General features: G+C 35.7%; 3 protein-coding genes across 6 annotated transcripts; 2 read left to right on the top strand and 1 right to left on the bottom strand.

Moving 5' to 3' along the window:
- Window positions 1-15,411: 15,411 nt before the first annotated feature.
- On the top strand, window positions 15,412-25,422 carry LOC105038409 (protein PSK SIMULATOR 1). Its single transcript, XM_010914214.4, is given in 14 exon segments — window positions 15,412-15,588; window positions 15,833-16,259; window positions 19,419-19,744; window positions 19,931-20,023; window positions 20,121-20,211; window positions 20,739-20,832; window positions 21,743-21,840; window positions 22,190-22,259; window positions 23,532-23,635; window positions 24,034-24,150; window positions 24,266-24,342; window positions 24,470-24,514; window positions 24,632-25,107; window positions 25,110-25,422. Coding segments are annotated over 13 exon segments (1,926 nt in total). The 5' UTR covers window positions 15,412-15,588; window positions 15,833-15,959; the 3' UTR covers window positions 25,145-25,422.
- Window positions 25,423-27,777: 2,355 nt separating this feature from the next.
- Window positions 27,778-28,651, bottom strand: LOC105038408 (dirigent protein 22). The gene is given in 2 exon segments (XM_010914213.3): window positions 27,778-28,013; window positions 28,016-28,651. Coding segments are annotated over 2 exon segments (660 nt in total). The 5' UTR covers window positions 28,560-28,651; the 3' UTR covers window positions 27,778-27,897.
- A 2,497-nt stretch (window positions 28,652-31,148) lies between these two features.
- LOC114913923 (uncharacterized) lies at window positions 31,149-45,461 on the top strand. 4 transcript variants are annotated; one of them, XR_012142037.1, is made up of 6 exons: window positions 31,149-32,202; window positions 32,550-32,718; window positions 43,028-43,124; window positions 43,282-43,344; window positions 44,941-44,984; window positions 45,077-45,461. XR_012142037.1 is itself a non-coding variant. In XM_073259183.1 (6 exons), the coding sequence occupies exons 3-6, from the start codon at window positions 43,060-43,062 to the stop codon at window positions 45,173-45,175; spliced, it is 333 nt and encodes a 110-aa protein (XP_073115284.1). In that variant the 5' UTR covers window positions 31,149-32,202; window positions 32,550-32,718; window positions 43,028-43,059; the 3' UTR covers window positions 45,176-45,461. The 4 variants fall into 4 exon arrangements, 2 of the variants coding, with proteins under 2 accessions (XP_073115284.1, XP_073115287.1); XM_073259183.1 differs by having other exon boundaries at window positions 43,220-43,344; XR_003800052.2 differs by lacking the exon at window positions 44,941-44,984.
- Window positions 45,462-72,089: the final 26,628 nt, after the last annotated feature.

Raw genomic sequence — 72,089 nt, 5'->3', positions numbered from 1 at the left:
AGCCTTCCTTCAAGCTCAATAATTCTCTACTTTAGAATTTTATTTTTCTTTCTTAATCCATAAATTATCCATCTCAATGTTCGATACTTTCTCTTGTAATGTAAAATGATCTCTTTCATTTCTCTTAACCTTCTCTCCTTTTCCACTCTCTTCTCTTTTATTTTCTCTTCTCTCATCTTCATCTCAAATTTTATCTTCTTAGACAGCCCACTTCTCATCTTGACAATAGCATCGATGTGTGAGCACTGTCCTTCACTTGGTTGGAAGAGCCACTTCTTTTCCTCTTCCTCCACAAGGGGTTGTATCTACAAAATTAAATATTAGAGTAAATAATCCAATTCATATAAATTTCAAGATTAAAAATGTATGGATTTTAGCAATCTTGTGAAATGAAAGCACAGATCCTCTATTCTAAAAAAAAAAGTATATTTCTGAACTTAAAAATACTTACATTCTCGAATGGTACTTTAGCAATCCAAGATTTCAGCTTCTCTCGAACTGAAAATCTATTTATACGATAGTTCAAAATACGGAGAAAAAATCTATAGTGGGTGCAATCAACCAAATCCATAACCTCATATAACCACACCTGCATCATATGAAAAATAAAAACCATGTTGCAGCAAAATATATACAAAATTATAAAAAGTATCATGGAAGTGATGGGCACTTACACTAAGAGTGGTTACACAACTCCTTAAGTACCCAACATTTATCTTTTCACCTGTATTTTATTTTTGTACCAATAAGACCTTCTCTTTGATAATGCTATGCATGAAATTATATATGATGTGACCCCATATAAAGTTAGAAAGTGAAGAGAGATTCTCCATATATCTACACAATAAACAAGACTGTAAGTATTTCTAATATATAAGTTTATAAATAAATCAAAATTATAAAAATTAGAATATCTACCTAAAGATCAATCTAGCAACTTTCATGTTATTTATCGAGAATAAAAATGTCTCCATGATGTATAAACATATGAGGCAGATAAAATCTTCAAAGTCTTCCATCCCTTCCCTCTCTACCAAAGATAGTATAAAGCCCTCCAATTTTTTTCACTTAAATGTCTCATTGCTATGTATCCTTTGGTCAAAATACTTTCTAATTATGTCAATCTTTTTTCAAGCATCCATTTTGAAACTGACACAAGCACCATATATTGGGAGACCCAAAATCAAAGCAACATTTCTCGCACTCCATCTCAACAAGTGACTACTTATCTTAAAATAATCAGAATCTGTATCATACGCTGCAAGTAGATTATCAATAACTACTCTCTCTTATTTGATAGAGGGTATATCAAGCAACGTATAAAATGGAGTCATGCTTATAGGGTTTCAGTGGTGTTGGCTTATTTTCTTTTTAACTTTTAACATGAAGAAGTGATATAATGTAATAAAACAGTGACAATTAATTAAAGGGCCCTTATTACTTCTCTTCTCTTCCTCATCGCTGCCCTCAGTTCTTTCGACTTCTCTCTCTTCCTCACTCATGTCATCCTTTAACTCTAATTTATTTGTAACCTACATAAAATAAAAATTTTAAATACAAAAACTTATCAAATCTATAAAGAGACAACATCAATTATGTAACTAAAATTAATTTAAAAATAAATACTTAGAAAGTATATATAATTAGGACTCTTTGCAACCAAACTTAATAAGTGAATTTTGTAATCAAAATATAAATACAGATGACTATAATCGATATATGTATAACCAAATAAATATTTACATAACTAAATCAGCAATCCATACAACTCCTCTATTAAATATGCAGCTAATTCAATTTAATACGTTACCTCCTGCTCTTCTCTTTTTTTTTCTTGTATCTCCTTTTTCTAGCAGTATTTTGAGTCGATACAGCCATTTTCTGCCACAAAATAAATACATCAAACAACTAAATAAGATGTTTGTTATATTTGGAGCATGCAATAATATCCAAAATATAATGATAATAAATTAGTACATAGTTAAAAATTTTGATTACATACTTTACCGGAATGATTACACATACCTTATTTTTATTTGCAAATCCAACTTTCAGTTACATACCTTTGTCTCTTTTTCTTCTAGCTTTATATAATTTTTTCATGATTTAAAGATGAGTGATAGTATTTTGGGACCACAAAACAGGAATAAATTTGACCATACTCAGCTTAGGACAAAAGAGAAAAAGGAGCAGTTATCGCCGTCACCAATCTGGACCCTTAGAAGGAGAGATCGAAGGAAAAAGAAGAAAAATGGGAAGGAGAATAGGAAAAAGGGAAGACGTACCAAAAAATTTTCTCCATCGACTACTAGTAGAGATAGAGGAAAAAGAGAGGACGGTAACCGCATGCGCTAGGATGGCCGGATGGTGGTGCTGCTGAGGTCACAGCTAATGGCACTGGAGCGTGAGAAGGGGAAGAGGATGGAGTTGGGAATGATGGATTGAAGATGAGGGTTAATCTTTTCCTCCAAAATCATCAAAGATATTTCTATCATTTAAATGGACTTAAACGACAATAGATGGCATCAGTAGATAGCAAGGATCTAAAAATAAGTCCTTGGCAGTTCAGGGATGTTTTATTTCAATTGAAAAGTTTAGAGATTTAAAAATAATTCAGGATCAAATTAGAGATTGATAGATAATTTTTTTTAATATTTATATATAAAAAATTATATAATTTTTGATTTTTAACTTATATTTAAGTGAGCAAAAAAATATGTATTGTTTCATATTTTATTTAAACTACTAAATGTTTTACATGCATCGAAAAATAAACTTTATATCATGGATCCATTAGAAGGTATTTGGCATGGGATAATCATCTCAAGATTAAGAATGATATGAGTAGAGGTAATGAGATCATAATATTTAGTTATACTATAGTGATCCCATATGGCAATAAATCCAAATCATCCTCACTTTTCAAATCATCATCCAATCTAGTGATGAAATACTTGTACTTGAGATCGGATATCCAAGATTATCAATTGGTAATCTTAAACTAAAATTTGAAGGTAAAAATATCCCTTAGTTCAAGTAAAAAAATTTGGTATATCAATATATTGTTAATATATTATATCAAAATATTATATTATATTATATTGATATTATATATTATATTTATGATATATAAAATATTATTAATCATATTATTGTCATATTATTATTCAATGATAATTTAAAATTATAATAGAAATATATTATTGTATTTTATATTTATATAATAAAATTATTTAATATTACTTCTATTTATCTTATTTTTTTAATCAAAATAAATATTAATATTAAAAAATGGTATGATAAGCATAAACAACAAATTTTAAATCTCTAATAATAATTAGTATATCTTTATAGGATTAATAAATATATTTTTACGAAATATATTAATTATTAATATGTTGACAAATATGCTTATATTTTATTATAATATATTTTATATGATTAATAAATATATTTTTGTAAAATTTATTTGAGATATTTTGGTATTATATAGTCAATGATCTTGGATTTATATGAAATACCAAACAGGTTATCTGTGAATATCGAATATGTTTAATCACTAGAGTATAACATATCTAATACAGTGATCTTAGGTCATCAAAAATTAGGTTATTCTGGAAGAGATTAGTGATTTAAGATCATCTTGATGATCCCATTTCAATTATCAAATGTCACCTAAAGATTGTCATATAATTTTTTAGATTTCTGAATACAAGAGAGCTCAAAACATCGGTGAAGGACACCACTAACACCGATTCTTCCTCCAAATTTCAAACAATCTGAAAGTACATCAACGTCACTTCCAAAGGATTTAGCAACATGCCTAATCGACGTTATGTTCATCGTATCTCACAGAAAGTTGAGCTAAAAGCATGAACTTCAAGAGGCGGCCAGTACGTTTTAAAGACAACAGGCCTTAAATCCCAAGTTATCCCATCTGTTTGTTTGTTGCTGTGTATTGAAGCCGTCATACAGCGCTAGCTAGAAACCTCGATAGAGTACTCTACATCCCGGTATGCCTTGTTTATACTACAATACACACCGTTACGCATCACAGCATGTCCATATTATCGTTGCCTTTAGAGAACTACATTATCCATGCTTAATAAATTTTGTACAAAGAATAAAAAATCAGAATGCGGATATATTTGTAACAAATATAAATAATCAGCTCTTCTACCACGATAATCCTTTATATCTCTTGCTACGAGAGATGATAAATTTTTTAGGGCTTCAAATATTTCGATATGCAAGACCCTTTGCTTCTCTCTCCAATCATATATTAACCACTGAGGGTGCTTCCAAACAAGTATAAATAACTGCTCAGCGGCTGTCATTCTTGTAAATTTTTTATTTTATTAATTTTTTCTCATTGTACAGTTTTATAGTGAATAAAATTTGATGACTATTGTGCTAAAGCACAGTAATCTTTTTGCATATATATATATATATATACACTGCAACTTCACATGTGTCTTATTGTTTATACATTTTGTTGGATCACTTTACAGGGAACTGCATTGATGAAGTTCCATGCATGAGTGTTTCCAAATTTTAAGATAAATTCCTTGGTCTCGAAAAGATTGATAGCACACACCCACTTTTCTCTGACACATGTCTCTCATCTACCGCTATCAAGACCAATCTATGCAGCTACATGGCAAAGTCATCTAGCCTATGTGGAGTAATTGATATTCAGCGCTGCCATCTCAAAAAGAAAAAACTGATTAGATTGTGGTCAGATCCATGCTATAGCATCTTTTAGCCGAGTTCTGAGAGATTCTATTTTAGTTGTCACATCCGTTATCTGAGATTATGAGATAAACATGACAACTGCTGCATATTCATAAGTAATCTGCTTCGAACTATTTGGTTCAAGATGTACCAAACCATATCAAGGGTGGACTTACACAATCTATCCCTTGGTTCAAAAAATTCGGCGAGGGAGAGGGAGAACAAGAGAGGAGGGAGGGGGGATAGAGAGGCTGAGAGGGGGAGACAGGGCTTGAAAGACCTCATCTCCTCTATAGGTGGCCAGCCATAGGGGTCACCCCTGTTTCGAAACAAAATAAAAACTCCACTCCTTTTTTCTTTCTTTTTTTTTCATTTTGATATTTCTTAACTAAAGTTGGCAAACTGTTTAGACAATATTCTCTTATAAAATAATACTAGGTGAACATCTCATATTTGAACAATAGTGTTTTGTCAGTGACTCCCTGAGTGCTTGTCTCTAGGGTTGCTACTTGCCTGCTCTCATATGTTATGTGCTCATGCTTCTGCTTCATGCTGTTAGACTCCATTCAAGTCATGTTTGGTGTTCTTGAAAACTCAATATCTGTGGGTAATGATACTCCAAGCTGACTGTCCATATATGCACGTACGACCATCAGGTGTGGATATAATAAGATTCTTGCCACATTATTTAACTTAAAGCAGTTTTGTATGCTATTAGAGAGCTTTCATCCACTAGCTTTGAGTGACTCTATTGTGAGCTGCTGCTACTTTCATTCCAGTTCCTTTCGTCAGTTGGGTAACTAATGTCATTATTATAATTTAGTTTCATGACTGCCTTGTATAAATCTAAATGCCCTGCATCATCACTTTGGGTTGTGTTAGTGCTTTATGTATGGCATCGATATTCTTTTTATGCTTCATATTGTAACTGCATCCCACAGTTTCACTCTGCTTCCACTGATTGTTGTTATTAGGTTCTAGAAATTAAACAATCATCTCATTTCCCAATAATGGCAGATGATGAAAAAATGTGCTGATTATTTTCAAGCAGAGAATAGGCTGACGGAATTCGGAAAAACAAGTGTTTTCACTAAGAGTACAAGAATCAGTAAGTCTTCATTAGTGCTGCATTGCTTGGAGGTGAAGCACAAAGAGGTAAAATGAATTCAATAGGAAAAATTAGATGCCATGCCTTTTCACCTTTAAACTGCAGTTGCAAATATTTGTACAAATAAATTTACATTTTTTATTAAACTAGCATTATTCATTGGTTGTTTCTTTTCTACAAGCCATGGAGAGATAATTTGTTCTGAATAAAATGAATGGTGGTTACCATATGTGTGCATTTGAGATAGTATCTATATCTAGAAATTTTTATTTCATAGTATGAGTTTGCCCATATGGGTATTCTCATTAGCATGCATCCTTATCTTTTTTCTTTGTCTCTCTCTGTGTTTTTCTTCTTGTTTTTTTTTTCAGAGGGGGGCACAGGGTGGAGCCAAGTGGGGTGGAGGGGTTTGTATTAGTCATGAGAGGTATTCTAATAGTACAAAGAAATGCCTAAATTGTCCCTTTCCTAGTTCCTTGGAAGGAAGATGTGCTATGCTGTTGCTATTTGTAATGCCAAATGTCTTCTTTATTGAGACTTGTCCTTTGGACTGGTAGATTTGGCTAACGAGTTCATTGAAGCTACCCAGTGTGTTCAGAGATCACTCTTCATTTTCTGGGTTCATCAGCTTGAGATGTTCAGAATCAAGCTTTGGTGGGTAGATTCACAGGGGCATGCGTCTCTTAGCTGACAATTGAAGTTAATAGTGGATCTTATTTTCAGTCTTCTTTACTTCCTAAAATCTCCTTCTGCTTGTTCATAATAAAGTAGTCTTGTGATAAAATCACATATATACTCTTCTTTATTTTAAGAAGGTTACATATACATATACACATGTGCATTCACATTTCCAGATCTGGTTTTAGTTTTGTCATTTCTCTTCTATCAGAAGCCATTTCCTTGCCTGTGAAATTTGTGTCCCTTTAAATAAAGTTCATTTGCCTGTTCTGTTTCTTGCGGTAGGAGGAGCCTGCACTGCCTCTTCTCCATATTCAGTATCCTGAATGGCCTAATCATGGGGTGCCTTGTGATACTGTCCCTGTAGTTGTGCATTGGAGGTTTAAACTCTAGATTGATAGCCTACTTCATTCCAATATGTGTATGTTATAATACACCCCATCTGATATGATCATGTTCTTTTTGCTCAGTGCAGGTATTGGAAGGACTTGTACAATTTTAAATCTTGTTAAAACTATTACTTAATTCAGATCTCAGCAGATGGGGATGGTTCTTTCTTGTATTTTTATATAAATTTTAGTTCAGATTTTTTTCAAAAAAATAATTATATGATTTTGCTGTTTACATAAGAAAATCAAGGATGGTTCATGAGAATTGTTAGGATTTGATGCCTCGAGATTCAGCCCACATTGAGCCCACAGCGAGGTTCGCAGCGAAAAACGGAGTCCAACGATACCAAGATCACCTGAATCGGAGCTCGGATGGAGGAGATACGAGCTTTTGAAGTCGGCATGAGAATCGAGGCGGGGAGGACCGCCGGCGACCGGCGGCGGGCGGCAGCGGCGCGGCCGCAGGCGGCGGCGCGCGGGACGCGCGACCCAGGCCCGTGCGGGACGTGCGACCCAGGCCCGCGGCCCAGGCGGGCGCGCGGCCCCGGCGCGCGCAGGTGCGGCCCAGGCCCGCGCGCGCGGGCCGGCCCAGGCCAGCGGCCTGCTGGCCCCCTTGCCCCGGTCCACCGTGGACCGGGTGGTCCACGGCGCAGCCTGTGGACCGCATGGGCGTTTCCCACGCATTTCTCGCGGTCCACGGCACTATTCCATGGACCGAAGCGCGATCGGACGGCCCAGAGAGATTCCGGTCTTGATCCGACGGTTCAGGGGGTTTTTTGGCTTTGTTTAGGACTCCTAATCCCTCTCTAATCAAGTTTAAACCCTGTTTAACCCTTTAAAAGGGTCCTGAGACGAACAGAGAAGTGGGTGGTTGGGTTTTCTCGCCGCCGTACGAACTAGAGGAGAGAGAGAGAGGCGTGAGGCTGCTGTGAGAGAAGGAGCAGGGCTCCTGGACAGCGGTCGCCAGGCTCTTCAGGGGTTCAGGGGGGTCTCCAAGAGAGAGAGAGCTTTTGTGAGGGGAACTTCAGGTGAGAGAAATTTGGGTGTATAAGGGTTGAGGGTGAGGTCTCCTCTTGTAAAATTTCTTTTTCATAGTGAAGTTTGCATGCCCCGTGGAGGCGAGCCCTTTTGTGGCTGATCCACGTATTTTGATTGTTTTTCCTTTTATTTTGTTTCTTCTTTCTTCCTGCTGCATCGCGTGGTACTGAAAGGATCTTGGAAAGTGGTGTCCTGGCCAGACATCCACCCAACAAGTGGTATCAGAGCAAGGCGATACAAGGACGCAGATTGCAGTGGTGGTGAATAAGACTGAAGATGGAGAAAACAGGAACAATCAAGATGGAGATCAACAAGTTCGATGGTAAGAGCAATTTCTCCTTGTGGCAGGCAAGGGTGAAGGACGTGCTCATCCAACAGGGGTTGATCGATGCTCTCTTGTGCGATGAGAAGCCGACCACCATGGAGGTGCGGGATTGGAAACGGTTACAGATGCAGGTGGTGAGTACCATCCGTATGTACCTGACGGATGAGGTGGTGATCCATGTGCTGAGCGAGACTTCCCCGATGGTGCTGTGGTCGAAGCTCGAGGAGTTATACATGGCAAAGTCTCTCACCAACACACTTTTCCTCTGGAGGCAGTTTTACCAACTGCGGATGACTGAGGGACAGAGCGTGCAGGAGCATCTGAGCCACTTCCAGAAGATCCTCAGCGTTGGCGAGAACGTTGAGGAGAAGACCAGGGCGCTGATTTTGCTGGCGTCGCTTCCCCCTTCGTATGAGTCCTTGGTGACTGCTCTTCTAGTGGGGAAGAGCACTATTAAGATGGACGAGGTCACCGCGGCGATACTCCAGAACGAGGTTCTCATGAGGGAGAACCCAGCTTCGAGCTCAGATGGCGGTAGCTCAGCTTTGGTGGCTTCTGGAGGAGCAGGAGGTGGTAGACGGAGCGACAGGAGATCGCAACGAGGGCGGTCTAAGTCCAGGAGGGACTTGAGCAAAACCAGGTGTTACCAGTGTGAGGAGTTGGGGCATCTAGCCAGAGATTGCCCTCAATTGAAAAATCGGACGGTGGCTGCTGTAGCGACGGCCGGCAGCGATTCAGATGGAGATGTCCTGGAGATATCTGACGAGGTATCTACTTCTTCCCAGCAATGGATATTAGATTCTGCATGTCCCTATCATGTGTGTTGCAGAGAGGAGCAGTTTGACTCCCTGGAGAACAGTGAGGGCACTGTATATCTGCCGGATGGATCGAGCTGTGCGATCAGAGGCATTGGGACGGTCAGCTGGAGGACACATGACGGTGCAGTGAGGAGATTGGGGGAGGTCCGATACATATCCGATTTCAGGTGGAATCTTATCTCACTTAGCAGACTGGATTCGAGAGGCTACAGAATGGTAGCTGGTGGAGGAATCCTGAGGGTGCTATGCGGCGATAGGATTGTGCTGGAGGGGAAGAAGGGGAGCAGAGGACATTATTACCTGACAGGGAGCCCAGTGCGAGGTGGAGCTTCGGGAGCCAGGCGGAGCCCAGAGCGAGGTGGAGCTCCAAGAGGTGGATCGGGCATGAGACAGGAGACTCGGGAGGACGAGAGGCGACGTCGCAAGGTAAAATTCCTATTGCCGCAGGATGATGCCCCGAGCAGGTCTCAGGTCAGGAGGAGCACAGCATACGACGGAGATGGGATCGAGCAGCCTGGCTCGACTCCCATGTTTGCCCATCCATGATCAGCAGGCGATTGCCCCAGGGCATGGGGGTGAGGAGATCCAGAAGCTCTCGGAGTTTGGAGGAGGCCGAATATCGAGTCGAGGTGGAGATTGTTAGGATTTGACGCTTCGAGATTCAGTCCACATTGAGCCCACAGCGAGGTTCGCGGCGAAAAACGGAGTCCAACGAGACCAAGATCATCTGAATCGGAGCTCGGATGGAGGAGATACGAGCTTTTGAAGTCGGCATGAGAATCGAGGCGACGGAGGACCGGCGGCGACCGGCGGCGGGCGGCAGCGGCGCCGCCGCAGGCGGCGGCACTCGGGACGCGCGACCCAGGCCCACGCGGGACGCGCGACCCAGGCCCGCGGCCCAGGCGGGCGCGCGGCCCAGGCGGGCCCGCGGCCCAGGCGCGCGCAGGCCGGCCTAGGCCAGCGGCCTGCTGGCCCCCTTGCCCCGGTCCACCGTGGACCGGGTGGTCCACGATGCGGCCTGTGGACCGCGTGGGCGTTTCCCACACGTTTCTCGCGGTCCACGACATTATTCCGTGGACCGGAGCGCGATCGAACGGCCCAGAGAGATCCCAGTCTTGATCCGACGGTTCAGGGGGTTTTTTGGCTTTGTTTAAGACTCCTAATCCCTCTCTAATCAAGTTTAAACCCTGTTTAACCCTTTAAAAGGGTCCTGAGACGAACAGAGAAGTGGGTGGTTGGGTTTTCTCGCCGCCATACGAACCAGAGGAGAGAAAGAGGCGTGAGGCTGCTGTGAGAGAAGGAGCAGGGCTCCTGGACAGCAGTCGCCAAGCTCTTCAGGGGTTCAGGGGGGTCTCCAAGAGAGAGAGAGCTTTTGTGAGGGGAACTTCAGGTGAGAGAGAATTGGGTGTACAAGGGTAGAGGGTGAGGTCTCCTCTTGTAAAATTTTTTTTTCATAGTGAAGTTTGCATGCCCCGTGGAGGCGAGCCATTTTGTGGCTGATCCACGTATTTTGATTGTTTTTCCTTTTGTTTTGTTTCTTCTTTCTTCCTGCTGCATCGCGTGGTACTGAAAGGATCTTGGGAGATGGTGTCCTGGCCAGACATCCACTCAACAAGAAATGATTATATTATGCAAAAAAGAAAAATATATCATATAAAGTAACTGGATCAGCAACTGAACTTTGAAACTTTTGGGTAGGAAATTGATGATTTTTCTGATGTGATATTGAAACGAAAAATTTCTTGAAGGCTCTAATTTTATTACATGAAACTGTAGAATGCTAAAATCATTGGTCATGGATAATTTATGAAAATATGAAAGATTTGAGTACCGATTCTGAACAGAAATATATTTTACCCATGATTTTCTAAACTGTTACATTGTCCAATACTTGTCAGAAAATTGTTGAAAATATAACACATTGTGAAAACACTTTTTATTCAGCTTTGAGAATGGCTGAATTTTTTTGTCTTGTTTGATGATTTTCAGGAGCAATTTTTGTTTGGCTATGCTGAAATTGTTAACGAATTGGAAGGCCTTGTGGTGAAATCCAATCAATAAGAAAGTGCTCTTATAGGCAGGTTACATTCTTATAAATAATTTCATATTGCACAAGGAGTATTGTGTACACATTTTTGACATGCATCTAGACATACACAAGAACCTGGCTGCATCCATGAAATCATGGTATGAAGAAATTGAGGCTAATAAAAGAAAATGAGAACCATTTCTTGTATAATACCAGTCATCTGCTACACATGAAGGTAGTTTATAAATATGAAGGTAGTTTAGAATGTTGCAGTCTTCTTAACAAAAGTAAGTTGTATGTTGTTGATCACTACTCTTTTTGTAACAAACTTTGGGATTGATGCAGAGATTATGAAGTCTGGCAATCTGTTACCTCAGCAGAAAGAAAGTCAGTTGCTGCACCAATGTTCCTGCCTCACATTTTGAGTATGCACTCTTGGTGGCCTTTACAGTGCTGTTGTTCTGACACAGTAAAAACCAGTAGAAATGAACTATAGTGAAGATGCACCAAACAATTAATTTTGAGTGGTACATGAAGCTTTAACCTTCATATGATCGATAGGTGGATTTCATTTGTTTGTCACATCCTCATTCCCAAAGCCAATTGATTCTCTGTCAGTGGCCCTGACAACATTGAGTATGGTTTCATCGACATGCATCAAAGATTCCTAAACATGCGATTCTTACCATTTTTATAAGATAATAGAACAGTGGGATAATTTAGCTCGAGTGGATGGTTTTTCTCCAAAGAGTTCTTTTGCTTTCTTTATATTAGTTTTTATCTCAAAAGATATCAAGCTTTTGTTTGCTATCAACAAAAAAGGAAGATCTTGACCTGGAAATGCAGCAGTTATCCCAGTTCTGTGATGAGAGAGGCCTAAATTTATATAGCAATTGATGAACATTGACGGAGTTGTCTTTAATGGTTTTTTGAGATTTTTTATTTGTGCCCAGAACTTATTGCATTTCCTTTTATTCTTTGGCTGATACAGTTTTGTTCTTTTGGGCTAGTCTCATATTATGTAGTTGTCTTACTTAAGAGCCACAACCTCTAACTGCTGGATCTCTGTGGATACACCATAAATTTTTCATACAGCTAGTAATTAATTGAGTCAACTGGTGACTGAATGGTGAGCAACTTATTTAATTCCTTCTGAAATTTAACTTGAGGATGTTGCTGTAAATTTCATGTGGGCGGCCTTGCCTTTTTGGGATGCTCCAATTCAGGAGTTGTTTAGTTCCAGAGAGAAAGTGTGGTCAATGAGAAAAGAGAGGAAAGTATGATCAATAGAAAAATAAAAAAAAAATCTCATATTTGGTTGGATTTTTCAAAGAAGAGAGAAAAAAAAGTAGTATTTTTATGAGAATTAGATTTTCATATTTCATAAAAAAAAAAATCCATGCGGAACATAAGGAAGTCCAACTTCCCCTAGCTGAAAATTAAGGTAATTTCTTTTTCTATATATGTCCTAAAATTTTTAGATAGAAAGAGATAAGATTTTTCTTTTTTTTCTAAAAACATAATAGGTCTTATTGCAGCCAAAGGCTCATGGCTTGGCATGTGAGTTATTGTCTGCTCTGGTCTATGGGTCTCACGATTTTATCCTTCAAAAAATACCTCACGTAAGATAGATGGTCTCTTTCTATATAAGCCAAAACCTCTCTTGACTCACAATCAGTCTAAGAAAAAGTCTGTGTAAAGCCTTACAGTTGTAGAAGTAGTCTCCTTCCTGGTATGCCACTGTTGTGGTCAAAGACTTATGGCTCGATACGTGAAGTATTTTTCACTTTGGCTAATGGACCTCATGATTTTGACCTTCAAAAAGCGCCTCACGTGGGATGGATGGTCATTTTCTATATAAGCTAGAGTCCTCTTTGACTCACAATTAATATGAGACTAATGATGTTCTCCCTTCTATACTACAATAGATCTTTTATACAACTTTCTCATGACTAAATATAAGCTATTCTAAAATATATCATTTTTTTGTGAGCAATCAAACATGCAAATCTCTTTTTTTTAGGCATCGGCTTTTTAGGTAAAAAATTCTGATGGGAAATTTTTTTTCTTGTGAACCAAACAAGTCTACAAGAAAAAGAAGCAAATGGACGAGAAAATAGAGTTGCTGACCAAAAGTAAAGAGAGGGACATATGGTTTAGTTTCTTCTTGTGGTCCTCTTGCTTCAAATCAAGACAAACCCCTGGAGGGCTACTCAACCCAAAAGACTCTCCCAACAAACGCCATGATTTCGTCACTTTAGAAGACCCCAAAAGAGAGGTGGTACCAGAAAATGAATCTGATTAGAACCAAAGGAACTTTAATTCAAGCTTCTGGCAGCATTAACCTAACCTGGACGACCGCTTCATCTGATGCTGTCCTGGTCAACTTTGCCCGGGTGGCAAGGAGAAAGAAGTCCAAAGACGTTTCCTTCTGAAAAGGGCAGTGTTTTGAATCGACAGTGACAGGGTGACTGGTTTTTTGGATGCTTGTCCTTTCAAATTGCAATGTTGCATTGATGCTTTGAGCCAAATTCCAGCGCTCTGCCTCACATACCAAACACAAAATTATAAACCATGTAGAGGCGCCTTTACTAGAGCCAAGAAGACTTCAACCGACCAAATAAATATGTGTTTAGGCTCTCTCCTCTTGTTTTAGTAGTATATATAGAAAGATATCTATACGTGGGGATGGCAAGACAATATCGCATGCCCGAAGTAGGGTTTAGGATTTAAGGTACATCAATTGCTAGATTATGCAATATTTACTCCAGAATTTATGCAAAAAAATAGAAAAAAAAAAGATTGGAGTGCTTTGAAAACTGTGCAAAGCATGATCCAATGGTTGATGTCGTGAAAAAAAGATCAATCATTCTTTCACACCAAAGATACAACCTGAACCTACTTGACAAATGAAAATTTGACGGCTTCGAGCACTTTTAATTCCTTGATCCAATGGTCATAGAATTGACAATCTAGTATATAATGCGTGTTGTTTGGATGCCAATATGGTTTGCGGATATTCTTGTATTTGACTTTGGATGCATAAGAGGTGTAGACAAAAATGAAAGTTACATGTTCTGTTTTTAATTTAAATGATGCTCCACATGTTTATATGAAAAGAATATTAGGTGTCATGTGAATTTCTAATTTCAGTTTTGCATCATGTTTAATCCAATCTTATGGTGACATAATTCAAATTATTGTTGTGGAGCAATGGAAACTGACTCTTTGATATAAGTTTTCTTTAAAACTATATAGATTGTATGGTCATGTCAGATGTGGACTAGATGAGGCACCTTTGAAATGAGGAATGTCAAATGTATGCTGAATTAGTTGTTTCAAATAGAGGAAAAAGTCAAAATGGTGCAAATGGACTTGGAAGGGAAAGTGGTAGATTGGGTTTTTGATGGAAATTAGTATAATTTAGGATATGGTTATAAAGAGATAACTCCAAGCAAATCGCTGCTGTGGTTTGGTAGGGTTATCCAGTGGCAAATTTGGACTAGGATAAGTATATCATGTTCCTGCATTCTTTTCTCGCTTGCCCTCTATGCTATTCTGGGTATCTCAATGCACCTCCAAACAGCAAACTTTCATGATCCTTTGCTTATGCTATTGGCCAATCACATTTTGGTGGGTTACAAAATTTTACTATTACCACAATATCTTAGCTATGAAAAACAAAGATGCTGAAAACATCGTACAATCAATAATTATCTAATATACTATTCATCAATATATAAGTTCTCGATGAATTATTAATATTTATTAAACATGAGCAATACCATCAAAAATTTCAATTAGCTCTATATTTTATAAATCTTTAATAAAATATCATTCATTTTCAGCAAACAACAAACACTTCATAAAATATTGTGATGGTCGAAAGCAACTTCAATAAATACATACTTATGTAGTTTCGAGTGCGAGCATAATACATCACACACATCGTCTACGCAACATATATCGTATAATTTATATTCATTCACAATCATCCATCTTATGGTGGGTGGTGTATTTGATGTATTATATTATATCGTGCATAATAAAATTTATTAATTTTAGTTGTGTCGGAGGGAAATTTTATTTTATTTTTATTTTTTTTCCTCGCTTTATCATGCTTCTGGGCAAAGACAGCCAAGATTTGTTGAGTGGGTATGGGATCTTTGAAGCGAAAGAATTATAATTTATCCAATAGTAGGAACGGAGAGGGGAGTTGTGTTTGACCAGCTCCTCCTCGGTCAGCGCGTGGGGTTTGGCTTCTAAATATCTTGCGCGTAGACTCGGCGTTCGGTTGTGGCAGAAGCCTGCCAACCACCCTCCTCTCTCTCCCTCCCTCCACTCCTCCTCCTCCTTCTTGACGCCCTCTCCGAGAGAAAGATCGCTTCTTGAGCCACGGATCGATCTAGCGGTCGACCAATTCCCCTTTGTTTTGGACCTCCTCTTCCCCCGGAAATCGGTCCCCAGAGGTTTGTTCTCTGTTCTCTTTGTTTTTCTGGCGTTGGATCGCTCAAGGATCGCACCATTTTGCGTTGATTTTGGCTTTGGGTTTTGTTCGCTCCAATGTTTGGGATTCTGGTTCTTGGCGGATTGGGTGGCTCTCATTCGCTTGCTTCGATACTAAAGACCATTTCTTTTTGCGATTTTTGGCTTCTTCTTTGTTGTGCTTCTTGTTTCCGTAGGTCTGTTGATGGATTGGAGTTCTTATTGCAGTTTAAGTCGGATCCAACTTTGTTCCACTTGGGATAATTCGCCATTGACTTCGTTTCTGAGGCAGTTTACTTGTTTCCTTATGAGAAGAGTGAGAAAGAATTGAGGGAATAGAAGAAGGATCGACTCCATGGGAGGGATTTGCTCGAAGGGAGCTGCAGTTGATAAATCGCCAAGCGAAATCACTCTTAGTGCTATTGACCTCAGAGATGATGACATGATTGGTTATAAGCCTCATGGGAAGAACAAGAGCAATTTGAAGACTGCACCGGTGGCTGAAACTAAGGAGAAGGGGTTGCATGAAGAACCCTACTCCGTACCCAAAGAGCTCCAACATCCCAAAGAGACACAGTTGTCCAGAGTTCTTTCCCAGAAATCCAAGTCAACAAAGTCAAAGCCAGCTTCCTCTGGGAAAATTGCGACGGCCAAGGCAAGTCCTTTCTTGGATAGCTTCCTTCTGTTCTGATTACTAAGGGAAACCATATTGTTCTGCGTGACATTCTATAAAGAATACACTGTGTTTTGTATGATGTTTTAGTCAGGGATTATTTGCTATGATTATGTATGGATGACTAGTGGATCCGTATTTTTTTTTAGCTTGAAAAGTTTGAACTGAAAAATTGGGTTAAATCTTAAATGGATATAGTTCTACTGCAAATATGAATGAAAATTCACTAGAATTACATTAATCAACAGTTCAAGCTCATCATATGGTTCGCTGAATTTTTGCTGTTTAAGTGATTTTTGCTTCTGTTTAATCAGAGTAAAATGTGTTGTGTCAAAGAAGCTATAAAAGCATAACATAAACTTCATCTTAATGATGCCCTGGAATAAAATTTTCTTATCTTGAGGTTCAATAATATCAGTCAAAAAGCACAGACAAAATCATTGACATCCATTGATAGCTGATTGTCGCTGCTTACATCTATTACCAATAGTATGGCATGCCTCTTTTAAAATATGGAGCGGGAGTTGATCTTTCTTGGCAGTTCCTAACACTTTTCCAATGGAAACCCTTAGAATGTGTTGTTTATAACAGTGATGGGTACAAATGTTTTGCAGAATGGAGGAAAGAAGATGGAGATAGCAGAGTTGTGATGTGAACTTAATGAAAGAAATAGAACTGGTAATCTAGCAAACCAGACCAATATTTATATATATATTTTGAACAGCTACTAAACAAAATGATCAGAGAAGTTGGTTGATTGTTTAAATTTGCTTACTATTTGCATTATATGACTAAGTTGTCAATCTGAAAACACAAGGATGTATAAATTACATGAAGATGTATAATTTGTTCGGATGAGCCCAGTTTCTAGTTTATATTTTCAAAAGATGGGTCCTTTTTGTTGTTGTTGTAAAACAACTAGAGGTAATCAACACTGAAGTACTGTCTTACATGTGTATTTACTCTCCTGCATTCCTTAGGTTATTTTAATTTTCTCTTGTGGCATGTCTCAGAACATATCTTGGTATCGTATATTACATCAAGTGATGCAAACCACAAGCATAGTTGATGCAGTTGGTAGAGAAGAAACAACAGAAGAGTAAAAGAAGATCAAAAGAGTAGAAAATGCTACAAAATCATGTTGAATTTGTGGAACTTCAATAGATGAATCAAATCTGCATACAGGATATTTCTTCTAATTATATAGGTTGCTTGCTGGCCAGCCATCAGTAATTTGGGCAACAATCAGTGTTAAGCTCACAAGATTCAGCTTCCCATGGAACTTTGTTTAGAGAAACAGCTAAACCATTCAAATACAATCTTAATGAGTCTAGAACAACCAAAACCTAAACTACAAGTTAAACAAGACTTTAAACATACTATTAGCAAATTAGGAAGCCAACACGTCGTTAAAATGGTCCCCAAAGACTTCCAATAATAACTTTCCTTTCTTCCCTGTTTAACAAATGGTACCCTGCAATAATTCAATGATATGGAGAATTAATAAATCAGTGAAATGATTTCTACATTAACTCATCACCTACTTAGAGCTTTCCAGAAAACATAAACAGAGTGCATCAAGATTCCAAGGTGAGAACTAAAGCACTTGACTGGAAATTGATTTGGAAAACTTATGATTCTACACCTTTAGGGGCAGACATGCATTAATAGGTACCAGCTATGATCCAAGACATTCATTATATACATGAAGGGTGTCATGGTGCATGAGGCTGCTACCATTGTGGGGCTTGGGGAGGGTTAGATGTATGCAACTTGCCCCTTGCGTGCGAAGAGACTGTTTCCATGTTTAAAACCTATGACATCTAGGTCACATGGAACAATCTTTCCATTACTCCAAGTCTCACCGTCATATATATATGTGTGTGTGTGAATTTAAAGTTAATTTCCTTGTTCCAAAAAATCCTCCTGTTTTTATGATACTTTAAGAAAGTATGTAACAACATTCTTAAGCATATTATAGTACTCTTGGTTCATTGGGATAGGAAGCATTTCAAGTTCTAAGGGCATGTTATACCAACCAAGTTTATTGGACAATCTTAGCTTCAATCACATTTATGTCTTGCTGTTTTTCAAATTTAACTTGGAGTTCACAAACTCACCAATTTTGGAATTTTTTTAGTTACTCAATAATGCATGCTTTATTCACTTGTTTTCATATGTATCCAAAAGGTTTTGCAGATAGTCCTTCCATCAAATTAAGATTCTGACAATGTAGAATTGGATGTATATACCTCACTTGTTATATTTCTAACAAAGATCATGAAAGAGCATCAGGTCAGTCTATGAAGCTCCTGGCTCATTTTAACTTGCAAATTCTCATAATGATGGTGATGAAGTTGTTACTAGGTGGCTAATGATATACCTGACATTACCAATATGAGTTGGTCCATATGACATGCAACTAGAAATTGAAATTCTCACACTTCCCTGAAGTAGTTTGTTTCTGAAGTTGCATTTTTCAGATAGTGTTATTTATCAGTATGAGCTACATGGATGTTTTATTTTGTTCTTCATTCTGGAATTTGGATGCTATTCCATCACCCAAACTGCCCTTTGTTCCTCGTGCTCTAATGTCTTATGGCTTGACATGAGTACATATGAAGGAAGCTTAGGAGTTGCATCTGTAGTATATACAGTGATGAGAGCTGGTCAAACTTTGAGAATGTATTTATCAAATACAGCTCTGATAAGAAGAAGTTCTAATCGAACATTATGGAAGTTCCAAGGTCTGAAAAGTCCTCATTGGCAGCAGATGCAATCCTTAGTAGAAATATATGGTGATGAATGATTGGCACAGCTGTAAAGATGTTAGGTTTGCTGTTTTTTTTTATTTTATTTTTTATTTTCAATTTCTGATGTATCTTGATCTACCTTAGCCTGTGTTTCTTATGAATTTCATCTACCACAGCCGACAAATTTTGGTAAGTTGCTGATTTTATATGCATCTTACTGACTGTATTGCACACTTTCCTCGTGTTCCTTTTTTGAAAAGGTTTGTCTCTGTTTAATTGTTTTTTATAACTATTACCTTGATAAGCAAGCCTAAAATAATTACTTAAACTGTTCCTTCTTTGAGATTTTTCAGTAAAGCAACCAATGTAGCTATTCATGTGGTTACAGGTCTCTGAAGTCAGCTCACTTTGGGGCAGGGCCGGTACTGCCGGTCTTGGTAAAGCAGTGGAGGTTTTGGACACACTTGGTAGCAGCATGACTAGTTTGAACCCCAGTGGTGGGTTTGTTTCAGCAGTCGCAACGAAAGGCAATAAAATATCAATTTTGGCTTTTGAGGTTGCAAATACGATAGTCAAGGGTGCCAATCTCATGCAATCACTTTCAAATGAAAACATAGAGTATTTGAAAAATGTGGTGCTTCGCTCAGAAGGCGTGCACAATTTAATTTCCAAAGACATGGATGAGTTGCTGAGGATCGCTGCAGCTGACAAAAGGTGTGCCATCCGCCTGAAAGTATTTTCATTTCAATCTAACTCATAATTTGTTTGGAGATGTGCCGTCAGCCTGAAAGTATTTTCATTTCAATCTAACTCATAATTTGTTTGGAGATGAGTCCCTGTTAAATTTTGTTTGCCTTCTTTAAATGGACTATATGCCTGTTTTGATGACCATTTAAACAGGGAAGAGTTGAGAGTATTTTCACAAGAGATTGTTCGATTTGGTAATCGTTGTAAAGATCCTCAGTGGCACAACCTGGACCGCTATTTTGCCAAGTAAATATCTCATTTATTCTGCAGTTTATTATTTTGAATGCATTCTGCGACATCTAGTGCATAGCTTATATTTTTTGTTTACTCCATCATCTTCTAGACAAGAGTCAGAATTTACACCTCAGGAGCAGCTGAAAGAAACGTCAGCAGGAGCAATGCAGAATTTGATGACATTGGTTCGGCATACAGCTGTGAGTATTCTTATGTTTTTGGTGAATAAAGAATAAAGCATCTCTTCTATTATAAATGTGCATGCTGATTTCATTCCTGATTGACTAAAATATGCAATTTATTTAAATTGAGGTCATTAACAAATCATTGCATTCTGATGTTGTATCTAGAACCAATTTAAACTAGGAATTAGTTGATAAACATAATGCTTGAACTGCCAAAACAAATTTCCTGATGAGGTTAGATAATTCAGGATAGGTTTATTCAAATAGGCTGAAATGGAAACTTAAGTTGATTGTCACATGCTTGATATTTATTTTTGTAGATTAACTATAATATACTACTTTAATCATATAAAAAAATGATTTTAGATATTTAAGAATAACATCACTGTTTTTGTTGACTTTATAAAGAAGTTAGCTTTATAATAATTGTCATAGGAATTCACCAATAACCGTTTCAGGGCCCTGTCTTTCTAGAAATGCCTATAATTTTGTACCTATTTCCATATTTGTTTTGGGTTGGTTGCTAACGTTTTTTCCCTCAGGAACTGTACCATGAGTTGCATGCATTGGATAGATTTGAACAAGATTATCGGCGGAAACACCAGGAAGAGGAGAACTTGACTGCAGTTCAAAGAGGTATGCTGCTTTTTGTACCTGAAACTCCCATTTATCCATATCAGCAAAAGTCCATTATCCAGCAACTTCTTGTTTTAAGCTTTCTTCGTATAGGAGATTACTTGTTGTTGTTTTTGGGAAATAATGGTTCTTTATATTAGGTTTCTCTGATGATCTGTGTAAAAATAAGATTGTCTTGATGAGTGCTGAAAGCTGAATCATTCTGGATAATCAGGCCTGTATGAACTTCATCAGAATATACATAAGAGTAAATATATTATGATAAATTGCCAACACAACACTTTTTGTCTCCAGTTATACTGAATTCTTGTAGTTTGTTGTGCAGTATGCACTCCATGCAGTATAAATAGCACTTTGTCCTTAGTGCACAATGTTCTAGGGAAAATTTAGAGTCTGCTATCGGGAGTCAGTGTAAGGACCACATCACTGATAGGGTGGTGTAGAATCAGCTATGCTTGTGTATAAGATAGATATTATAATGTTGTACTTTTAGAAATTAAAGATGCATCTGGAGAACATTACAGCTAACAGGTTGGCATCACTTCTAATTCGTGCTCAAATCACTGTATAAGCTATCTCATCAATGAAGCTTAGGACACTGGAACCTATGGATCACAGAAAATTGATGAGATGCTTATCTCACTGCACTATTGCATCCAGTCTCATTTAAATGTTTGTTTTAGACAATCTCAGCTTTCGACAAGACAACAAATAAAGAAAATACCAGAATGTTTACTCTTTATGATATTGGTTAACTTCGTTTGGTGTTGCCTTGATTTTCAATCGTCAACATTGTTGTCATGAGTGCGATATTCAGTAACTAGATTTAGTCTTTCCCACCAGTTTCATGTTGCTTATAACTCTTATGTAATTAATTTTGTACCATGTTATGTCTACCATTGACCTGTAGGGGACAATCTTCAAATTCTAAGGCAGGAGCTGAAGAGCCAACGGAAGCATGTAAAAAGCTTAAAGAAAAAATCACTCTGGTCCAGAATTTTGGAAGAGGTAGGTAGTTAGTATTCATTTACATGTCAACATTTCGATTAGCATGTAATTTTCTCTGCATTTGTATTATTATTTAAATATTGTTATTTTTCTTCACTGCGAACCCCCAATAGTTGGGCGAAGGGTGGATGTTTGTGATTATATTTATCTTTCTTTACCGTATGCCCGGTAAATGTCATTGCAAACTCTTCCTGCATGTAAATATTCTGTATGGTGATCCTTTCAGAAGCATCTAATTTTTATGCCTGGGCTGCTGAAGGGCCCTATGTATGAGAGTCAAAAGCATGACTAGTTCTGAAAAAAGAAAAGTTTTTACTGGAATAGCAAACTGATTTTACCTCTGCTATAGGTCATGGAGAAGCTGGTAGACATTGTTCACTTCTTACATCTGCAGATCCATGATGCCTTTGGAATTGCTGGTACATTTTTCTTAATAATTACTTCTAATCACTTATATGCAACCATTTCCATATTCAGTGCTGTAAATATGAGAATTACTATCAATTCCTTTATGCTTACCCTCTTTTGGTGCAAAACCAGAACCTGCAATTCGAAAGTTTTTTGAAATAATACATATGCTTCTGTTCTAAAGAATGATTGCCTATAAGTGGATTGTCTATACCTTCTTTCTATCTCTTTCTAATTTTGTTTACTTCTAATTTTTAAACCAGATTCTTATCATTTATCCTTGGTGAATAGTCTTTAGATTTGGTGGTGAAGGATTCAGAGTCATGTTGCTTAAGCATATGAGTATCAGCATTAAAAAAATTTCTTCATGTAGAAGCACAAGCCAACAACTTGGATCAAGGAAGTAATTAAAGGAGACACCCTAAATGTGCCATCACAAGTTTTTTGTTGGTTATTACAATTTACTTCTGAATGTGTTACTTTTTGTGCTATTCTCTAGTTGGTGGATTGTTATAAACTTATCATGGTTTCAAGTATCATTTGTTTGTGCAGGCTGAAGCATGAACAACATAGTTTGTTTATGCCATCTGTGGGCTAGCAGAATTGACGTGATCTTCACCATGTTAAGAATTGTTATATAGCCCGAGCAAAGCTCCAGCTCTAGATTTAATGGGCTACTTCTAGACTACACAGCATATCACATCTGTTATATCAGATCAAGAAAACATCAATAAACTCCTAACTTGTGCATAACATGCGCATCATTTTTTTCTGGATTTAGTGTCTTTCAAATAGAAATCTGATAAACCAGATTAAAAAAACTATTAGTGGATATAATGGAAGACCGAATTGCATTACTTTGCCCATCTTGAACTTGGATCTTTATATTGGTCGTTGCGGAAGGTTTCTCACTAGCAATTTTAGAGGCAGAGTGGTTCTTGCAAATAGATGCTTTATTTGATTAAAATCTAAGAGGGCATCTGGGACTTGCTGATCAGGTTGATGCAACAAGAGAGCTTCATTGGTTACATTTTAAAAACTTTATGTGAATTCATTCATTCCTGAACTCAGCTGATTGATGGTTATGTCTACATCTTTTTATTTGATGGTGTCATGGAGATGCTGGAATGAATTTTGGTGTTTCATTGTGGATGTTAAAAAATTTCTTCATGCTAATGCCTTCCTCTGTGGTGTCAATTTGCCAATTGCAATAGTGTTTGCACATTTCATTTTTATGGTATATTACTTAGTAAATGGAAAATTATTTTCGTGTCAAATTTCAGATGGAGATAAACCTGTGAGGGATTCCACCAACGGTCATCAAAGTCTAGGGTCAGCTGGCCTTGCATTGCATTATGCAAATATCATCACTCAAATTGACACTCTTGTGAGTTCCTACATTCTGACATCAACCCACGGAATACTCTGTTCCTTCCTCTCTATTTGGTTGTTTCGGAGAACTGATTTTTTTTTTTTTTTTTTTGCACTTTGTGGAAAAATAATTCGTGACAATTTCTATTAGATTATTGATACTTAGAAACTCTTGTAATTTCTGTCACTTACGGGATCCATCAAACTAGATGTGGGTAATACTTTGGATCATGCCTGCATTTTGAATATTTGCTTGTATTCTTCTTGCTGAAGCACTTTTTCGGAACACCTCTGTGATGCAATTTTTGTCACTTTTGTTGGAATAACCTTTTTACTGTCTTTTCTCTTTGATGTGCTGTCTTCCGCTAATACGATATTTTGATTATTGTTGTGACAAACATGTGGTCATAACAGGTATCACGTTCAGGTTCTTTGCCTCCAAACACAAGGGATGCATTGTACCATGCATTGCCTCCCAGCATAAAATCCGCTTTACGTGCCAAGTTACAATCATTTCTGGTGAAGGAAGAGGTACATGATGATACCTTTCACCCTCCGCTGCTTAAGAAAAATTTGACCATGCTATCTGATGATTCCGCATTATATAAGTTCTTTATTTGCTTGTTGTTTCCTTTTTGACTGTTAGCTCACTGTTAATGAAATCAAAACTGAAATGGAGAAAACATTGCAATGGCTTGTTCTGGTTGCCAACAATACGATCAGGTAACGTCGTTGTATGCACATATTTATATGTTGCACTGATGCAGTATCTTTTTGACTCTCTAGAATCTTGAATTTGTCCAATGATTTTTTCTTTTCTTCCTGTCGGTGGCTGCATAACAATCCTCAGAGCACACCATGGCTTCGGTTGGGTTGGGGAGTGGGCGAACACAGGGTTAGTATCTGATTTATTTCTCTTTTGCCTTGCTTTATGAGAACTTTGACGTCTGCCACATCCAGGAGCATGCTGTTTCAGATTTATCATCATCACCATCATCATTTGATCTTTCAGGACTGAGTTCAATTGTAAACAAGCTGGGCAGACCAGCTTGATCAAGATAGAGACACTTCACCATGCAGACAAGAATAAAACTGAGGCATATATACTTGACTTGGTGGTGTGGCTTCACCATCTAATTAGCCAGATTAGGTCTAGCAATGGAGGCATCAAATCTCCCACTAAATCCCCAATTCGTTCTCCCACAAAGAAGCCACTTGTTATTTCTTCGGCACAGAACCTAGCTGTTGCAGCCACATCCATGCTTACCCAAGAAGACCGAGAAATGCTACGATATGTCAACTTCAGAAAACTTACACCCGGGATTAGCAGAAGCCAAGAATTTGATGCTGCGAAGTCAAGATTGAGCAAGCATGACAGGTTGAGTAAGAGCAGTAATCATTCTCCAACAAGTGAGAGTACAGAGGAACTCTCTTCATTGAGGAAGTCATCAGTGACCCCTATCATTAATTTCGACATTGACAGGATTAAAGTTTGGATGTAATCGATAGAGTGAAAAATCTTTAGAAACTATGAATTGTATATGAAGCCGTCTGCATCATATGCATGCACAATGACAGTCGGCGTTTAGGTGCAATGGGATTATTGGTAGAGGATACTCTCATTTCGGGTAGAGGCAGCAGTGTAAGATAAATAAGAGTGGCAAAAGCATGGGGATATGTCTTTGTATGTAACCAGAGCGATCGTGATCCTGGTTGATTTGTATTATATACAGGGAACCGGTCTATATTATATGCACAAATCAAAGGGAGGAATTAGGTAGCATCATTAATTAGCTTGTAAAAGGTATGTTTTGATTTTTCTAATAATCAATTTTCAGTTATTTTTCTGTCATTCTCTATCCATCATTAGGTGTTAATTCTTAAGTAAAATGGCACCCTTAAGTTGATTGTTTTGAAAGTCTTATGGTTGGATGCAGTTATGAGCTTATGACAGCTGAAGTCTTCAAAGTTTTGATATGCTATTGAGTTGTTCAATTGCACAGTTCAGTTACTAAATCAAAGAGATCTTGGAGCATGAAAACATCATCACACTTTCATTAAAAATGGGTTGTCAGACCTCTTTAGGTGATCCGAGGGGTGCCGCATGTTATAAAGATAAAGCTTTCCAATTCTTTTAAAATCTATTACAACTTAAGGATTTACATCCCAACGGAATGTTTCGTATAATTTTGAGATAGAGTATTATCCCATGTTTGGTATGATATCGAGATAGAGTATTATCCCATATGTCGATACAGGATATTTTGCTAACGTATCAGTATTTTAATTGAGACATCTTAGGGCATCTTTTGTCTCAAATGTTGAGGTGGGATAGTGGCGCGTTTCATTCAATGAGAAAATTGAGATAATTTTTTTTCATGAAATTTAAAATTTTGTTATAATTTATAAATAATAATGAAAAAAAAAGTAAGGGAATAAAGTTAGACTATGCATGCATATGATACCACTTTGACCATGGCTTGAATTTTTTCAGATTTAATGTGAGAGCATTTGGTCATCTTGAAATGCATGTGTTTTGAGAATAGATTTTCATCTTACTACTGTTCATCATGCGTCTCAGGATATGTTGGATAGCACAAGTAAAAGCTCGTATTTTTATTATTTTTTTTCTTCAGCAATGGTTGTCTGTTTTTTTTTTTAATAAACAACAGAATGTCGCTGTCATCACTTCAGACTCTCAAACGCGTACAACGTTCCCAGGAGATTCCTGGACGAAGGTCTACTGCGCGTGGACTGCAAAATTTTTTTTTTTTTTTCTCTTTCCTCTGGAGCAGCTCATGCCAGTTGGCGGGTCCACAGTAGATCTCGAAGTCTCACACGTGCGAATGCACATGCATTTAAACACGCGAGCAAGCACTAAGAAAAAAAAAAAAAGAAAAAAAAGAGAAAACAACACCGACAATAAAACAGGTTGCTCTCCAGCACTATTTTTTTTTTGTCTATTGCTGAAACTGGCTGTAGGAAACAAAACACAATGCCGAAATCACTTCATCGGTCGAATCTGTGCAGCTCACTGGGCTTTGGGCGTCACAAACGGAGAAATAATTGGGTGGACCAAATCGAGACGAAATCATCCTAACAAGTTGCTATCACGCATAAAAAGAAGAAAGGGGGGGAAAAAAGGAATTAAATGCATCTAGGTCCGTGGTGGACCTGGTCCGTACGCAGGGGCAGGTGGATTTTTTTTCTTGGGGTAGAAGTGGCAGGTGGTTTATTGAGTACACAAAACATTATTCATTTCATAATGAAAGTTGAATTCTGTATAAAATATTTCTTGTCTCGATTCTTTCTCTTAAATTGTGCTTAATACTTGGGATTCTCCACCGACATGGGAGTACATTTTTAAGGTAATTTTTTGAAAGGAATGGCTTTCCAAAAGTCCACTCGGGACCATTGAGTAAGGAATAATCAGGTTTTTCATTCTAGGAGAAATTAATCTTTGCAACCAACTCCTATAATGTTGTCACGTTGCCAATTTTTTTCTGGAACTAATCCCTCCCGAAACAGTAAAGTTTTTCATTTCCATTTCAATGAAAATCATGGCCATTATCTTTCAAATTTGTCCATAATTTTGGTAGGAGTCGGTTTTAAAATCAGCGCAGCAGACTATGAGGAATTTGGAGCTCAAAATTTTTTGTTAGATCTGTGATGTCTAATAATTCAAAAACTCATCTAAAATAATTAATCAAAAAATATTATTTAAATTTTTTTAATCATAAATAAATATATAAAATTTATTTAATATATAATTGATATAAAATTAAATATATATCGATATAGATCCACGTTAAATGGCATGCACCGCTTGAATCAAAAACATTGGCAAATTAAATTTCACCCTCCTCAGATAAAAAATAATGGAAGTGGGTTACACTTCACTTTTCTTCTTAACATGGACATTAGGTTAGTTCTACCGTCCGCACTATCATCATAGAAACCATCATGTCATAGCTACAACGGCTCTAATAATGATACGAGGCTCGTTTACCTAAAGTAGGTTTGGAAAAATAAATGTAGGTTCGCAAAACCTGTCCACGTGTAAGAATTTTTCGACAACTTTGTCCTTGTTCCAACTTTTTCTTTCGGTGAGCAATTATTGCACTTTCGATGACTTGTAGCATTGTGTAGGGCGAGGGAGACGCTAACAGTGGCATCCATTATTGACTGAAAGAACCAAAAACACCTTGACACCATGATGGCCACCTTGCAACCAACATCAAGAAAACACAAGACTAAATCAGAAAACAATACCCTTCATCAGTAATGCATCACAAAAACATTGTACTCCACCACAGTATCTCCAGTCTTACGATTGAAGCTATACGTCCGGGCCAGGGCATAACCTTGGGCCATCCGGAATAGCCCACTTCCCCTACCACCGGGATCTCCCTCACCTCCGAGAACACCGCGTTCCGGCCCAATATGGTCACCGTGCTGCCGTTGTACTTGCCTTCGATGAAGGCGAAGTTCATGGACACCAGCAGGCCCGCCTCCTCCTTGGATGCCAGCGCGTAGATCCCCTGGGCCCGGCCTACTAGCTTCGAAGTGAGCTCAGGGCCCACGGTCAGCGGGTCGTCGATGATGACCAACGTGCCGAACCCCGTCGCCGACTTATTGGCCGAAGCCGCCTGGGCCACCCGGACGGCGGTCGGATCCGGCCCGCTTACGATGTCGTGCCAGAAGAGCCGCAGGTGGCTCAGCTTCTGGGGCACCCGCGGCGTCACCGGCTTTTGGCTCTGGAGGAAACTGTAGTGTTCTCCATCCTTGGCTAAGGAGGGAATGATGGTGGTGAATAAGAGGAGAAGAATGGAGATGGAGAAGAGTTTGGCCATGAGAAGCTTCAGAGGGAGAGAGGATGGTGGGAATGGGATGGGAGGTTGGGTTTTGGTTGTGAGTCCTTGGTGGGTATTTATGGGCATTGTGGGTGTGGACAAGGTAAAGGCTAATAGTTGTTAATGTGTCTGCTTTCTTTCATTCTTTTGTCTCCTGAATAGCCGTCGGTTGGTAGGGGTGAAACTTACGATCTTTACCTCAGGAAAGGCATGTACTGACTGAAATAAGAAAACAGGACCACTGAAATTTTTTTAGAAAAAATACCAAGAAATATACTATTGCAAAGGTAATTAAGATGAGTCTCAAATTGGTAATCTTGTCATAAATCAAGTCTGAACTTTGAAGATAAGTTCTTTCATTACGTGAAACCAATCTGATTGAGATGCATACCTGACCCATGAGCCTGAATTCCATGTGCTATGTGGAGCTCTGGAGGATTAGGTATAGGCCTATTTTGCACCCCTTGTACATGACTTATTAGGAAGACAGTGGAGACAGCTTGTTGCCATTTACTTAGAAGATTTTCTGATGGTATGAATAAGATACTTTTGTCAAGCTTAAATTAGATCCTTTAGGTATATCAGCATACTCGTACCTGGCCCACCCAGCTTCCTTTTGAAAGCATATATTCTAGACAAAGTTAACTTTCCGGAGAACAGATCAGAAACATGAAGTGGTGGTCCATAAAGTATGGAGCAAGCGCCAGGGTCCTTCCACAGTAAAATGGTTTAAAGGTTGTCTTTTCCCTGAAGGCAATGGGGGAGGTGATTCACTTCCCCCAGATTTATTAAGATGGGAATAAAAGAATACAACGATTGTAGATACAAACAGAGTTAAGGCATTAGAAGAAAAGGAGTACCGTAGAGGGGAGATTGCTCCTTTCGGTCTGCATCAAGGGTAACAAGTGGTTCAATAGCCGTCTATAGCTGTCAAGCAAGTTCTCAGAGAGCAGATTTTCCCAGAGATAAAAAGGAGTGAGGAGGTTTGTATAAGACCACAGCCAAGGAAGAAGATTTTCTGAAGATAATTTGAGAATTATATTTATTTTGTATATTCACTTTGTAAGGGAATACAATTCCACAGCTTTTAATGAAGTCGTAATAAGAGTTAGTAGTGAATTTACCATCATTAGTTCATCTTATCAAAATAAAAATCATAGTAACGATAACCTTGTTGAACTCTGGAAGAAAGTAGTTTGAAAACTTAAAAATCCAATTTATAGAACCTATACACGTACTCCAACATTTTTTTTTTCCCTCTGTAGTTGGACTGCAAATTTTTTTTTTCCTCTGGAGCCGGATGCCGTTCACGGAGGACATCGACGTTCCAACAGGGCAGCCGACGCCACTTGGCCGGTCCATAGTAGATCTCGAAGTCCCACACGTGCGAATGTACATGCATTAAAACACCCGCGAGCATGCACAAATAAAAAGAAATAAGGGGAAAAAAAGAGAGAACAACAACGACAATAAAACAGGTTGCTCTCCAGCACTTTTTTTTTGTCTTCTGCTGAAACTGGCTGCAGGGAACTAAACACAATGCTGAAATCACTTCATCAGTTGAATCTGTGCAGCTCACTGGGCTTTGTGCACCATAAGCAGATAAATTATTGGGTGGATTAGAACGAGACCTAACATGAAATCATCCGAACACATCTATTATTGTATATACTAAAAGCTACGAAGCACGAATACTCCTATTTCAAACATATACTAGCACTAGGTATATTTTCGATGTGGATATATTTTCGGTACGGCACCGGTACTTTTATCTCTGTATTTTTGAGATTACAAATTTATCCTTTGATGAACTAGATATGAAGAAGAAGCTTTTTTTGCTGACGTTGAAAAGAATGAAGCAGCTGAAACTATTATCACTTGATTATCAAAAATTTACTATTTTAATTTTTTCTACTTATTTAGACTGTTAGTTTTTTTTTTCGTTAATTGCAAGTATATATTTTTTATGGTGATACTTATAAATTTAGTTAAGATTTGATAACTTAATTTTATTAATATTTAAATATTATATATATATGTGATTTAATTTTTTCATATATTTTTATTAATATTGAAATATTATATATATATATATAAATATTAATAAAAATATAAAATATCTAGTCATATATGTATCGTAATTTTTTTAATTTTTGCCGTATCGACATATCTGTGCCATAAAGTATCCATACCGCATATCGATATCTATGTTTCTTAGACTAAAAGTAATACTAGTTGGATGAGAAACTATCTAACATTTTTTCCACCCAAATTTGCACCATTTTTTTTATATTACATATGACTAACATTAATTAACTTTTATTAACTAACTAATTAATTCAACTTTAGAAAATATTATTTTTCAAATCTTATTTCTCTCTCTAATTTTGAAAATGTGTGCCCTTTGAAAAATCACAGACCCAACACCACTCCCCATCTCTGTGTCAGCTAATTCTAACATTTTTTTCTCATCCAAACTTACAGCATTCGTTTTACATTACAGATAGTTGCTAATTCTAACATTTTTTCTCGTCCAAACTTACAGCAGTCTTTTTACATTACAGATGGTTGACACTAGTTAACCTTTATTGACTAACTAATTAATTCAACCTTTGAAAATATTATTTTTTAAATCTTATTTCTCAGAAAAATCGCAGGCCCAACACCACTCTCCCCAATCCGTCAGTGGCTCAATCCTTTCCCTGTCTTGCTTTCTCTATCCTTTTCTCTCTCACCGTTTCTTGATTTTGTATCACCATTTTTCTTGATTTTTCATTTCTCTCTCACCGTTTCTCTCTCACTCTCTACGCTCTCTCACTCCCCCTATTTCTGCTTCTTCTTCTTTTTTTTGATTTCAATTTCCCCTTCTATCTCTCCTCTGTTTCTCTACTTTCTCACCTTTTTCATTTCTTCTTCTTTTCTCAATAATAATTTTTGCATGCAATTTATTTTTTTATTTCTCCCTCACCAATTTTCTTGATTTTGTATCATTGATTTTCTTAATTTTTCGTTTCTCTCTCACTCTCTGCACTCTCTCACTCCCTCTGTTTCTGCTTCTTCTTCTTCTTCTGATTTCAATTTCTCTTTCTATCTCTCTCCCATTTCTCTACTGTCCACTTTTTCATCCCTTCTTCTTTTTCTCAGTAATAATTTTTGCATACAATTTATTTTTTCATTTCTCTCTCATTGATTTTCTTGATTTTTCGTTTCTCTATCACCGTTTCTCTCTCACCCTCCCTATTTCTGCGTCTTTTTCTTTTCCTGATTTCAGTTTCTCCTTCCATCTCTCCCCTGTTTCTCTACTTTCTCACCTTTTCCATTTCTTCTTCTATTTCTCAGTAATAATTTTTTATTGCAATTTTTTCTTTTCATTTCTCTCTCATTGATTTTCTTGATTTTGTATCACAGGGTTCTAATAAAGATCAGGGTTTCAATTTTTCTATGGATTCCCCCTTTGTTCTTTCAAGTGGCAATTGTGCTCTCCCTCTGATGAGTTCTTTCCCCCTGATTCTCTATTTTCTCACTTTTTTCGTTCGATATTTTTCTATTTCCTTCTTTTTTGATATCCTTTGATTATAATTTATAATTTTGTTGTTGAGTGAAATTTTGTATAATGGATGGATAATAGATTTTTCTCTAATATTCTCTATCTGTAATTTTCACTCAATAGATTAAAGAGTAACATCCCAAACCTAGCTATGTCGTTCGTTGTGCACCTAGAAAATATAAGGTACGTATGTAACATTAGTGGCTCTTGATGCTGCCAACTAATCCAATTAATGTGCATGATGCCCTTCTTATCTGCATATTTTTCGATGAATTTTAAGTGTTCTGGCCAATAACTGTTAGTGTTTATGCCATTTAATGCTTATGGAGAATTTAGTTGAGTTTAAATTTTGAAAAATATAAGCCGTATTGCTGTGCTATTTAAACACCCCACGTAGCTGCTTCCTACCCAATTCCAAGGCAGTAAATTTTGTTTGGCATATCAGTTCAAGTATATATTCTGTTGTATCTTTTTTGTTACGTGGATTTATTTGTTGAGATATAACATATATATTCATTCTGTGTTTGTAGATATCCTGTGGTGAAAATGAGTACTCTAAGGTTGGATAAAATTGCTGATATTACACCACTGAGACAGAGTAGGAGGATTAAGGTGAAAGTGGTGTGATTATAGATGACACTATATTACAACCTTCCTGATGAGGTGAATAGCATCGAAATAGTGCTCGAAGATAAAATGGTAATATTCCTTAGTTGCTTACTTCCCATTTGTGACATTCCTTAAATAAAAAAAATCAAATAACTAATACTGGTGTGTACTTTTATCGCTTGATGAATAGGATGGGAGAATTCACACAACTGTTAAGTAAGTTTTTGTGTAGTGATTCATATGACTCATCAAAAAATTCAAGGTTTACATTATCTCTCAATTTGGAGTGGTGCAGAATAGTGGTTCATTCAGAATTTCTACTCATGCCTTTAGAATAAACTTTCAGTATTCTACTTCTGTGACTCAATGTGACGATGTTGGGAGTATTTCAAAGTATAGATTTCATTTCACCCCCTTCGAAGATATTATTTTCAAGGTGGCTGATGATAAGTATGTAGTCAGTATTGATGCGTGTCGTAGCACATCAAAATTAATTCTACTCATTACTATGTAGATAGGGTGAGTCGAGATCATATCCGCAGGAATTTTAGTTGATTATTTTAAAAATATATAAAAAAAAGAATAATAGATGATAAGAAACTAAAAAAAAGTATGAAAATTATAATAAAATTATTTTTTATTAATCAAATAAAGAAGTGTACATAAAGAAAAGAAACAAATTTACAATACAAGACAACTAAACCAAGTTGATCTTCTTGCTGCATCCGATGGTGGATGTATCTCCTTGAATCCCTCATCTTCCTTCATGCAGACAGCGGCAGGATGGCTGGAAGGCTTGGTCTAAGAACTTTAAGGAAGAAAGATTGATGAAAGCGGGTATGTAGAAGAAAAAGGGTAGCGACATTAGGATTAGGATCTCTCTTAGATTTGATGGAATGTAGAATAGAGATCTATGGAGGAATATGGTGTTGTGCTAGGGTTAGTACCTCCCCTGGACTTATGGAGAAGAAGAAGAGGGAGAGAGAAAGAGAGAAGCTTGAAGAGAACTTAAGGTTGGCTTGATTGAAGAAGATGGAGGCCCTGGAGTTCTATTTATAGAATGGAGAGACTAGAATTTCATGAAAAGAGAGGTAGAAGTGTAAATAATGATCCTTGGATCTTCATATTGATTCTCCTCCGTTGATCTTTAAGTCGTGTTCATACTGAAATAGGAGCTGGTTGCCTGGTTCACTCAAGTCTGATCCAATTTGAGTCCAATTTGAGTCATATGAATCTAAACTCTCAATTATCTATAAAATAGATTAGAGAGCATCAAATTTTAATAAAATAATATTAATTATTATAATATTTAAATGCCGCTAGTGACTTAAATTAAGTATTTATTATACCCCCCAACGTGAACTTTTACTCGTCCTTGAGTAAAATAGATACATTAGCATTATGCACCAAATTATCCTTGAATCGAAAGTTATTCTAGACATTCCTATCTGTAGTGGATATCTGACTAGACCATTAATGAGGTACTTCATTGGATTATCAATTCGATCCAATTAATGGTTGACTATTAGCCATAAAAATTTTTAAAGATCTTCTTTCACCAATTTCTCACTCTACTCTTTAAGTCCTCTAACTTGATGTGAGCAGGATTTATTGTCTTCTTATAATTTAGTCCCCTTATTCTTTCTCTTTTTTTTTATAAAAATATTTATATATACAGTCAGTGTAATGTCATAACCTTTTAAACTTTCTAATTGACTTTGTAGCGAGCTTTAAACCAATGACTCTCAAATCAATTGGCTTTACGATATTAGGTGTAAAATACTCCTCAGACTTACTGACTCGAGTCAAAAAGATTACAAGTTAAAAACTGACTATACAAGAGGTTTCTTCACATTCTCACCTTTTGAAATGAACAACAATGCTTACTTAAGCGAAAGAGCCCGGTTACTTAGTGAGAAATACTAAAAACTTTTTTTTTATTTTATCTTTTTTTTGTAATAATTTTTTTTGCATACCTCAACCTTTCCATCCATACCCCCATAAAGCAGATTCTTCATTGAGATGGTGGGAAGAGGGTTCTAGAATCACTCCAAAATTTAATCTAGTCTAAATTCTCTCATTAATTGGATGTCCTTAATAATTTTTTTCTCAATATCTCTAAAATTATCTAGACCGTTAATCACTCATTGATTAGGGTGCTTAGTTAACTTCAAATTGAGATAAAATTTAGATATATAAAACTAATTATTTCTGACCATACTTGAGGACTTAATTAAATTAGTTATTCTCTCTCCCAACTTAATTTTTATTGTCCCCAATGGAAGAAGAGAATCATAATAAAGCTAAAATAGAATATAACAAGGAAGAGCACCATCTGAGTTTGATGTGTGTAATCTTGATTGAGAGGTCCTTCATTGCTGGATATAGTGTGCTCTTGACTCCATTGATCGTGGTGCTCCCCCCAACTTGGCTAATTATCTTTCTCAAAAATTTTTACAAAATAAAAAAAATAGATAATTAAAAAATAAAATATTAGATTGCCTCCCAACAAGCGTTAAATTTAAGATTTTCAGCTAGACCAAGCCAAAGTTCAATTGTAGACTGGATCTCGCAATTCAATTGAGTCAACTTACTCACCATCTCTGATTCATCCATATAATATTTCAATCATTGACCATTTACTTTGAAGGTATTTTTTTGTTTAGGATCTTTGATTTTAATTACTCCATGAGGGAATACTTGAGTTACGATATATGGTCCATCCCAACATGAACGAAGTTTTTCAGAAAATAGTCATAACCTCGAATTATAAAGCCACACTTTTTAATTAGGTTCGAATATTTTTCGTGAAATAAATTTATCATGATCAACCTTAGTTCGAGCCTTATAAATTCGTGAACTCTCGTACGCTTTATTGCGTAGCTCTTCTAATTCGTTCAATTATAGTCTCCTCTTACTAGCATTTTTTATGTCGAAATTGAATTGCTTTATAGTCCAAAATACATGATGTTCTAGCTCTACCGATAGATGGCAAACTTCAAAAAATGAGCCGATAAGGAGACATTCCTATCGGGGTCCTATATGTAATACGGTAGGCCCATAATACATCGTCCAATCGTCCAGACCAATCTTTTCGATCAGGTCTAACCGTCTTTTCAAAAATTCGTTTGATCTTCCTATTGGAGACTTCCACTTGGCCACTAGTTTAGGGATGATATAGTGTGGCAACTTTGTGAGTGATTCCGTATTTCTTCATTAAACTTTCAAAGTGTCTATTCGTGAAGTGTGCACCTCCGTCACTAATAATGGCCCTTGGGCAACCGAATCGACTTAAGATGTTCTGTTAGATGAATTTGATTATCATCTTATAATCATTCGTCCTGGTTGCCATAGCCTCAAACCATTTAGATATATAATCTACCACAACCAAAATGTATTCGTATCCATAGGATGGAGGAAAGGAGCTCATAAAATCGATTCTCCAAACATCAAAAACTTTCATGACTAAAATGGGAGATAGGGGCATCATATTTTTTCTAGAAATATTCTCCGTCTGCTGACAGTGCAAGCACTCAAGGCAAAATTTATGTGCATCTTTAAACAATATCGGCTAGTAAAACCCACTTTGTAATACTTTCGCGATCATTCTCTTCCCACTGAAATATCTCCAGCATGCATGAGAGTGACAAAAGATAAGTATACTTTGATACTCACTGTCAGGGACACAGTGTTGAATTACTTGGTTAGGGCAATGTTTGAACAATTTGAATTTCTCTCAATAATAATATTTGACCTGTGAGAAGATCGATCCTTCTCCTATTTTGTCCAATGGAGAGGAACTTGCCCTGTTGCCAAATAGTTAACGATATGGGCAAACCATAGGATTTAGTCAGAGGTAGTTGTAAAATATTGTTCGTCAGAAAATTTCTCCTTAACTTCATCTGTACTCATCGTAAGATTAACTAAGATTCTAGAAATATGATCCGCGACCACATTTTCGGAACCCTTTTTGTCTCAAATTTTTAGATCAAATTCTTGAAGCAGAAGGATCCATCTGATCAATCATAGTTTAGTATCTTTCTTTGAGAGCAGATATTTCAGAACTGCATGATCAGAATATACTAGAACCTTAGACCCTAACAGATATGAACAAAATTTATCAAAGGTGAATACTACTGCTAATAGCTCTTTTTCTTTTGTGATGTAGCTCAATTGGAAATCGGATTGAGTTTTGTTAGCGTAATAGATCACATATGGTTCCTTATTGATTCTTTGACCTAAGACGGCTCTTATTGCGAAATCGAAAGCCTCACACATGATTTCAAATGGGAAGGACCAATCAGGGCATTTTATTATGGGTGCTGTTGTCAGGGCTGCTTGTAATGTGTGGAAGGCTTGTAGACATTCTTCATTAAAGATAAATGACATATTTTTGGCTAACAGATTGCACAAGGATCTCGATATTTTGTTAAAATCTTTAATGAAGTGTTTGTAAAATCTAGCGAGACTTAGGAAGGATCGTATTTATCGAATCGAAGTGGGGGGTGGTAGTTTTGAAATGACCTCAATTTTGGCTTTGTCTACCTCAATCCTTCTTTTAGAAACAATATGTCCCAATACGATTCCTTTTCGAATCATGAAATGGCTCTTTTTCTAACTTAAAATCAGATTTATTTTCGTGTAGCGCTTAAGGACTTTGGAGAGGTTACGAAGACAATCCTCAAAGATGGTTCCAAACACGAAAAAATCATCCATAAAAAAACTTTAAGATATTTGTCTACCATATTTGAAAAAATGGTCAAAATACACTGTTGAAATATAGCGGATGCATTGCAGAGCCCAAATGGCATACATCGAAAAGCGACAGGCCATAGGGGCAAGTGAAGATGGTTTTCTCTTGATTATCCAGAAATACAGATATCTGATTATACCCTGAATAACCATCTAAAAAATAGAAAAAATATTGACCCGCTAGCCATTCTAAGATTTGATCGATGAAGAGTAATAGAAAATGGTCCTTCCTAGTAATAGCATTTAGTTTCCTATAGTCAATGCATACTCACCAGCTAGATGGTATGCGAGTGAGGAACAATTCACCTTCTTCATTCTCCACCACAGTAATACCTGCTTTTTTAGGTACTACTTGGGTAGGGCTGACCCATTTACTATCAGATGTGGGGTAGATGATTCCAGTATCTAACTATTTTACCACCTCTTTCTTCACTACTTCCTACATATTTGGGTTCAGTCTCCTCTGTATATCTCGATGGAGTTTAGTATCGTCTCACAATGAATGTGGTACATACAGATGAAAGGGTCAATTCTTTTTAGATCGATAATGGACCAGCCGATAGCCTCTTTGTTTTCCTTTAGAACACCAACCAATTGTGCTTTCTGATCCGAGGTCAAGTTTGATGCAATGATCACTGGAAGGGTGTCATTAGGTCCTAGAAATGCAGACTTGAGTGCAGCTGGAAGTGGCTTTAATTATAATACAGGTGGTGATTCTAATGACAGGACTGTGGGTGTATTGACTAATGTGGGTAATGGCTCATACTTGATTGTCCAAGGGAGAGTAGTTTCAGCATTTGATGTATCAACTAGAATATTTACTTCTTCACTATCTCTCTCTATATCACAGTCATCCACTCCAAAGTGCATCAAGTGGGTGTCTCAAAAATCATGTACAAAAATCGTTGATGTTGCTTTCTCTATGATGTTCTCGAATGTATCTATCTCGAAGTAACTATCAGTTGATGGTCCCTGAGATGCACTGAATACATTCAGTCTCAGTTTCTTATTCCCAAATGATACGTCCATGACTCTTGTCCTACAATTGATGCATACGTTTGTCATAGCTAGGAAGGGTCTACCTAAGATAATGAAAATTTATCTTAGATTGCCACTCAGTTTCATGTCAAGGATTAGAAAATCAACTAAAAAATAGAACGCATCTATCTTGACCAAAATATTTTTGATCATCCCACGTGGTGTCTTAATTGATCTATCAGCTAACTGTAAAGTAACTGACATGGGTTTCTATTCTCTAAATCCAAAAAATTCATAAATCGAGCTAGGTAAAAGGTTCACACTGGCCCCTAGGTCCAGAAGAGCTTGTTCGAAATGGTAGGGGTACTTAGATCTTTAAGCTTTGGAGGGATAGCGTGCTGGAATACAGAGTTAGCTTGTTCGGTGAGGCATATTTTTTTTGAGAGTTGTGATCGAGATTTACGTTTCTGAGTGTACAATTTTTTCAAAAATTTTACGTAAGTTGGGACCTGTTTGAATACGTCTAGAAGGGGGAGATTAATTTGGACTTGCTTAAATAATTCTAACATCTCGTCGAGTCTTCTTTCCTTCTTATCCGTAAAAATAGGGACTTTTAAGGCACTCGAAAATAGAGCTTTAGACAAGTAAGATGATTCCAGTGTAGTTAGTCTATTCTCTACTTTTGGGTCCTCCTTGTTCTTGGGTGATTCAGGCTTGGACAAAGGTCTAGGGTCGGTCTCATTGGTTTTACTCGTGTGTTCAATAACCTTCTCACTTTTGAGAGTCATGATTGATTTGGCGTGTTTAGAAAAGGTATCTGGAGTATTGAAGCTCTCAACCATGAATTATCCTCTCGGATTGCTCTCAGATTGGTTAGATAATTTTCCTCCTTTCCTCCTACTGACTGCGATTGCTAGTTGACCTATTTGGATCTCTAGCTTAGCAATGGATTGCATATGGGAGTTAAGGATTTGGGTGTTGACTTCTAATCATTCTAGCATTTTTAGAGCCTTCTCCTCAAAAGCTGAGCTGTGACCAATGATAGACGGTTGAGGAGCACTTTGAAACTGGTGGTATGGTCCATACCTATATGTCGGATCCTGATAATTAGGTCTAGGTATAGTAGGGCCAACCACTGGTTGTGATCTCCAGAAAAAATTTGGATGGTTTCTCCAGCCATCTACGAGCTTGTTGGGTTTGAGCTTGCTGGATCTGCTCGTGCACAAATTTAGAAAATTAAGGTGTGGTTGAGCATTCACTAATAAAATGGGTCGGGCTTGCACACAATGCACAAACATCTTAGATTGATTTAGGTAGAGTCGAAGAGTGTCCAGTATTCAGAAGACGGTCTAATTTTTGAGACAACTCATCTACCTTACTGTGGATATCCATAACGTTTTTAATTTGATAGATTCCACTTCTTTTCTATTGAGATATGGGTTGTTCTCTAGAGATGGCAGAGATGTGATGCAGGGAGTTCTCATCAAGTGTTTCAAAAAGCTGCCAAGCCTCATCCTCACTCTTTAACATGAATATCCCACCACACGATGCATCAATCATTTGTCAATGTTTCTTTGATAAACTATCGTAGAAATATTGAACAAGTTGCCATTTGGAGACAGCATGGTGGGGGCATTTACGAATAAGGTCTCTTAACCTTTTTCATGTCTTATGAAAAAGTTTACCATCCAATTGGAAAAAACTAGTGATGGCTTTTCTAATTTGATTTATTTTTTTAATTGAAAAGTATTTCTTGAGAAATTCTCTCTGAAGATGGTTCTAAATTAAAATGATTATGGAATCTAGAGAGTTTAACCAATACTTGATTTTGTCCTTAAGTGAAAAAGAAAACAGTTTCAACTTGAGGGCATCATTGAAGAAGTTTTGAATTTTTACTATGGAGCATATCTCAAGAAATTCATCCAAGTGTTTATATAGATCCTCATTCGTCAGTCTATAGAATGATGGTAGCATTTGAATAATGCTAGACTTGATTTCGTATTGTGCTGTCTCCATAGGAGGAGGCTGGATACATGACGAGTAGGTGTAAGATGATGGAGTAAAATACTCTCTCAATTGTCATGGTGGGTCAGTCTCTTATTTTGAATCCATAGTTTTGATTTGGTTTATTCAAATCATTCTTTCTAACTCTAAATCTAATGGGTGTAAATCAGGTTGTAATAATCGACGTCCAAGCATGCACCCAAAAGATCTCATCGAGTTTTAATTTTAATATTTTTTTTTTTGAAAGAGAAGAGGAGAAAAGGAGGAAAAAGAGTTTTAAAGAAGAGAACCTAAGGAGTTCTAATACTAAGAAGATAAAGAAGAATTAATTAGATTTGATGCTTTTGGTTAACAATCAAGTGGTTCAATCAATCCTATCTATAGGTTATCCTAGATCTAGATAGCTCCTAACTGCCAAAGTCACCTTCAAGCACTCCAGTAGCAGACTAGCCGCTCAACTAGCCAGATAAGTGTAAGGTTGGTGGGGGTTCTCCCCGTTGCTTTCTTTAAACACCAACTGCGTTGGCAAGGTAAGCGAACGGAATCAATTAATGAACCACCTTTCTTTGAGACATAATTTCTAAATCATTTTTCTAGACACCAGTTAAACTGACTAACTTAAATTCGATCCAACTTTTAGGGTTCCTTGTCGTATTGAGCTTGAGGATCCCTAGGGGTCAACATCTAATTGATTTTAAATTAGAGGTTTAGGTTAATGTAATTGTAAGATGGTGGTCTGTGGGGTCAAGAAAGGATAATGAAATCTCCACCTTAGTTGATTAGGATTTTACCCTTAAGACTTTTTATGAAAATATGCAATGCAAAAAGAAAAAATATCCAAATATGTTAAGTAACTTTTAAGATTTAATTTATTTATTTATATTAGAAAAATATTATGTGGTGTCTTTGTATTCTTTTTATATTATATTATCTTTAAGCAAGAAAGAATAAGAGATAAGTTTTAAATTAGGTTAATTAGGTATGAGAAGATCTAGTAAATTTAATTAAATAAAAAGTAAATAATGCTAAGATTAAAAGATAAGTAGATAGCCTACAAATAAAGTAACAAATCAAATCTACTTTTAAGATAATAAATTATTCTAAGCTATGGAAAGCAGTAAATCACTAAGAATAATAGGCAATAATAAATAAGGTAACTACTCACTATGCAAATAAAATAATCTCATAGTTAAGCATAAAAGGTAACTACATAATTTAAATAAAAAGTAAAGAATCTAATCTACTTAGGAAGCAAGAAATCACTAATTATACAAAGCAGTAAATTTTTTTAACCTATAGAAAGTAGTAGATCACCAGGCTATAGAAGGTAAAATTTTTTTCTATGCATGTAAATAAAAAAATCTAGATATAAAATAGTAAATCTACCATATACGAAAAGTAATATGAGATAATTTTTTTTAAAAAGAATAAATAAAATATAATTAAGTAATTAAAATAAATTAACTAATAATAAAAGGTAAACTACTAATCAGTAAAGTAAAATATAGAAAATAAGAGTACAAGAGAAGAAAATAATCAACTAAAAATATAAAGTAGTAAAGTATATAAGGCAGTCATGTAATCTAAAGTAAGAAATAAAAATCTAAAAAGTAATAAAATATTTTTTTATTATTTATATTTTTTTAAATTTTTTTCAAAACAATCACGTCAAGATCTCCGACAACAGCGTCAAAATTTAATGCGTGTCATAGCACACCAAAATTAACCCTACTCACTACTATGTAGATAGGATGAGTCGGATCATATCCACAGGAATCTTAGTTGATTGTTTTGAAAATATAAAAGAAAAGAATAATAGACTGTAAGAAACTAAGAAAAAAAATATAAAAATTATAATAAAATTATATTTTATTAATCAAATAAAGAAGCATACATAAAGAAAAGAAATAAAATTATGATACAAGATAACTAAACCAAGTTGATCTTCTTGCTGCATCCGATGATGAATGTCTTCTTTAATCATTCATCTTCCTCCATGCAGACAGCGACAGGATGGCTGGAAGGCTTAGTTTAGAAACTCCAAGAAAGAAAGGTTGATGGAAGTAGATATGTAGAAGAGAAAGAGTAGCGGCACTAGGATTAGGACCTCTCCTAGATTTGATGGGATGTGAAAAAGAGATCTGTGGAGGAATATGGTATCGTGCTAGGGTTAGTACCTCTCCTCGACTTATGGAGAAGAAGAAGAGGGAGAGAGAAAGAGAGAAGCTTGAAGAAAACTTAGGGTTGGCTTGATTAAAGAAGATGAAGGCCTTGGGGTTTTATTTATAGAGTTGAGAGGCTAGGATTTCATGAAAAGAGAGATGGGAGCATGAATAAAGATCTTTGGATCTTGATATTGATTCTCCTCCGTTGATCTTTAAGTCATGTTCACACTGCAATAAGAGCTGGTTGCCTGGTTCACTCAAGTCTGATCCAATTTGAGTCTAATTTGAGTCATATGAATCCAAACTCTCAATTACCTATAAAATAAATTAGAGAGCATCAAATTTTAATAAAATAATATTAATTATTATAATATTTAGTGCCTCTAGTGACTTAAATTAAGTATTCATCCAGTATGATGTTTTCAATATATCCTTCTAATGGTGTGTCCAATATGAAAATTAAATTTTGAATATCTAATATATGTTTTCATAATTTATAGATGTCATTGGTAAGCATGGTGATTATGGTCAGATGGAGGTTGTTAATAAAGATGGAAAGATGGTCAAAAGAATGATATTGGAGCTTCAAAATTTAGGGTATGAAATTTTATTTCTTTTTAATATCTCTTTCTTTATAGCCTTTTCCAAATGATTTATGAATGTGTAATATGTTGTGGTACAAATAATTTCAGAGATAGGAAATTAATTTGTACACTGTGGGGACAATTTGTTGAACAAGTTCATAATTATCTAGGTGAGGGGAATGAAGGACCTGCTATCCTAATAATCCAATGGTGCAAAATCAAGGACTATATAGGTAAATACTACTGATTTATTTTGTCTTTATAATTTGTTGTATATGCATTGTGTTTGCTTTTAATGTATCCTTATTTTATTCTTTCTTTACAAAACCAATAAGAAATCTAAGACCCTGTAAGCTGTCTAATTCTCTATATGCCACTAGATTGCTTATCAATAGTGATGAATCAGCTGTGATAGAGTTTAAAAGCAAGTATGCTAATCTAAATTTTCTATTATGCATATTTATTTCCCTTAGCTTGATTATTTATCAAATTTATTTGTTATTTACTACAAATGGATTCTGTGAATATTTCAAAAAAATAGTCTGCATGATGGACAAGATACTGCATCTTCTCAGAGTCAGCTATCTAGTCAGTCTAATATATCCATATCTGATGACCTTCTTCATCTCACTCCAAGGAAGAACCTTATGGAGGTCAAATATACTAAAGAGATTTGTTAGTTGCTTTCTAATAGTGATCCTTTTTTTATAATTTTAAAATTATTTTAAGAGATGGTATATGATAATAAAATAAATTTTGATGGTAGGCCTGCATATGTGTCACTGTTGCAACTGTTTTGAAGCTGGAGACTAAGATCCTGTTTGGCTAAGCTTTTAGAGTGTCAGAAAGTATTTTGAAGTGATACAGTGATGTTTGATAAAAATATCGAAAAGCTATTTTGGCTTTGTCAGAAAGCTAAAAAGGCTTACTTGGAGAAAGTTGTATTTTGAAGTTTTTCCCAAAAGTACTTTCTGGTTAATGTCAGAAAGCTATTTTGCTTTCTCTCAAGCACTTTATCAATATGATTATCAAATAGCAAATAGCACTTTGTAAAAATTCTACTTTTAAAAATTTTACTTTTCAAAAGCTCTACTTCCAAAAGCTTAAAAGCTCTACTGTCAACAGTAATCTTAAACAGAGCCTAAGAATGGTTGGTATTAGACTGCCTACAGAAAGTATTCTAAAGGGGTTTACCCTAATGGTGATAATTTTTTCTATGAAAAATATAATAAAATTGTTTATTCTGCTCTATCAAGGTCGACTAATTTAAATTTATACATAGTCTTTTTTTTTAATTTCTGCATATATATGCATATGATCATTGTTATATTGCTTATGTTGGTTTGAGCTACTACAGCTTCAAGATTCAACTACGTGTAGTTGATGATTCTGAAATATGGATGCGTGCTTTCTGTTGTTTAATCGTGAGGTTCTACATTTTCTCCATAGAATAGCTACTGAATTGTGTGAGGAAGTGCTAGCAATATAGTATAATAGATTTTTTCTCATTCATTTATCTTTGATGATGACATTGATTAAATGGATGTATTATTTTTCACAAAAGGAGGTGACATTAATGAGGTTCCTGAGAGGTTGAATGATTTTCTTGAGAAGACATTTCTGTTCAAGATTCAAATCAAGAAATCTGACATTGGTCATACAGAACTAGTTTATGTGGTTATGAAAATGACTCATGATGAAGAGCTTATATCAAGCTATATATTTTAGCACTAATCATGGTACTCAGATATTTTTTTCAGATATCAATAAATAATAGATTGCCTTCATAACCTCAGTTGTTCTCATATCTTCCTTTTTTTTAATACAAGATTTTGGAGAGAGTGGTCTTACCCCCATGGTTGCTACTCAAAAAGTGAGACTACTTTTGTTTTTTACTATCGTATCTTTGATTTGATTTTTTTTACTCTAAATATTGTCATAGCCTTTTTTATTTTGATTTGCTAGGAATCAAACTCTGAAGAGGATGATAATAGAGGTATGTCTTCATTGAATGCTGCTACTCCTACAAAGAGGTTCATCAATGAAGGTTTGGATGCATGCTGATGGATTGGGAGGATATTATCTGACAACCCAAATGTCAAGCACCAAGATGAAGAAGGCAATCAAGTTAGAGAATGATTAAAGATGCTTATGATATGTTTACAAGACTCTTTCTTATTTTGTTTTATTTTTACTCTAATTTGGTTAGAGATTTTGGCTATGTATTTATGGATGAATACTGGATGAGTTTTTTTGTAGAATGCTGCCCATGTTGGCTATATTTTTTTGTTCTACATTGGTCGTATTATGACTTTTATGGTATCTTTTTTCATTTGAATGTAGAAGTTTATGAATATTATAATTATGCAACATGTGGATCTTTAGTTCTCTTCTTTATTAATTAGATTGTTAGAGAATTTATTATTAGTCAATTATTATATTTATATGATTATCTCATATCTTCAATTGAAAAAATAAAAAAATTCTTCATCTGCCAATCACATCTAAAATAGATAAAACTACACAGAGGAATAAAATTTTCTACTCCATGAGACATCACCTCTTCATCTGCCTGGCAAAACATCCTCAGGTCCTTATTTTGCTGAAGCTCATGATGTTATGCGATCCTATTTACAAATATATCCAATGCTTGAATATTTTATAAGCATAATACAATATTTCTCTGGGACTGTTATCAGCTTAGACTTCTCTGGCCCCAATTGTTAATCAAACCATAACTCAAATATACAGTTAATCATGCCATATACATTTTAGGTCAACCAATATTCTAAAAATAACATGTCAACTTTGAAAAGAAAGGCTTATTGAAATATAGATCAAATAGAAGCAGTAAGATAATAATTATTAGATGTATGCCCTAGAAGCCAATCAGACTGATACATATATTTATTCTAAGATATATTTTATATTTGATATTTTTATTATCAGGTTAATTATTCCATTCATATTGTTTATGTGTACATGAATCGTCTAAGAAATTAATAAGATGATGATACATATTCTCAAGAGTTAAAAATTTGAGGTATGTATCATTGGTGATTAATTTCTAAATTACTTTCGATCGATGGATCATCATGAAGATGATGATTGATCTGAATAGATTGGTACATGAATCACTTCTCTTTTAGGATAGATGAGTCTCGAACCTACATTATGGAGAGACTGGAGCGAGAGTGCAGGTAGTTGATAGAGAATAAGGGTATGGAACATGATCAATATGAAAAGTCACTTGAATATCTACTCACTCATCAATGACTTGCTCGATGTTATAGTAATATGACTAGTCCTTAGGCCTACAGTATCTCAGTTATTCATAATGAGGTTGCTATAGTTTGACTGTACATACACTTGGTCTCCTAGCCATATGGATCCTTATGGTGCATGTTGGCTGTAGTGAGTTTATTATAGGAATAGGATGTACATTTATATGGGATCTATTGCTGTTGGTAGATAAGAAAGTTAGTCTTATATGATTAATGAAATCAAGTTCAGAAGATCTTGACTGGGGCAATGTGAATATGGAAAGAAATTTTTATAGTTTTCACATCAGAAATTCAAATCGAATAAATTTGACATATGATAGACGATGAGATTTGACGAGAAATTTATAATCTCCATCTTGTCGGGACTCACGATGGAAGGATTATATCACACGATAACTGTACCTAGAGATTCACCTATTCTATTTTATTAGAATGACACTATATGTTACTAGATGTCACTGGTGGATTGTTAGACTCTTAAGAATTATTATGATCAATAATTCTTATAGTGAGTTGAAATTATTTCAATTCATTGAAAAGAGTTTCAATGATATTCATGATGAAGATTACAGTATGTCTCACTACCAAATAGAATAGAACCTATAAGATCACACACAAAAGAAAATAGGTCAAGAATTTAATTTTGAACTTTAGAAGTCCTATTTAGATTAGGATTTTATAAATCTTAAAGGGTTTTGGAATGCTATGCTAACACATGGTTATATCCTAGATTCTCCATGTCATTAAGAGTCCTTATGTGATAAAGATTTTGATTTTGATTTTAATTTGAGTACGTATCCAATTATTAATTGTGTCGAGAGAAAGAGAGGAGACAATAAGCTCGAGTCCTCTTCAAATAAGGATTTGAGGAATTAAAAGAATTGGGCTAAATGAAAAGGTTTGATTTGGTCAAAGCCTTATGGGATTTGGACTTATTGTTATGAGATTAGATCTCATAATTAAAATCCAATATCCACTTGGAAGAGTCCCTTGCAGCCCCAAGTCCTTTTGTAATCTAAAATTTAATTGGTTAAACTCTTGGATGCCATGAAGGAGTCCCAGGCATGAGGGATTCATACCTATAAGTCAAGGGCTCTACAATTTGTTGTGCATGGTAGGAAAAAGGCTGAAACATTATTTTTTCTGACACCTCTTCCTCTTCTTTTCTCTATCTCAAGCCCATAGTTGGGACACCCAAGAAGTTGGATGGTTGGAAATTTTTTCTCTCTATTTTCTTCTGGTATCTGGTGATCAAATGTTAATGCCCGATCAAAGGCTGCGAAGAAAAATTTTGCATGCTGATTTTCTTATAAAGAAAATCAAATCTATTTGGAGAGAATCTTGATCTTTTCTGTGTGGATACTTGTAGAGATTGGAAACTTATGTGGCTTTAAGAAACTAAAAAAATATATCCACGATCATCAGATTACAGTGACGAACTATCCGTGCCAAGATGAAGACCTAATCTTCTTTTCTTAAATCTTAACCTTAACAACTATGAGAGTTTCGAGATTGATTCAAGATGAGATCTCACATCTTATTGATTTGAAAATATATTTTTCTAATATGTATGTGATCATAAAATTTTTAATTTGCACTGTGCCTCTAATAGTGGTATCGGAGCCATCCTCATATGTTTTAAGATTAGATTGCTGATTTGGGTATCATAGGTCGTTTAACCAGATTTTATACATAAAAAATTCTGATCTTATTGACTGATTTGATCAGCAACATCAATGGTCAATACGATCAGAAATTTGTAGTGATGAGATCACATGATGTTTAATTAGGTCTATGTTAAACAATCACCTCGATACTCAAATCTAAAATTTTCTATTATGTGTGAAATACATATGATGATGATCATAAGATTGCAACCCCTTTGCCTATCTCTGTGATGTATTGTATTTGTGGACCCTATGTATGTAAAATTATTTATTATTGGATGCTTGCGAGCATCATTAGAATTATGTAATTTGGAGACTTGAGTGTCTCATATGATAAAGGGCTGTAATTATTTTTCATGGTATGTATTATATGGGCCCTGTTGTGTGAATGATGGCACGTCAATGATTGATCAGTTGCAAGTCTACATCGTGAGGCAAGCATGGGTTGAGTCGAGTGATTGGTTCAAGCTGGATCAAGATGTTGATCATGATGAGAGCGAGGATAGCTTCGGATCAATTTAAAGAGTTGAAGACGATCAAATCAATTGATGTGCTTGTACTCTCACCCATAGACCCTGATTCAGCTCAATGGCTTTGTAAATAACCATGATTTGAGATCTAAATTAAATCTCCTCACATATATTAAGTCGAGCGATCTTCCATCATTGTAGATGTGCGAGCATCCTACTGATGTTGACTATTCTCGGTTGATCACAATGATTCAGTTGTATCGAAAGACACAACCACTCTGTAGCATGAGATGCTATGGGGTAAAATGGGGTTGAGCCCAATAACTGTCAGGTAAAAAATCCAATGACGGCTTTGCCTAAGTATTGAACGGTGGGTCTGACTTAATTAAGGAATGGGGTCAATAACTATTAAGTGAGATCTATATAACTTAAAGAGTGATTACCATTGCAACATGCTTGAGAAGTATTGGACAAAAGTTGTCTACTCATTGATTTGTGTGTCATCAATAACTATTAGATGAGATGTGTATAGATCGGTGGGATCGCAATATCCACTTAAAATTCTAGTCATGAAAAATTTTTATTTCTCTATCTAAGGAGTATGAGAGATCCTAGAAAATAGTAAGAGGCATGCTTGTTTTTAAAAAAAAATCTTAAAACAAACTTGTAAAGTACATACAAAAAATCTAACTTGAATTTCTACTCTCTATAGAACAACATGTCAGCTTCCAATTCCTTAGCTCGCATTGTTAAAACCAATCACCTAACTAGACCTAATTATAAAGACTAGCTCAAAAATTTAAAAATTATTTTAAGTTCTAAGAATATAAGCTATGTACTCGATCAAGATTTTTCTACGTTACCAATTTGTCCTACGGCTGACTAAAGGGCAGCACTTGACAAATGGACGGCTGACGACAATAAGGTTAGGTGCTATATTTTGACGTTGACGTCAAATAAGCTCCAATACTAGTATAAGGACATGAAGATTGTTAGGATCATGCTGACTTATTTGCAAGAATTGTATGATGAGCAGAGTCGATCAGCACATAGATAAGGTGTCGAAGAGACTCTTTAATGTAAAGATGCACGAGGGACAGTCTGTCCATGATCACTATTTGATCATGATCAAAAACTTTAAAGAGCTTGAGAAGCTCGGCATGATCATGCATAAGAAATTATAATTAGATTTGATCCTGTAATTCTTTTCCAATTCGTATGAATAGTTTATTGTAAACTACTACATGAATAAGATTGAATGCACCTTACCTAAATTATTGAATATGTTGGTGACTACTAAAAGGGTCTTGAAAAGTTCAAGGGGCATGGTTCTTATTGTGGAATATGTTTCATCTTCCAAAGAAAGTCTAATTGAAAGAAGAAAAAACATGTGAAGAAACAAAAAAACGAGACCAAAGAGGACACTCCCAAAAAGAAAGCCACCAAAGAAAAATATTTTTATTGCAATGCTGATGGCCACTGGAAGAGAAACTATCTTGTCTATATGAAATCTCTGAAGAAGAATGACATGCCTTCAGAAGATATGTCTGACCTGCTTGTAAATGAAACTAACCTTATAATTTCTTCTACTTTCAGTTGGATTTTGGACTCTGATTCTAGTTCTCATTTATGGACTTCAATGTAGGGTCTAAAGAAAAATAGAGGCTTGAAGAAAGGTGAAGTGACCCTATGGGTCGGCAATGACACAAAAATTGCTGCTGTGACTATGGACACCTATTCTCTATGACTATCATATACTTTTAGTTTAGTAATTTTAAGAGACTATTATTATGTGCCTACTGCAAGTAAGAATTTGATTTCTGTTTCAACATTGATACAAGATGATTATGTTTTTAATTTTGATAAAGATTATTGTTTCAATTTATTTTGAAAATAAATTGGTTACATGTGGTTTTATGATTAACAATCTCTATTACTTACATATGGATATATCTGTAAATATTTCAGAGTAGATAGTGAGTGCCATAGGATCTAAGAGATCTAGAGATAAGATGAACCTAAAGTATATGTGGCACTTCAGGCTTGGTCATGTTAGAGAGGATAGGATGAACAGATTAGAGAAAGATGGGCTTCTAGGCTCACTAAATAATGTCTCTTATCCAGTTTATGAGTTATGTCTTTAAGAAAAAAATGATCAAACAATCTTTTATAAAATAAGAAGAGAGGGCTATTGAGATACTTATCATGCTATATACTGATGTGTGTAGTCCATTCGATATGTAGATCAAGATTGGTTATCTTTACTTTATTACTTTTATCGATGATTATTCATGATATAAGTATGTTACCTTATGAGATATAAATTTGAAGCTTTTGAAAAGTTCAAAGAATTCAGATATGAAATAGAGAAGAAAACTGAAAAACTTCTTAAGGTTCTTCGATCAGATCAAAGAGGTGAATATCTTAGTGAAAAATTTTGAAATTATCTTAAAAGAAATATCATTATCTCATAATGGACTCCTCTAGGTATACCTCAACTCAACAGGGCATCGGAGTGGAGGAATCGAATCCTATTGGATATGGTTCGATCGATGATGAGCTTCACTGATCTTTTACCATTTCTTTGAGGATACACATTGCTTACTTCCATTTATCTACTCAATAGAATTTTTTCTAAATCTATTCCTATTACGTCGTATGAGATGTGGTATGGTAAGAAATCAAGTTTTAGTCATCTCAAGATTTGGAGATGTCTGGCCTATGTCAAGTGACTACAGATGGATAATTTAGAGACTAGGTCCTATAGGGCTCATTTTATTGGGTATCCTAGAGAGTCTATAGAATACTACTTTTACCTCTCAGAGAATCACAATGTAGTTGTGAGCTAACATGCTATTTTTTTGAAAAAATAGTTTATCCAAGATGGAGTTAATGGATAGAAATAGAACTCGAAGAGAAAGTCTTTGAAAAGCAACGAGTTACAGGACCTTCAGAACCTATTCATGATGAGCTAATATATGCACTTCCTATTCTACCTCATAGATCTACTAGGATTTTCTATCCTCCTAAAAAATACTTAGGTATTCTGACAGAAGAAATAGAAAAAATATTCTTCATGAAAAATAGAGAGCATGGAGATGATCCTAAAATCTACAACGAGGCTATGTCAGACATTGACTTCAAGAAGTGGTTGAAAATTATAAAGTCAAGAGTTAACTCGATGTATTCCAATCAAGTTTGGACCTTAATGGATCCACTAGAAGATATATTATATATTGGATATAAATGGATCTACAAAGGAAGATAGCTTCGGATGAAAAGGTAAAGACCTATAAGATAAGGCTCGTAGTGAAAAGTTATAGTCAACGCAAAAGTAATGATTATCAGGAGACTTTTTTGTCTATGTTTATGCTAAACTTCATCCGAACACTGCTTGCTATTGCAGCATACCATGACGAGATCTGATTGATGGATGTGAAAACTGCCTTCATGAATGGATATCTTGAGGAAGATATCTATATCAAGTAGTCTCTGAGTTTCACTTTCAATGACAAAAGTCACAAAGTATGCAAGCTGTAATAGACTGAAGCAAGCATCTCAAAATTGAAATACTCACTTCAAAGATGTGATCAAATCATTTGATTTTATTAGAAATGAAGAGGAGCCATGTATTTATAAGAAGATCGGTAGGAGTGCTGTCAGACTCCTCATATTATATATGGATAATATCTTTCTGATTGAAAATGATGTTTCCATGTTGACTTCGGTTAAAGTTTGGTTATCTAAAGAATTTTTCATGAAAGACCTTGGAAAAGACATCCTACATCTTGAGAATAAAGGTCTATGAGATAGATCTAAAGGATGCTAATGCTTTTCATAGAAAATGTACACTGAGGAGGTGTTGAAGAAGTTTAGCATGAAAAATTCTAAGAAGAGATTGATACCCCTTAAGCATGAGATTTATCTCTCAAAAGGATGTACCTCAGTACATTTGAAGAGATTTAGTGCATGAGCAAAGATTCTTTATGTTTCGACTGTAGGGAGTCTCATATATGCCATGCTATATATACGACTTGATATAGTCCTTACCATAAGTGTCACGAATAGATATCAGTCGAATCCAGATGAGAAATACTGGACTGCTGTGAAGAATATTCTTAAATATTTGAGAAGGACTAAAGATATATTCTTAGTCTTTGAAGAAAAAGAAGAGTTGAAAGTATAAGGATTCATTGATTTAGACTTTATATGTGATGTTGATGATAGAAATCTACATCAGGATGTGTTTTCTTATGCAATGGAGGTTAGGTGAATTGGAGAGTGTCAACAACTGATCATTGCAGATTTTACCATGGGAGCTAAGTACATTGTCGCTTCTTAGGCTGCTAAGGAAGCCTTCTAGTTCAAAAAGTTTATTGTGGATCTTGATATAATATTATCAGATGCCATAACACTATACTGTAACAACAATGGTGCCATAACTTTAGCTATAGAGTTTAGATCTCACCAAAAGTCCTAGCATAGAGAGTGATGATTTCACATTATTCATGATGAGTTATATTAAGGTGTAGAGAGTAGATCTCACAAAGAATATGGCGGATCCACTGACTAAATCACATAACTAGCAGAAAATCAACGTACATCTTGAAAAGATGAGGCTTAGGTATATAGCTGATTGACTTTGGTGCAAGTGGAAGATTGTCAGATGTATGTCTTAGAAGTCAATCGGACTGATACATATATTTATTCTAAGATATAATTTTATATTTGATATTTTTATTATCAAGTTAATTATTCTATTTATATTGTTTATGTATCCATGAATTATCCAAAAAATTAATAAGATGATGATACATATTCTCAAGAGTTAAAAATTTCAGACATGTATCATTGATGATTAATTTTTAAATTACTTTCGATCGATGGATCATCATGAGGATGATGATTGATCTAGATAGATCGATGCATAGATCACTTTCTTTTTAGGATAGATGAGTCTCAAGTCTACAGTATGGAAATACTGAAGTAAGAGTATAGATGGTTGTTAGAGAACAAGGATACCAAGTGTAACTAATATGAGAAGTCACTTAGATGTCTACTCACTTGTCAGTAACTTGCTTGATGTTGTAGTAGTATGACTAGTCCTTGGATCTATGATGCTTTGGCTATTCATAATGGAATTGCTATAGTTTGATTATACATACACTTAGTCTTCTAGCTGTATGGATCCTTACGGTGCATGTTAGCTATAATGATTCATTTTAGGAATAAAGTATGCACCCATATAGGATCTATCATTCTTGATAGATAAGGAAGTTAGTTCTATGTGATTTATAAGATCAAGTTCAGAAGATCTGAGCCAAGACAGTGTGAATATAGAAAGAAATTTTCATAATTTTCATATTAGAAACTCGAGTCGAATAAATTTAATATATAACAGACAGTGGAGTTTGATGAGAAATCTATAACCTTCATCTTATTGGGACTCACGATAGAAGGATTGTATCATATGGTAACTGCATCTAGAGGTTCATCTATTTTATTTTACTAGAATACCACTACATACTGCTAGGCATCACTAGTGGACTGTTAGACTTTTGAGAATTATTTTGATGATCAATAATTCTCATAGAGTGGGTTCGAATTGTTTCAATCCATTGAAAGAAGTTTCGATGATATTCATGATGGAGATCATAATTCTTACTACTAAACAGAATAGAACTTATGGGATCACACACAAAAGAAAATAGGTCAAGGATTTAATTTTGGGCTTAAGAAGTCCTATTTGGATTAGAATTTATGAAATCTTAAAGGATTTGGAATACTATGCTAATACACGGTTAAACCCAAGATTCTTCATGTCATTAGGAGTTCTTATGCGATAAGGATTTTGATTTTAATTTGAGCATATACGCAATTATTAATTATGTCAAGAGATAGAATAGAGGGGACAATGAGCCTGGGTCCTCTTCCAATAAGGATTTGAGGAATTAAAAGGATTGGACTAAATCAAAAGGTTTGATTTGGTCAAAGCCTTATAGGATTTGGACTCCTTGTTGTTATGAGATTAGATCTCATAATTAAACTTCAACACCCACTTGGAAGAGGCCCTTGTAGCCCCAAGTCCTCTTGTAATCTGAGATTTAATTGGTTAAACTCTTGGATGCCAAGAAGGAGTCCTAGGTGTGAGGGATTCATACCTATAAATCAAGGGCTCTACAATTTATTATGTCTGGTAAGAAAAAAGATTGAAATAGATTTTTTTCAGCACCTATTCCTCTCCTTTTCTCTCTCTCACACCCATAGTTGGGACGCCCAAGAAGTTGGGTGGTTGGAAATTTTTTTTTCTCTCCTTTCTTCTTGTATCTGGCACTCAAATGTTGATGCCCGATCAAAGGCCATGAAGAAAAATTATGTATGCTGATTTTTTGATGAAGAAATTTAAATCTACTTGGGGAGAACCTTGATTTTTTCTATATGGATATCTGTAGAGGTTGGATACTTGTACGGTTTCAAAAAATTAGAAAAAGATATTCACGATCATCAGATTGCGGTGAAGAACTATTCACATAAAGGTAAAGACCTAATCTTCTTTTCTTAAATCCTAATCTTAACAACTATGAGGGATCCGGAGTTGATTCAAGAGGAGATCTCGTATCCTATTGACATGAAAATATATTTTTCTGATTTGTATATGATCATAAAATTTTTAATTTCTACTATGCTAATCAACCCTAGTTTCTAACAATAATTTTAGATCACTAAGCACCATAAGAAATCAGAAAGACTGAGGAAAATAGAAAAGATATAAAATAGATTATAGGGTATATATAATAATAATTGTTATTCATTATTGATTAATTCAACATGTGCAACCTTCCATGTTCTGCCTTCCTAGCTATAGTTATTAATTATATATACACACTATCCCTATTACCATAAAAAAATTTTGGTGTTCCCACTGTTGCATAAAACTGTCTTCTTTCAAACTCTAGACTTTGCTCTCATATAACTTTCTTTATTCAAGCTCTATACTTTCTTCTTTCAAGTTCTCTACCACAATGGATGAAGAAAAAAAGAGATATTCATGGTACAGAAGGGCCATTCTCACCAAAGAAAAATGTGCTAGAAGTGTTTATGCTTCTTAAGGTATAAATTAATTTAATTTTATTTCCAACAAAGACATGGGTTTGGATGTAATTTTTTCACAATAAAAATTGATGTTAGTGTTTTCTTTTTAGGCAACGATATATCTCTATCAAGAACTACACTTCACAAAAAATGACACCAGATTTTGTTCTACAGAGCATAACACCTTAATGAAGAACTGCTAGGAGTACATTAGTTACTTTTATTTATCATTCTATGAGTGATATCTTAAATGGTATTAATTATAAATATTTTTTTATTTTATTTGACTTTTGCAAAAAGAAATTCCAATTATAGAACATGTTATGTAAGATATTCCTTTATTTTTTTTCTTTGATTTAATATGAGTATAACTATCTAGTATTGTGCTTCTAATGTAGTGCTGCATAAAGAGGTGCATAGTCCTCTCTCAATAGTTGAGGATCATCCTATCAAATCAAATCACTGGCTGCAATCAAAAAATAGAAAAGCGAGTCAAAGTTGTGATGTAGAGAACATTACATCTCTGAAAGATCTATCAGGAGTACATTGGTTACTTCTATTTATCATTCTATCCAATTGAAAAATATCCCTAAGAGAGTGAAAGTTGGTGAAAGGTCCAGGATGACTATCAATGATGAGTCAAATGGTAATGATAAAATTTTGTGTTTATTCTTTATGTTTTATCTAAGAAAAATAATTGCATTTAATATAAAAAGATAATGAAATATTTGTTTATCTATTTTTTTGTTTGCTTCAATATGTGTAATACATTCTATTTTTTTTTGCTTCTACTATAGTTTTGGATAGAAAGTTACACAATCCTATCTCAATACTCCAGAATGATCCCATACGATCAAATTATCAGATGCAATCAAAAACTATATAGCAAAGTCAGAGTTCAATCTCTCAGAGAGACTATTTAGCTACACCTACGATGGAGACCAATGGTATCTTTCTCCAAGGAATCTACACATAGTAATAGTGCATATTTGACTGATCCCAAGAAACATGGATATGGATAGATGAGCATTGATAGTCAAAGATCTCACATGCTTGCTGGAGTGCATATAATCCCAAACAGCAGAATTCTGTCCTCTTTTTTTTCTGAAAGTGTTGATCAAGTTCAAACCCCTGGTCATCAAATGGAAGGAAATGTAATTGACAATTCTATTTAGTCAATTGACATATTGATGGACATAGATCGTATAGGTTGTATTTATATCTCTCAGTGTTTAAATAATTATTTTATATGTTTTACTCAGTTTTTATGTTCTTCATTAGAATCCAATACTCACGATGTTACCGTTGAAAATACAAGTACAATCAATGGAGAAGGTACACTTTCATAGCAAAATAGTTTACCATAAACTAAAATCATGCTTTATTTGTTTATTTTTTTGGGAGTACACAGTTACACTTGTATTCAAATAACATTCTGTTTATATCTAAAGTTTATTTTTGCTAATTTATAGGATTGGATTCTGAAGATGTGCATGATGAAGTCCAAAACAATACAACCATTGAAGGTATAATGTATTTTTCCAATATTAATCTTATAATTTAAATTTTAAATTAAATTTTATGTTTCATCACTGAATTTGTGTATGCAAAAAACTCTTTTCATATAGGTTTGTTTCCACATAAATTTTAATTTTTCTCATACAGGAATGAGTTCTCTGAATATGGTTAATACTAGTATCAGAAAGTCAAATATTGAAAGTGTATATGATCAAAATTTATAAAAAAAAATTACACTTTCCGACTTTCCATGTTAGAAAGTCACACTTATTATCACATCGCTTATTTTATTCATTATAGATTATTGGGATATCAAAGATCAAACATGGCCATGTGAATATTGTGGAGCTTTAATGTAGTATGATGAGAGAGTAAGGAAGTCACAAAATGCTAGAAAGCCAAAGATATCATTATGTTATATTCAAGGAAAGGTATCCTTGCCATTGACACAAGATCTTCCTCTGTTGCTCAATGATCTTCTGCATAACAAACATCCCACTAGCAAAAATTTTATGAAAAATATAAAAGCATATAATATGATGTATGCATTCACTTCAATGGGTGGCAAGATTGATAACTCTATTAATGATAGAGCCGGATCCTATGTATACAAAATGAGTAGACAAAACTTCCATAAAATTGAAAGTTTGCTTCCAAAACAAGGATCATCTCCTAAATTTGCTCAGCTATATATATATACATACATACATGATATGGCTAATGAAGTCTCCAACCAAGTCAAAGCTATCAGGTATATATCAATTGGTACTGCTGCTTATTTTTTCTTTGTTAACATTATATTTTTCATTAAAATTTTTGCTAAAAATGACTTCCCTATTAACTATTCTTTTAATAATGTATTAAGGGATTTCAAAAAATGATGTAATATAACATATACTCAGTTATGTCTAACTGTGCTATTTACTTTTAAGTGCCTTATTTGAATGAAATTTATATGATTATATATAGTAATTGTGCCTCAGTTAAAAACTTACAAACTATTGCCTGACAGTATTTCACCTCTTTTTGATTTATAGTTCGGGATAGGATATTAATTTATATGATCCTAATATTATAGAAAATTTGAGAGTGATGCTTGATAGGAATAATGTCTTAGCCAAAGCATTCAGAGTAGCCAATGATAGATTTCTAGATGAAAACTTTAGAAATGTGAAACTGAGACTAATCAACAAAAGAGATTTTGATGGAAAGAGATATAACTTTCCTACTGTATAAGAAGTGGTTGCTCTTATTGTTGGAGATATAGGAGACTTAGGTGCTAAAAGAGACATTATAATAAAGACTCAGACTAGACTTTTTAAACATATCAGCAAGTTGCATCCAGCTTACTTGGCATTGCAATATTCCTTACTATTTGCTTATGGGGAGGATGGTTATAAAGATGAGATTCAGCATAGAGATTAGGAAGCAATTGTACAAGGAAAAGAACAAAGTTGACTATAAGAGAATTCTTTGCATTCAAAATTTAAGATAGAAATTATGAATTCAGAACAATATTGTCATCTAAAAAATTGTTTCAATAGTTTTTGGTTGATGCTTATAGTACGATTGAGTCACAAAAATTATGCTATATTCGATCTCATCAGAAATAATTAAGAGAAAAAATTTACAAGGCATTGAGTGAAGCAATTTTAAGAGGTGAAACAAATCCCTCTTCAAGAAGAAAGCATGTGATATTGCCTTCATCTTTCATAGGAGGTGCATGCTATATGATTTAGAACTACTGACATGTTATGGCAATTTGCAGATAGAAAGGATATCCTGAACTCTTTATTATATTCACCTATTATCCAAAATGGCCAAAAATTATAAGAGCTATGGAACAAAACGGCCTTCGACCAGAAGACTGGCCAGATATTATTTGCTGAGTTTTAAAATCAAACTTGATGAATTAATAAGAGATTTGAGGCAGAGGAGAATGTTTGAAAGAGTTAGGGGTGGTATGTTGCAATTACTTGTTATATTTATTTAATGCTTTACAAATTTCAACTTTCATTTAAAATATACTTACTTATATGTCTACTGTAGTTATCACCCATTTAATTTAAAACAACTGAGCTTAAAAGAAATATTATGACATCAATTTAGGTAATTTGTTGATCCTTTGTAGTAGTTTCATAAATATTTTAGTATTCATATTAATTTAATATTTTAGATAAAAAATAATTTATGTATATTTAGATACTACAACTTTGAATTTAAACTACTAAAAAGTCAAAATACTATTTATGTGTTTGAACTTCATTCTTTGAACTTCACTTGGATATCTTTTCTTTTTCTTTTGATTTAACTGTTTCTTTTTCATACTTTTGCTTCAACTAATGGATTTGCTTTGCATTATTACCAACATCTAAATCCATATCTATTTTTTTGTTAGTAATTCTTTTGTTTAAAAACCTAAGATAAAAATATGGTCATATATTTAAAAGACGTGTGTAATACTGGAAGCTCTACCCGATTATTTCTTTAAGTAGATTACTAAGATCTTTTATGCTCAATAAAAAATCCCTCTATATTTAAAAGAAACTTTTTCTCTTTTTTTGATGTAATTAAAAGGAACCTTTTCGGTGTTATGTAACTTTTGGTCTTTCTATTATGCTTTGTATCTTTTTTGGTTTCTATTTAGCTTAGTTATTGTATATAATAAGGAATGTTATATTGTTGTTTTAACTAAAATCTATTCATTAATATATTAGTGCTTTATGTGGTTGTTAATGATGTGTCTTTTTTCATTTTCAGGGTAGTACCTATAATAGATGTTGTACAACTACAACTTTTTTTTTAATTCGATAATCATGCACAAATAGCAGATTTTGAATTTTATTTTTCTTTCTATGTTATACATTCTTAGAATCTAGCAACAAATGTAGGTGACTTTGTAAAAATTAATATCCTTATATATTGAAGATTATAATTTGTACTAAAGTAAAACTATAAAGAACTAAAGTTCTCAAGTGTATAAACAATGACTCCGTGAACTAAATTAAAAAAGATTGTATCGGCTAAAACAAACATCAAGATAAACAAGAGTTTAAGAAAATTACTTAGTCATTTAAAGTGTCTTTGGCAGCTTTTCTTTTTAAATATTTTATTTTTATCTATTTAAAATGTATATTATACATATAAATTAGAAACTATCTATTTTTGGATTTGACATTGCCTATTGATTTGTATGATAGTTATCTACACCATTAAGTTTCAAAAGCATGGATTGCCACACGCCCACATCAAACTATTCTTGTATTCTGAGGGCAAGATACCCATTGCACAACAAATTGATAATATTATCTCTGTTGAGATCCCTGACAAAGAAAAATATCTCAGATTATATGAAGTTGTCAAAAACTTTATGATATATAGACCATATGGAGTGCACAATAGTAAATCTCAATGCATGAAAGATGGGATGTATTCCAAATACTATCCCAGGAGCTTTCAAGATAGAATAACTATCGATGGAGATGGATATCCTATCTATATATAGAAGGTGAGATGATGGATCAACTATTAAAGAGGATGATATTTTTTTGGACAACAGATATGTGATTCCATATAATCTTAAGTTTCTCTTAAAGTATAATTCTCACATAAATATAGAATGGTGCAACCAATCAAGATCTATCAAATATTTACTCAAATACATCAATAAAGACCATGATCAAGTCACCGCTACTTTTTATCAAGGGCCTGATAATTCAAATTCTGAACAAAATATTGATGAAATTAATATGTATTATGCTTGTATATACTTAGCTCCATGTGAGGTTATGTGGCACATATTTGGATTTGATATTAATTACAGAGATCCCCCAGTAGAAAGGTTGTCTTTTCATCTTCTAGATAAGCAAACAATTTTGTTCAGGGATAATGATACACTAGACTGTTGTCAATGAACATAAAAGCAAAAAGATAATGTTCTTGGTATGGATGGAGGCTAACAAAAAAATATGAAGAAGCCAGACAGCTTACCTATGCAGAATGTGTTTCTAAATTTGTATAGAAACCACGATTGGAAGAATGGTTTCCAAGGTAGCAAGACTTCTCAATTGGGAGAATATTCTATGTTCCACCTGGTAGCAAAGATAAATATTACTGTAGGATTCTACTGAACATAGCAAAGGGTTGTACAAAATATGAAGATATTTGGAAGGTTAATGGTATTCAGTACTTATCTCCAAAAGATGCATGTTATGCCTTGAGATTATTAGATGATGATAAAGAATACACTGATGGCTTGGTTGAAGCAAGTTTATAGGGTTCTGGTCATTACTTGAGGAGCTTTTTGGCATCTTTATTATTTACAAATAGCATTGAAAGGCTAAAGTTAGTTTGGAAAAAAACTTGAAAGTTGTTAAGTAAAGATGTACTTCATAATAAGAGAAGATTACTTCAAAATCAAAGTACAAATTAAAATTTTATCTTAACTTTTATCTTATGAGTTAATTGACAATATTTCAACTTTCTTCTATCATAATTGCAGTATATTATGGTGAAAAACCAATTGAAATAAATCAGATAAAATATATTTTTCTCTAAACCATCACATGTATCAACCATTTATTGTCAACTATATTTTTTGATAATAGGTAATATGGAAAATAGTTAATAATCTTTCTAATAATCTATCTTTTTTATAACTTTGACACTTACTGATGATCAGCTAAAAGATCATGCTCTTTTTGAGATTGAGAAGCTACTTCGTAGTAATGAAAAAAGTCTCTTGGATTATCCACCAATGCCTATTCCTAATGAAGAGCATCTTTCCCAAGCAAGCAACAAACTAATTCATGATGAGCTTTCTTATAACAGAGTCTCTTTGGCCAGAGAATATAGTGATCTTATGTGTCTTCTAAATGATGAATAGAAAGAAATTTATGAGACTATAATGAATACTGTCTCACGTGATAGTGGAGGTCTTTTCTTTGTATATGGTTATGGTGGAACTAGAAAGACCTTCATATGGAGAACTTTTTCTATAGGTATAAGATCCAAGGGGCAAATTGTGCTTATAGTTGCACCTAGTGGAATAGCTGCACTATTGATACCAGGAGGCAGAACTATCCATTCAGGGTTTGTAATTTCACTAATTATTAATAAAGATTTTACCTGCCATATTAAGCAAGAAAGTGCATTAGCAGAGTTATTAGTCAAGACAAAGTTAATTATATGGGATGAAGCCCCAATGACTCAAAAATATTATTTTGAAGCCTTGGATAGAACTATGAGAGATATTCTTAGATTTTCTAATCCATTGAGCATAGATCAACCATTCGGTGGCAAGGTTATTGTACTTGGTGGAGACTTTAGATAAATTTTGCCAATTATTCTAAAAGAAAGTAAACAAGACATTGTCTCTTCTACCATCAATTTCTCTTATTTGTGAGATTTTTGTAAGGTACTACAGCTGACTAGAAATATGTGGCTAACAGTAGGTTTATCTGATCCAAACTTAAATAAGCTGAGAGAATTCTCACATTGAGTATTGAAGATTGGAGATGGCACTATAGGTGACAATAATGATGGTGATGGCTTGGTGGATATTCCTGATGAATTCCTTATAAAGCATGAAAATGATCCTCTTATAGCTATTGTGGGCAATACATACCCTTCTTTGTTACAGAACTTCAACAATTCAAAATATCTTGAAAATAGAGTAATTCTTGCACCAACTCATGAGATCATTGACAGAGTGAATGAGTACATGCTTTCTTTACTCCTTGGAGAGAAAAAAATTTATCTGAGCTCAGATAGTATTTGCAAAATAGATATGAATGCATTCACTATAGAAGATCTACACACTCCTGAATTTCGAACACTATTCGATCTTCCAGTGTTCCAAATCATGTTCTTAAATTGAAGGTTGGTGTCCAGTGATGCTTCTTAGGAACATAGACCAAAATGCTAGGTTGTGCAATGGCACTAGGTTGATAATTACTCAACTTGGTAATCATATTTTGGAGGGTAAAGTTATATTAAGAAGTAACATATAGGGCACAAAATCTTTGCTCCTAGGATGGTGTTAACACCTTCAGATACCAAGCTACCATTTAAATTCCAGCAAAGGCAATATCCAATAACAGTTTGTTTTGCTATGACAATAAACAAGAGCCAAGGGCAGACTATTTCAAATATTGGATTGTTTCTTCAAAGATTATTTTTTAACCATGGTCAACTCATGTAGCTTTCTCTAGAGTTCGAAGCAAATCCGGATTATGAATATTAATTTGTGATAAGGATGGCCAACTATCTTTGATAACAAACAATGTCGTCTGCGAAGAAGTGTTCAGAAATATATAGACAAATAAGTAAACATGTTATTGAACTTTAAAAAATTTATACTTTCTTCATATTATTAAAAATCAAAATATTAATCATAATAATTGAGATATTTTTGTATTGTTTTATTTTATAAACTGCTAATGCTTATGTAATTAATCTTTACTAAGTTGTGATATTACCTTTCCTTCCTCAGATCTGTTATGATCTTAGCTGTATTAATATTCACAAAGACGTATATACAATCTATGGCTGTTGTACCGCCTCTCTCTTTTTTTTTTAAATAGGTGTAAACCTGATATGTTTGATGTTATTATATATGGTTCTATATCTAATTAAATATTCTTAACATCTTTCTGAATATCAAGATTCATCATATTAGTTAGCTAGATGGCTACGTTTAGGATAGAAAATCCTCTCTCTATGTTGCACGAATTCGAATTTGGACTGAGTATAAGAAATTTATTATAGTTTCAATAAATAACAACTTTAATAGTATTTTGGAGTTTACTAACTATAAATGACCACCAAATTGAATAAATGGGTTACATAACTTTCTTCATCTTTTGAATATATTTTGCTAAAACATTATTTATAAAAAATAAAAATATACCTAGCTCTAGAAAAAAGATTACTTTTCTTGTATGATTGGTTGTATTTATGTATGATATCTATATTTATAGAATGAATTTTTAGATAAAAAATCAGTTTGTATTATGATTAAATATTAATATGAACAAGTTGCAAATATTATGCTCAAGATATATGTTGTTTGTATTATAAATCAAAACTAATATGTTATTTTTTTTTATCATCAACCTGTGAAACTTTTGCTTCACAAAGCTCTACAGTTTGCAATCAAATTATAAATTTCCATACAACAACTAATTACTCACATGCTTTTTGTATGTAATGTTAGTGTGCTTTTTACCTTTATTTTGTTGCTTGCTTCGCCATAAGGATGCATGTTTTTGTTGCCATCTTTTTCTATATCTTGGATTTTAAATTAACTTTAATCTATTTCTGCAATATGTATGATAGGTAATTAAGCAAACTTCAAGATTAAAGAATAAGTTTTAGCACTCACACTCATGCACTTAACCCATAAAAACTTAGGAGAAGCTTATAAGGAGGAAAAGTTAATTATACACTTTGTGAAATGAATGGTATATTCAATTATATGTTTTTCGATAAATGGTCATGAACTAATTTTGAGAACTACATTTCAGCTTCTGTGAGGTTGAAGCTAATTTTCTTATAAGTCTTCTATCTAAAACATTGTAGCTGATGATTGTGAGATTTGTTTTGCTAGAATTCTCCACAGTACTCAATAAAGTTTTGGCACGTGATACTCAAAAACAAATGCAATTACAAGTACCGATTTGATTTAGATATTTTACTCATTATCATTTTAGATGTTTAGTGGAAAGGAATTCTTCAGCTTGGAGAAGAGAATTTTAAGATCACATTTTAATATTATTTTTTTATTTTTTAAAAAAATTAAATATTAAAATTTTGTTCAATTTCATGCATCGCACGGGTCACCATCTGGTTACTATTACACGTAAGAAGAAGAAAGAGGGGGAAAAAGGAATTAAATTCATGTAGGTCCATGGTGGACCTGGTCCGTACATAGGGGCAGGTAGTCTATTGAGTAAGCATTATTCATTTTATAATCAAAGATGAATTCGATATAAAATATTTCTTGTCTAAATTCTCTCTCCTAAAATGTGCTTAATAATTGGGATTTTGTTAAGAGAGGGATTTTCCACTGATACGTGAATAGATTTTTAAGATAATTTCTTGAAAGGCATACCTTTGCAAGAGTCCACTCGAGAAACTAGTCAGAAACCATGGAGTTAGTAAGAAATAATCGATTTTCATTATAGGAAAACCTTACAACTAACCCCTATCATATAAGGTTGTCATGTTGCCAACTTTCCAATAAAACTAACCCCTCCTAAAAAAGTGAAGCTTTTAATTTCTATTCCAATGGAAACATGGCCATTATCTTTCACATTTGGCCATAGTTTTGGTAGGAGCCAGTTTTGTGTTCAACCTAGGTGAGCATCACAAAAAAAGAGGCACCTGAGTGCAACTGTTCAGCATCATTGAGAAGTGTGCAGTCTATCAGGCATTTCAGCAAACATCTGCTGGGGGTGGTTTGGTTGGGTGGCCAATAGCTAACTAGGAGAAAGGACCAAGCGATAGTGGCCAATCCTCACTAGAATTGGGAGGAGGAGAGAGGACCTGGGCTCGTGTGGCTTAAGGGCCATCGAGGTAGCTTGGGTGGATGATGCATAAGATCATGCTAGAGGAGGTGGGGCAAATGCAAAAATATTTCATAAAGATACTCGAGTTCTTGGAGGAAAAGATGGTGGAGTCTTAGAAGTAGTGGGAGAATGTTTCCATCCTTGTCCGAAGTTTTGGCCGATGGGTGTTAATGGATTGAATAGCAAAGGAGTTCAAAGATCGAGGGAGGCTACATTATGATCCATAAGCTTTCACTTTGGCCGAGGACCACCACCTCATCCGATTATGATTGGAGGAGGAATGTGAAGAGATCTTGTAAGGAGGCCCGTGGTTCATCACCGACCAACTCCGGGCAGTGGAACCATGGGTGGCCAACTTTATCTCCATAGTAAATATAGTGTGGAAAACCATGGTGTGGGTCCGGCTACTTGGGCTGTCGATGGAATACTGGCAGTTGAAGATGTTGATAGAGATAGCATCAGAGGAGGGATAATCAATGGTCTTGGATGAATTCATCAATCGGTACTTGAAGATTGAATTTATAAGTATCTGAGTAGAGATTAATGCATTGGAACCCTTGAAATCGAGGGTTTCGATTTGGGGCCACAGGTATTTTCTGACAGCTCGTTATCTATGAGAATGTGTCGGTGGTTTATTATCGGTATAGCTAGTCAGGACACGTCGACAAGAATTGCCAAGCATCACTGGAGGAGAAGGAGAGTGGGGGGAGATCTCTACAGTCAGAGAATGTCTTGGTCACCCCTATGGCTATGGAGGAGGAAACAGCGGACAGCAAGGAACTAGCTTCTGCCACTCGATCGAGGCTAGGGTCGTGGGTGGTGACCTCTCAGATCCAATAACTCGGACAGCCTAAGGGCTTAGCGAAATAGAAGGTGGCAAGCGACTCTAACCCAGACTCATCAATCCTCAGCTCCTCTCTATCATGGCCTATCTCACCATGACACAAGAAAAGCTTGCCTTGCTCATCGCTGGATACTGATGGTTGGTAGAAGCCAACTAAATTTGTCAGACAGTGATCTCCAAAGAAGTTTAGGACTAAGTCAGGTGCGGACCGAGTCGAGGCACTTGAGTCAGAGTCTGGACTCTGGTTGTAGGCCGAGTTGGTCCCACATCAAAATAACACGGAGGTCGGCAGGAGGTGGACCAAAGCCTAGTGGATCTTTTTACGACGGATGCAATAGGGGCTTCTTTGAAGTGACTAGAAGCCTGGCCTAGTCACACAGAAGGCCATAGATCGGGATGCAGGCTTGAGCTCAACTAGGCCCTTGGAAGTGGGCTCCCCGGTTGGGCTGAAAGGATTAGGAATGGGATCTGCTGGAGAGGATGTGGCTACTGTGCCTGCATCATCATGAGGGAGGGAAAATCCTCGCTAGCCAAAGGTGGGGTGGGTCATCACCACCCTCAACCTGCTCTGACTAGAGGAGACACCATCGAGAGCCCTGGGCCGAGGCCTAGCTGCTTGGTATCATCGATCGAGCAAGCTTCAACCAAAGGGGATAGATGTTGCTGGGCATATGGCAGAGGTGGGGGGACTTGGCTGGGAGAGGGAGTCCAGGGGCTGGCACTGCTTTGAGCGACTGGTGCATCCCCTTCACCGGCTATGGAGTCCATGGGAGGGAGGTGATAGTGGGAAAAATAAGGATAGTTTGGTGGCTAGGGAGTACTCGGCCCATGAAGAGGCAATGGGCCAGCTCAAAAAAGCCCTACAGGCCATGGGGAATCAAATGGATTTAAGGGAGGAATTGGAGAGAAGTTCGGGTGCTGGTTAGTTCTTCCTAGGCTCGTTGTCTTCTCACTGATTGTGCCCATGAAGATAGTTATTTGAAATATTCTCGAGGCTAAAAAATTATCCTTCCACTCAACTTATAGGAGATTGATGCAGCAACGCAATCCTGACTTGTATGTGCTAATAGAGACTAGGCTATGTGGCCCTGGTTTGGCTCACATCCGACGTCAGTTCCCGATAAACTGAAGGTTTTATGCTATAGAGTACTTGGATTTTTTTTGGAGAAATTATTATAGTTTGGGAAGAGGGGTTGCTTCGGTGGATGTCTTTCACTAGCGTACTCTGCAACTTGTTATTATCATTACTAAAATAAATGGCATCACTTGACTTTAATCAGAAGTGTATGCTAGTACATAGCACATGGATAGGGGATTCTTATGGCAGGATTGATCGATCAGAACATCCCTACTATGGTGGCTAATGATTTCAACAATATTACTGGTCCTCATGAGAAGAGAGGGGCAGATCTTTTGTAGATGACTTGGGTTCAATGGAATTTAGAGAATTTATTCAGTTTTGTGGCCCTATAAACCTCAGATTCATTTTGCCTAGATTCATTTGGTGCAACAATCAGTTAGGGGTACTAGAGTTTGGGAGAGGATTGACAGAGTTCGGACCTCGACTAGTTGGATTTAGCGATATCCTATCCATCAGATTTATCACTTACCAAGGATTGCTTCTGACTACTGCCCACTTTTATTTATCATAGATATATCTCCCTCCCACCAAAGCCTATTCCAATTCGAGAAGTTTTGGCTCTCATAGCTATAGTCTTGGGATAATGTGAGGGAGGTTTGGAGGCTATTGGGGAGTGGAGATGCTAGATATTTGGTGACTTGGAGGCTTGAATTAACGAGATGATGTCCGATGATGTAGAATAAGGTCGAGATGGGCGATATATTCAGGATACTTGAGACGATTGAGGCTTCTATCGTAGAGCTCTAGGAGTGGGAGGATTGAGAGAGAGATTTGCAAAAACAAAGTTAGTGAACCTTCAAGATTTACTCTCTATCCACCACTCTCTACTCAAGTAGTAGGAAATTTTATGAAAATAGAAGTCCAGAGTACAGTGGATCAGAGAGGAAGATCAAAATAAGAGGTTTTCCTATCAGACCACCATCATCTGGAGACACAAGAATCAGATCTGAGTGATCAGGGATACCAGTGTGCAGTAGCTGATTGGTAATAATGAGATTAGGAAGGAGGTGGTGCACTTCTTCAGATCCCGATGGATAATGGAGCTGGGAGCTCATCGAGTTATAGTCACTTCTCCCTCCTGGTGATGCGGTTATAGTGCTAAAGAATAGAGACCCTTTTCATGTTGTGACAAAGGAGGAGGTGTACAAAGCGGTCTGGTCTATGATAGAGGACAAAGCTATAGGCTTGAATGGATTCCCTCTTTTTTTTATAGAAAATGTTGGCCTATCATTCATTTTGAGGTTGTAGTAGCTATGCAAGAGTTTTTGACGACCGATCGGATGCCAAAGATGTATTACATTAGTATCGAAGAGATAGGATGCTTTGGAGCTAGGGCACTTCAGACCGATTAGTCTACACACAACCTTGTATAAAGTATCTGCTAAGTTGATGGTGATTAGGATGAAGCTCTTTCTCCCCCATTTGATTTGTTCAGAGTAGGGGGCATTTGTCGATGGCCATAGTATCTCTGACAATATCCTCATCGCTCAAGAGTTCATGCATGATCTTTATCGTGCTTCGATTCATTGTAGCCTTATGGCGATCAAGCTTGATATAAAGCGGGCTTATGATCACATGAGGTAGAGTTTTATTGAGGGAGCTCTATCGGTATTTGGCTTCCACCCCTATTTGATTAGTGGGTAATGATGTACATCCAAAGCCCCTCCTTTACGACTATGATCATAGGGATGTCATCGGCCTTCTTCCACTCTATGGTTGGGCTATAGTAAGGTTGTCCTCTTTCTCCATACCTCTTCATTATTTGGCTGACATCCCTGATGGGCTTTGCACGAAGCAGCTTAAGGATCGGTACTAAATCCCTATGTGCCAACCCGGAGAGCCCAGCTGATCTTGCATCTTCTCTTTATAGATGATTGTATGCTGGTAGGTTGGGCCATTGTCTGGAATATAGTTGAGTTGAGAAATATTCTAAAGGAGTATTATGAGGTATCTAGTTAGAGGGTGAACCTTTCCAAATTTATTATAGTATTCAACTCGAAGACGCTAGCCCAAATGCGGTGCATGATCAAAAATAGACTGGAGATTAGAGTGCACAATCGGACCCTACAATACCTGTGGTCCCCATTTTCGGACACAAGCTGAGGAGAGCAGATTGTGTTGGTATGGAGATGGTGGTTCAAGAGCAGTTTGAGAGATGACAAGCTCGTGCCCTTTCTCCCGTAGGAAGGATTACTTTGGTAAGGTCTATGTCTAGGTCCATGCTGGTCTATCTTCTTTCAAATTTGATTTTGTCCAGGACCATGATGAGAAGGTTGGAACAGCTATTCCAGAGTTTTTCATAGGGATTGCGGTTGGGAGATAAGGGCGGTATGCAACTTTTGGCATGGGAGGTTGTGTGCGAGCTGCTGAGGGATGGAAAACTTGATATTCAGTCTCTGACCATGAGGTGGGAGGCTTTGATTGCTCGATATGCGGCGAAATTTTTGTTGGATTTGGAGAGCTTATGGAGCACGATGATAAGAACTAGATATAGCATGGGGACTATGGGTGAGGAGATTTAGGTCAACCATGGCACTCTCTTCTTTTAGAGGAAGATTTGTGTGCGTGCCCCAAAAATGATATCCCAGATGAGATGGCTAATAGGGGATGGTCAATCTATGCACCTTCTTTGAGACCAGTGGATTGACGACCTTCTACTAAGCCATGAGGGCATGCGTTCTCTTCCATGCAAATGGCGGTGGTTGAGGCTCAACAATGGTGGCTCACCTCTTTGGGGAGCAAATGAGAGAGCGAGTGCTGGCTTTTTCGATTCTGCACTATAGTAGTCAAGATGTCAAGGTTTGGAGACATTCCTGTACCTTGAGAGCTATGATGATGGATCACTACCTATCATATCAGAGGGGGTCGGCTAGGTTTTTGGATGTTGGGTAGGTTTGGAGGATTGGGGTGCACTTGAGGGTTAGCCTTTTTCTGTGAAAGGTTGTCTGGGATCAGCTTCTGACTAGATTCATTCTAAGGGACTGAGATATGGACATCTAGCCGACTTATCCATACTATAGATTAGAGGATGAGACTGCATATTTTTTTCTCATGCTGGAAAACTAGGTAGCTTTGGTATCTAGTGGGATTGTATCAACAGTTCATCCAGGCTGAGGCTCTAGTTCGAGCATTCTTAGAGATCTTGAGGAGTGCTAGAGGTCCTGTACCTAGGGTGGTTGGTACTTGTGTGGCTTATATGATCCATCATATTTGGCTAGCTAGGAGTAGCCTAGTGTTCGAGTCGAGGAGATGCTCAGTGAGGCTTACTCTAGAGAAAGCTCGTATTTTGGCTATGGAGCTAACTAATATAACTTTCAGGCCTCCAAAGATCTAAAACTCCCACTCTACTCGTGTAGTGATCTGAAGGAGGTTTATTGTATAGGAGCCTCCTCTCTTGAGGTACCTGAAGGTCAACTTTAATGACAATGCCAGAGACAAACAGGATAGGGCAAGTTTTGTAATCTATGAACCTGACTCTAGACTGATAGCTGTTGGAGGAAGTGTTCATACCCACGATTTCTAAGGTAGAGCTTCATGTAGCTTGGATGGGGAGCGTGTATGCTAAGTAAATCTTAGATGCCGACCACCTAGTCATTAAGGATTACTCAATTACTGTATTAACCTGGATTCAAAGCTGCATATGGGGAGGTCACTCTCACCAATTTTGTAGGATATCTCCATGTTGCTATCTGAATGTATGGTATGTGTGACTAGGCATGTCTTTTGAAAGACAAATACTGTAGCCGACTGGGTGGCAGCCTATATTGCAGAATATTCTGGAGGTTCTTTTTGGAATGTGGGTTCATCCTTGGGCCGCTTAGAGATATTTTACTTTCCGTCTCTCTTGATTATAATAAAAATTGTTTGAATACACTATTTCTATCAAAAGAAAAAAAAAAATAAGCAAGCATAAGATCTTGCACTAAAGAGTGTGGCCATAATGGATTCGAAGCTTAAAATTTTTAATAGGTTCTGATATCATTTGTAACAATCTGGAATCTCATCTAAAAAAATTAATCAAAAAATATTATTTAAATTTTTTGGCCATATATAAATATTCAAAGCCTATCCAATACATAATCGTTGTGAAATTAAATATTTGTTTGCACAAATCCTCATATATTCAATATATGGACAATAAATAATCTGGAATTAAAATTCATCGCTCCAATCCCAAAATAGAGAGAATCGCACCCGATCTACCCTTCCCAGCACGCACCCCTTTGAATCAAAAACACTGGCAAACTAAATTTCACTCTCACAAGAAAAAAAAATAGAGAAACAAGAGTTAGAATTCTCTTTTCTTCCTAACATAGGGATCTAGTTTGTTCTACAGCACGTACTATTATCATACGAACCGACCTGTACAAGCTAACAGTGATATAACGGTCG

Source organism: Elaeis guineensis, chromosome 1 (assembly GCF_000442705.2).
Source record: "Elaeis guineensis isolate ETL-2024a chromosome 1, EG11, whole genome shotgun sequence".
Lineage (NCBI taxonomy): Eukaryota > Viridiplantae > Streptophyta > Magnoliopsida > Arecales > Arecaceae > Elaeis > Elaeis guineensis.
Note: the sequence above shows the minus strand (reverse complement) of the source record. Positions and strands in the feature narration are given on the sequence as shown.

Bases quoted from the DNA above. Each gene is read 5' to 3' on its own strand.
- LOC114913923 (XM_073259186.1), top strand. From the start codon at position 43,060: ATGGAGGTTGTTAATAAAGATGGAAAGATGGTCAAAAGAATGATATTG. The intron at 43,125-43,219 runs GTATGAAATTTT...AAATAATTTCAG, and splicing joins TTGGAGCTTCAAAATTTAGG to AGATAGGAAATTAATTTGTA. The intron at 44,985-45,076 runs GTGAGACTACTT...TTGATTTGCTAG, and splicing joins CCATGGTTGCTACTCAAAAA to GAATCAAACTCTGAAGAGGA.